Below are 64,059 nucleotides of genomic sequence, written 5' to 3'. Positions count from 1 at the left end.
ATCTACTTTATGGACAGATGAGTAAAACATATGGATTAAAAATAAATAAATAATAAGGGGAACAAATGTTAAAATAAATTTAACATTTAGTAGATTTCAATCTAATGCTAGGGATCAATGAAAGGGAGGGGTATGGTATGTATGAATTTTTTTCCTGTTTTCTTTTTATTTCTTTTTCTGAATTGATGCAAATGTTCTAAGAAATGATCATGATGATGAATATACAACTATGTGATGAAAAACAGAATGTTCATATTGTAGTTGATTGGTTTTATTAATAAAAATTTAAATAAATAAATAGTTCCTCTTGTTAAAAGAAAGGGGGGAATTTAATAAGTTACAAGTTATTAACTTATTATGCCTATAAAAATGTCCAAACTAAGGCATCGAGGGAAAGATACCTTAATTCAAGAAAGGCCAATGGATCTGTAACAGCTGTGTCACCTGGAAAGGCAAGTGGCTGGCATCTGCTGGTCCCTTGCTCCCTGTTTCCATTGCTTTCAGCCTCTATTCCTGTAGAGGCTCCTCACTTTGCTTCTCTGGGGCTGGATCTCTTCTCTTACCTTCCCTTGGCTCTCTCCGGGTGCTGGCTTGCTTAACAACTCATGAGAAGGCATATGGTAATGTCTTCTGGGCTCCAAGCATCTCCAAACATCCGTGTCTCTGCTCTCTCTCTCAGCTCTGAATGCTTTCCAAAATGTCTCCTCTTTTAAAGGGCTCCAGTAACCTAATCACGACTCACCTTGAATGGGCGGGATCATATCTCCATTTAACCAAAAGGTCATACCCACAATTGGGCTGTGGCAATAATCTAATCAAAAGTTTCCACGTTACAATCTTGAATCAGGATTACAAGAAACAGCTGCCTCCACAGGATTGAATCAGTACTAAAACACGGCTTTTCTGGGGTACATAATATTTTCAAACCAGCACAGGGTTCCTAAGTCCATGGGGGTTTAGGATTGCTCAGAATATAAGTATTAGGCCACAGTTCCTTCACTATTATGCCAAAAACTGTTTATATTTTTAACCCTGGGCCCCCCCATACCACATGGTACTGTATTTCTAACACTATGAGCTCTTATCATGCCTAGGCTAACTGTAGACATCAACCCTGGGGACCATGCACTGCCCCAAGGGGAAAAAAACTGTATTTGAGGCCCTCCCATAACACACCTTCTCCAGGGACCCTTTTACCCACCAATAGAAATTCAGCGTGCATACTGTTAGACTACCAAGACCCGCCCTTTATTGCTCCCCATAAGCATCTTTCTTTTTGCCCATAGTACAGTGGGAAATACATTTCTGCAGAGGGCTCCTGCGCACAATGGATCTTGGTGCTGGCTGTGCAATGAGCTGCCATCATGGGAGGCACCACTGGCCTCCCATGAACCATCACTCCTGCCAACCAAGTGATGGGGGATGCAATGCTGACGTGGCAGAAGAGCCACCACGCATGTTTGGAAAAAAAATTATTCTCTTTCTCCTCGTCAACAGAGACTTTGCCCCCAAAACTGACTCCTATTTCTATATATACTCTCTGGTCCTGGAACAAGTCAAAACATCCAGTCCTACACTTAAATATTCAGTATTTGATGGCTTAGGATGGCACACTGCTGAGACTGTCACTATCAACAAGGTGGCATCTGTGCTTTAATAAATATCCAGTGTTGTGTATATATCCCTGATAACTTACAAAATGTTACACGTTTTAAATTACACGCAAAGTTACATACAAAACACTGAACGTCTATCGGATGATCTCCTGACACAATGGTTTAATTCCCTTATCTGGCCAAGATGCTAGTTGGATTATTTTCTGCATGACCAGCTTGTTTGCATTTTGTTGCCTATTGTATGGTTTCTGTGGACTAGGAATGCAATGTCTGTCCTAAAGTCAGCACAGCATGGGGGTGGATTGTGGGAACCTAGGGGCCAAGCCTTTCCCTGAGTCTTTGTGAAACTAAGAGCATGCAGCTGCTTGCACGACCTGGGTCAGTTAATGTTAAACTAACCTCTTTACAAAGGAAGAATCTGCAGATGATCAATGTACACAAGAAGCCAAACCCCTGTTTGCTTAAGGTGTTCATTTATACCTTCCTCCCCCTTCCCAGAATCATGTTTACTCATTTTTCACAAGACTCCTCTGCTGTCTCTGTCTCAGGCCCCTACAACTAGCCCTGTTGGTTGCCACCTACTTGTGGAGCATTTTCACACTGAGCTCTGTACCAGCTGCCATCAGAGCAGCTTGATTGCCCACTGACTGCCTTCTTTCACCCCTGTAAGTAAATTCCTACAATAAAGGTTTAGGTCTCAGTCCACATCTAATGCTTTCTTTGATCTCTTGGCTGGAAAGGCCCCTGAGGGACAGAGGTGGATAGGAAACCAGGGATTTGCAGTTATTTTTCAACTCTTTCAGAACTGGATAGGCAACTAGAGAATTGCAGTTATTCTATTCTATTCTGCTTCAGTAAGACCCTTACTAAAACTCATGGGTAACTTTCTGCCTGGTGTGTTCTTTGGTCTTGGAGTTGTGCTGGGGATGGAACGTCTGTAAATTCTACTTCAGTGATTTATCTGCCATAACCCCCCTCCCTCTCTGTCCCTCTACTGTCTTAATTCCAACCTTCATCACCTTATGCTTGAATTGAAATATATTCCTAAGTGGACCCCCAAAAGGCCACCAAGAGCAATCTTCCAAAATGTGACCAGATTATTCCCTGCTTCAAAACATTTGAGGCCTGTGGAAACAACAATAAAAGCCTCATACTTGGGATAGAAAGATACGAAATCAGAATTTTTTTCCTTTATGAAGAGAAAAAGCTTTAATTCATAGCGCTCTTGAAGCAAATCACTTGGACTTGAAAGTTTTTTGTTTACTGTGCTGTAAGACCCTTCTCTCTTGATAACAGGAGTTCCTTAGGAAATGAACATCACCATGGGAGTTAAACAGGGAACCTATTTGCTGGCTAATCAAATTGGAAGAAGATTTAAAGTAAGATTAAATTGATCATGCTGGATCTGTTCATTATCTTAAGTGATTGATATCTCTACAGTGTTTTACTGCTGCATTTGTAATAAATTACTTAGACACCCCAACGGGGAGAAGAGGAAAGGGACAAGGCAATGTGGTAGTTCCAAACTCGGACATTATTCTTCAATTTTCTTATAATGTTCTTAACTGCTGCAAACGAAAAGCGGAAACAAAAGCGAACAGGAGCACCGCGGTAGGGATGAAGATGGCCGAAGAGATAAGAACTCCATTGTTGCCACACTATTTTAGTAACCACATAAAACGCGAACTCAGGAGATGATAAATCACAATTAACCAAAGCTTAGGAGATACAGTTTTATGAAATGTGACATCATGTTAATATAAAATAACATCCTCTAAGGGATGCTTTACTTTTCTTCAAACTTATCACTACCTAACATTTAATTCCTTTATTTTCTGTCTCCACCGGAAAGTAAAGGCCATTGTTAAAACATGGGCACCCCATGGGGTGTGACTCATTTGTATATATTCCCTAGAACAGTGCTTAGTACCAAGTGAGCCCTAAGGAAATGTTTAATGAGTAAGAGAACGAAAGAGAAAGATAAAATGAAAAAACTCCCTCATGTGGCCCAGAATTGGCTTTTCACTTTGCAAATTACGCTCAATGGAAACATCCTCACTGCCCTCAAAAGGGTCCTGGCTGAGCCGGTTTTATCAACCCTGCACCAACAGGTATAAACCGAGGCTTGAAAATGTGCCGCGGGGAGGCCACAGGGCATTGAAAAACCCCTAAAGCCCCGCCAGGTCGCTCTCCGTCCTTTTCTAAACTTCAAATTTGACCTTGGGCGTCAGACCTAAGACACCGGTCGGCCCCGGTCTGAAACTGCTGCATTTGGAATAAACTGCTGAGACACCCCAACAGGGGAGAAGAGGAAAGGGACAAGGCGACGTAGTAGTTCCTAACTCTAACATTATTCTTCAATTTTCTTATAATGTTCTTAACTGCTGCAAAAGACAAGCGGAAACAAAAGCAAACACGAGCATGGCGGTCCGGAGTTAAGATGGCCGAAACGGCTTCCCTGCCCATACCCAATACGTACGTTGACTATGACGTTCCCAACAACAATCTTCCACAGGCCCCGCCCCACCAGCCCGGAAGCCCGCCTCCCCGGATGCGCCCCGCCCTTCCGCCGGAGACCTGTTTATAATTGGCTGTCCCTAGTGAGAGCCTCCTTTCCGGATGTGCGTCACGCGGTGAGCAGCCGGGCCTGCGTGCGCAGAGGCAGTAAGTGTTAAGCAGAAGACTAGGTTCGGTTGGGCCGTGGTTTGTCCCGGCGTCCCGGAAGGGGGCCTGAGCGGTAGAGGTGACCGGGACTGAGGTGCGGCTCCCAGGGTCGGGGGGCACCTGGGACTCCCGTATTGCTGACCGCCGGCCCCGTGGGGCCGCTGGGTGCGACTCTGAAAGGTAGAGGCGGCGGCTCTTTTGGCTGCGTCACGGGCCTGTTGCGCGTCAGGGTCGCCTCTTGCGGATGACCGGGTGAAGCGGCGGCGGCGGCCACGGGGACCGGGACAAGCAGACTGGCAGGCGTGCGCCCTCGTTGGCCCAGGGCAGCGAGGTGTCGAGTCATCTATGCGTTTCAGCTGCCGCCCTGGCAGATAACGGGGGCCCTAAGGGCGTGAGGCCGTGGGATGGGAGTTTAGCTGCAGGTTGTCATCCGAGTATTGGGGGCTGGATGAACTTTCTCAGTAGACTGGGCGCCCGAGATTATAAGTGCCCACAGACCTGAACGGGGTCGGTAGTATTTTCTCCATTTCGTGAATAGGCATCTGAGTTTCAGAGGTTAAACACCCGCACAAGGCCCCTAATAGCATGTAGCAGCAGTGGGATTCCCACCCTGGTCTGTTACATGACGTGTAGACCTCTGTGTTTGAGTCGACTCTCGGCCCGGGGTAGTGGGCTGAGGACTGATGAAGATTCGGGTCAGTATAGGCTGAGATGATGCAATAGAACTGCAGTGCCAGAAGTGTCCAGTATTTTCCCCAAAGGACAGGTGACCATATTACACCCTTCATAGATCCAGTGGCTGAACTAGAAGGACACTCAGGTCTTTTTAAGCAAGGGTTCTCAGCTTTTGGGGTGCTAGTTACAATACATATTTCTGGGCCCCATGCGTAGAGATGGAATCATCAGGCCAAAATATGATCCAGGAAACCACATTTTAAGATGCATCCCATGTATTAGCAAATTAGGTAGTACGAGGTCTGTTGCCTTGTATTACAGACTGGAGAATTGCCTAAGATTCACTACAAATTATTGGGAGAGATGGGCCTGTAACGAAAGTTGCCTTACACTTGTCATTTGCTCATCTAGCATAGTCACCTCAGCATTACGAGAAGGTGTTCAGCTGATTTCTGGTTGACCAGCCCTCTGGATTGTCTGCCCTGGGCTACAAAAACACTTTTTAGCATGCTTTGCTTTGAGGGACACCACTGAAGGAGCCTAACCTGAGGTTAATTTGGTGATAGAGTCTACTTTTGAAAGAGTGAATATCTTTTCTAGAAGGAATCCAGAGTACGTTAATTTACCTTGAATATTTTTATAACTGGAATTTATAATGTGTAGTTTCTGTTGCTGTCTTTTAGCCTCATATTGAATTTGACCTTAAAAAGTTACACATCTCCAGTGACATTTTTTCTGTGGTCCAAAGCTGTAGAGTGTTTTAAATTTTCCCATTGAATGCTGGTAAAAACCTTAATCCAGGACCACATTTGTAAAATTGCGTTTTTAAAAATATTTTGTTTCCTAGGCTGCTTAACCAAATAGCATGCTCAGCTTAGACAGTGGAAATTTTTGAGGCTAAGAGAAAGTCCAAATCAGGGTGATGCTTTCTTCCTGAAAACTGCTATGCTGGGGCTGGCTGCCTATGAGCTTCAGCTCTGGGCTTCTCTGTCACAGGGTAGTGCACAGGGTGACCCCACCCCCACCCCCCCATCCTTCCCATTCTTTTCGGTTTCCATTGAAATTCAGCTTCTTTCTGAGGCTTTTTCATTATCTCTGATGTCATTCCACTCATAAAAAAGACTCCAGTAATAGGAATAATTGAGGTGGGCCACACTTAATTAAACTAACTTCATTAAAAAGTCTTACCTGCCATGGGTTCACACCCACAGAAATGAATTAGATTCAAGAACATGTTTTTCTGGGATACATGTGGCTCCAAACCACCACAAATATAAATCCTCATTCTGTATTAGAATAACTCATGCAGTCATACATCCTGTCAACTGGGATTTAAACCTAATTTGGTAGCTTCATCCGAAACTGGGTTTTATGAGGTGGGTTTCTTAAACTACAGGGGACAATTAGAGGATTTGTCATTGAAATTTTGAAAAACATGTTTTTCCATCTAATCTAGAAAGTTACTGGCTCCTTCCTATCTTTGTCTGTAAACTAACTAATTAGTAATAGATTATTGTCTGTGTTTTTCACACTTCAGATCATCTTGGTAAACCTGGTATACCATCATCATGCTGGCAGCAAGGTTTGTGTGTCTCCGGACACTGCCTTCCAGGGTTTTCCACCCGGCTTTCACCAAGGCCTCCCCTGGTCTGAGGAATTCCATCACAAAGAATCAATGGCTTTTAACACCTAGCAGGGTAATGATGATTTGAATGTTTTTCTGTTGTCTGTGTTTCTCTCTGTGCCCCTTGAGACCATTTCTTGACAAAGTCTGAAGCTTGCCACTCTGCCTTTAGTGATTTATTGAAGCAGTTAGCCCTGATAATGCCCCCAAATCAACTCTTTCATCCTTATTGCTTATAAAGGAGAAAAAGAGCTCCTATAACTTGTGAGTAGTTGAAATCTGTATGGTTCAACAAAAATCTTGGGGCCTAAAGCCAAGAGCTGAAGAACCCGGATAAGTTACTAAAGATAGATTTTATTTCAGTACTTTAAGATTAGAGAGCGGCCCATGTCCTTTCACTATAGATGGCCATTTAGCATTGAAATTAGGAGTACATTTTGAAATAATGAGGTAAATAGTGAGGTAAATAGATATATAGAAGCTAAAAAGAAAACACCTCTTAAATTAACTGCTCTACTGTTAAAAAAGAGCTAAAATAGAGGTAAAAGTCATTATTCTCCTTTGCTTAGTAGTAGGGAAAAATATCTTTATTGAACCCATTTTCCAAAGTGGAAAACAATACTTACTGAATACTGGAGTTTCGTCTTAATGTTTGATTGTGTTTAAAATGTTATAGTTGAATGGTGTAAATAAAATCTCTTAGTTTATTTTAAAAACAATTACTCTAAAGCTTTGGAAGCTAAAAGTTAAATGTATAATGAACTATTTCTCAGATGAAACAGATAAAGTATGTTTAATTTTGTGGATTGGCTAGCATATTTCATAATGAAATTGTGTTTAGAGAGACCACCAGATCTCTTGACGTTTTCTAATATAAAGAGGGTCCCGATTTTATTCTTAACATTTCGGTATGGGTGGTGTGTGCCTTTGTTTTCATGTACATCAGGAGTATGCCAGCAAGACAAGAATTGGAATCCGGCGTGGGAAAACTGGCCAGGAACTCAAAGATGCCGCATTGGAGCCATCAATAGAAAAAATATTTAAAAGTAGGTGGCACAGTATTTAGTTTTTAACATAGAGTCCATGGTTGTGTTTTAAGAGACCCATGAACCGCCTCCTAAAACTTATACAAAAATGCATTTTCTGGGAAGAAAGGCCATAATTCTTAGCGTTCTCAGAGATCTGATAACCCAGGAAAGATTGGTACTTTTGCAGTGGGTTCACTGTTTCCCAGTCATATTTCTTCCAATGAAAATTTTACTTTCATCACTATTTGTTTTAAAGGATTATTAAATTATATGCCATGATCTGAAAGAAATATCCTGTTAAGGAAGTTTATTTGAAGTTATCAGGCATATAATAATTGTGTGTGTTTCAGGTCAAGATAAATCACCAAAACATAGGTGTTAATGAAAGCTTAGCTGTTTGAAAGGCATGTCTACCAGCCTCTTGTGAGGCAGAACTCTAACAGAATCAGTTTTGCTTAGTTTTTATTTCAGCTTTTTAAGTTCAAAAACTAGACTGTTAATCTACCCAAAGTTAACACAATACCACTGCTCCTTCTCAGCCTTGTAAAAGATTGGTACATTACAGTGGGAGAAAGCCCCAATCGATATCCCTCAGAGCATTTCCTTATGATTAGTAAATTGACCCTAGAGACCAAATTATATGAATTACTTAGCTAAAGTAACATTCTTAGAACAAATTTAGACTAAAGGGAATAAGTTAAGTTAAACACCTCTCTCAGTTCTCTAAAACAAGAGTATCCTCTTCTTGATTCTGCTGCATGAACACTGATTCCATTTTTCTACTCTGGTTACCGTTTTTCTCAACCTCATGTAAAGCATCATCATTCTTTTTGTTTTGTTTTGTTTTATTAATAAAAATTTAACAAACCAAATAAAACATTAATATATATAATCAGTAATTCACAATATCATCACTTAGTTGCATATTCATCATTTCTTAGAACATTTGCATCAATTCAGAAAAAGAAATTAAAAGACAATAGAAAAAGAAATAAAACGAAAACAGAAAAGAAAAAAAAAGATTATACCTACCATACCCCTTACCCCTCGCTTTCATTTATCACTAGCATTTCAAACTAAATTTATTTTAGCATTTGTTCCCCCTATTGTTTATTTTTATTCCATATGTTCTACTCGTTTGTTGACAAGGTAGATAAAAGGAGCATCAGACACAAGATTTTCACAATCACACAGTCACATTGTGAAAGCTATATCATTATTCAGTCATCCTCAAGAAACATGTCTACTGGAACACAGCTCTACATTTTCCGGCAGTTCCCTCCAGCCTCTCCATTACATCTTGAATAACTAGGTGATATCTACTCAATGTGTAAGAATAACCTCCAGGATAACCTCTCAACTCTGGAATCTCTCAGCCATTGCCACTTTGTCTCATTTCACTCTTCCCCCTTTTGGTCGAGAAGGTTTTCCGAATCTCTTGATGCTAACTCTCAGCTCATTCCAGGGTTTTTCCCAGTCCCTTTATGCTGAGTCTCAGCTCAGTCTAGGATTTCTGTCCTGTGTTGCCAGGAAGGTCCACACCCCTGGGAGTCATGTCCCACATAGACAGGGGAGGGTGGTGAGTTTGCTTGTTGTGTTGGCTGGAGAGAGAGGCCACCTCTGAGCAACAAAAGAGGTTCTCTTGGGGGTGACTCTTAGGCCTAAATTTCAAGTAGACTTGACCTATCCTTTGGGGGGTTAAGTTTCATATGAACAAATCCCAAGACTGGGGGCTCAGCCTATAGCTTTGGTTGTCCACACTAAAGCATCATCATTCTTAATAGCATTTTAGACACAGTGTGGTATGACCATTACCATTTCCTTCTTTTGACTTTTTCGTTGTTACAAGAACACTTTGGTAAAATAATGTATACCACAGAAGTATTTCCGTATCTCACAGATACACTTCCTTCCTTAAATCTCTTGTTAGAGTGAAGTTGAAAGTTCATTGATCAAGTCAGGTCTTTCTTTTTTGTACAGATTACCATGCATTTGTTGCAAGGATGTCTTTTACTGTGGTTCCCAAATTTTGAGGGTATTTATCCCCATGTATGTAATAGCCATGGCTGTTGTTAAAAGGTATAGTGTATGGTTTGACCTGGGATAGAACAGCCTCTTCAATAAATGGTGTTTAGAAACTGGGTATCCATACGCAGAAGAGTGAAAGAAGATCATATCTCATACCCTGTATTAAAATTAACTCAAAATGGATCAAAAACCTAAACATTAGAGTTAAGACCACAAAACTTTGAGAAGAAAATGTAGGGAAATATCTTAGAAATCTTGTAATAAGAGGTGGTTTCCTAGACCTTACATCCAAATCATGAGCAATGAGAAAAAGATAAATAGGTTCGCCTCAAAATTAAACATTTTTGTGCATCAAAGAACTTCATCAAGAAAGTAAAAAGGCAGGCTATGCAATGGAAGGCAGTATTTGGAAATCACCTATCAGATAAGGGTTTAGTATCCAGAGTACATGAAGAAATTCATCAACTCAGCAACAAAAAAACAACCCAATTAAAAAATGGGCAAAAGACCTGAACAGACACTTCAGACAAGAAAATAGAAATGGCTAAAAGGCACATGCAAAGATGCTCAACTTCACTGGCTATTAGGGAAATGCAAACCAAAACCACAGTGAGGTATCATCTCATACCCACTAAAATGGCCATTATCAAAATAAGAGCAAAACGAACAGCTGGAGAGGATGTGGAGAAAGAGGGACACTTATCCACTATTGGTACAAATGTAAAATAACCGCTCTGGAAGGCAGTTTGGCGGTTCCTCAGGAAGCTAAGTCTAGAATTGCTGTATGATCCAGCAATCCCATTAATAGGTATATATTCAGAGGAACTGAAGGCAAGGATACTAGCAGATATTTGCACACTGATGTTTATAGCAGCATTATTTACAATTGTCAAGAGATGTAAACAGCCCAAATGTCCATCAGTGGATAAGTGGCTAAACAAGCTATGGAATATATATGTTCAGTGGAATATTGCACATCTGTAAGAGAATAAGGTCATGAAGCATGTAACAACATAAATGAACCTTGAAGTGAGTGAAATTGCCAGAAACAAAAGGACAGACAAATAATATGTGGTCTCACTAATACGAACTAATGTTAATGAGTGAACTTTGAGAGTTGTTAAAAATACAGGTTATCAGGAGATGGAACTAGGGTAGAGATTGGACATTTGGTGCTGAAGGAATACAGATTGTACACCATGTCTGATTATAAAAATTCAGAAATGGATAGTACAGTACTAACTGATGGTAGCATAGTAATAATAAGTATGCTGAATGTGAGTATGGTTGAGGGAGAAGGGCTGGGGGCATATATGAAACCAGAAGGAAAAGTAGAGGATAAAGACTGAGATGCTGATTAGATGTTCAAATATAAAAACGATTTTTGCATGAGAGAAAACAAATGAATGTTTGCAAGGTGTTGAAGATGGGATGGTATACAGGAAAAAGTACAGCCAGCACAAACTAGTGTCTATAGTTAATGACATTGTAATATGCCTCCACTGAATGTAACAAAGGCATACAAACGAAATGTCAACAGGCGGGGAATATGGAAGAGGGGTATAGATTCTTTGCAGAAGAAAAGGAAGTGTCTTCATATAGATTATGGTGGTGAAAATGTGTCTGTTAGGTTGGATTGTATGATGTGCAAATAAAACTTAAAAATGAACAGAGAAACAAGTGCTATAGAAAACGTGGAGAAAGAGATGTACCTATTTTCTTTTAGTAGGGAAGCTGAGAAGTGCAGCTTCCAGAGGGCAGTGTCATGGTTCCACGGAAGGCTAGGGGTGGGGTTGCCATATGATCCTGCAACCCTGTTGCTAGGTATATACCTGGAGGAACTGAGAGTTGAGGGCATGAATGGATATTTGCACACTGGTGTTTATGGCAGCAGTGTTTGCAGCTTGCAGCGGATGGGGGTATCCTAAGGTTACAAGACTGAGGAATAGAAGGGGGAGCTGTTGTGTATACATACAACTACTGTCGTCTATACATACAACAACTGAGGAATAGAAGGGGAAATAACTACAAGAATGAATAAAGTTGTGAGGCATGCGACTAGGTAAATGAGTCTTAAGAATGTTAAATGAAATGGCAGAAACAAAAAGACAAATATTATTATGCCTCACTCATGGATTAACTGTAATGTACAAACTCAGAGAATTGAAGTCAAGAGCATGGGGTATCAGGTTGGGGCCTATTGTAAAGGGGCCTCGATTGTAAGCTTCTACAGCAGTCACATAAATTCAGGAGTTGTAACTGTTATTTCTAAATTCTGAGATACTGAGCTGTTTGACTATAACCTGGTTGTTCCCTGAAACTTCGGGTGTGTTGTGTGACACCCGAGACTGACTCAGGACACTGAAGCTATGAAAGTCAGCATTATCCCATATAGCAACTTTTAAAAAAGTTGAAAAAGTAATAAGCTTCAGCTAGAGATATGAATGAAGCTCATTTGGTTGGGACTAAGGTAAATCAGAAAACAGGGTAAAGGATGGTATGGTCAATATTTTAAAACTTCAACTCCTGTGTGAGACCAAAGGAAGAATTGTTTATTTGGTACGAAATTTGTATTTTAGGTAGCCCATTATCTAATTTAACTTGTATGGTCAGTATATTTGAATGCCATAATTACATGGAATCTTGAATAAGGTGCGAGATCCTATTGGTTTGTACAGGTTAGTGTGATGCCGCAGTATATCCCACAGTAATTTGGGCAGTGAAATAAAGAAGTATTTGTAAAGTTCCCTTGGGGGAGTGGGGAAAAAGGAGGAAATATACAACTTCCCTGTCTGGAAAATTCCTCATATTCTCACAGGCAGTAGAGCAACTAATTCAATAGACTGAGCCCTTGATTTTAGGGTACGCCCTTACGAAACTTATTCCTGCAAAGGAGAAGTTGAGCTTACTTATGAGGGTAGCCTAAGTCACCCCCAAAGAGCCTCTTGTTGCTCAGATGTGGTCTCTCTCTAAGCCAGTTTGGCAGGTGAACTCATTGCCCTCCCCCTGCTATGTGGGACATGATCCCAGGGTTGTAAATCTTTCTGGGAACGTGGGACAGGACTCCAGGGATGAGCCAGGACCTGGCATCATGGGATTGAGAAAGCCTTCTTGACCAAAAGGGGAAGAAAGGAATGAGACAAAATTAAATTTTCAGTGGCTGAGAGATTTCAAACAGAGTAGAGAGGTTGTCCTGGAGGTTATTCTTATGCATTATATAAATACCTCTTTTTGATTTATGGTGTATTGGAGTGGCTGGAGGGAAGTACCTGAGGCTGTAGAGCCATGTTCCCCTAGCCATGTTTCTTGAAGATGATTGTATAATTGATAATAGCTTTTGCAGAGTGACCATGTGATTGTAAAAACCTTGTGCCTGATGCTCCTTTTATCCATGGTATGGACAGAGGAGTCAAAAAAAATTAGGATAAAAAATAAATAATAGGAAACAATAAAGGGTAAAAAAATTGGGTGTAAATTGCAATACTGATGGTCAGTGAGAGGGAGGGGTAAGGGGTATGGAATGTATGAGTTTTTTTCTTTTTCTGGAGTGAAGCAAATATTCTAAAAATGATCATGGTGATGAATGCACAACTATGTGATCATATTGTAAGCCATTGTATAACATGTACATGTATGTGTGTGAAGATATTTCAGTAAAAATATTTTTTTTTAATACACTATATGGTTTGACTTACTCTGTCAATACATGACAGTATTAACTTGCATTTCTTCTTGTGTTTGCAGTTGATCAGATGGGAAGATGGTTTGTTGCTGGAGGAGCTGCTGTTGGTCTTGGAGCACTATGTTACTATGGCTTGGGAATGTCTAATGAAATTGGAGCTATTGAAAAAGCTGTGTAAGTAAATGTTTCTCAAACAATTCCAGCCTTAAAACAGATGTCCCAGTTTTCTTCTCTTTAGCCAATTTTGGAATGTCTTATGTTTAGTTTTAGCAGTGGAGAAATACATATGAATTAAAATAGAATTTCTTCTTACTTCATTGGCATATATTTATTCAAACCTAAATAAAAATCTTTTTATTAAGGTTACATATATTTAAGCAAGGAGCACGTGGTTGCTTTTATATGTGCCAAGTGCATGTATGTTTTATCTCATGTAAACATAAATGCATAAATATTTCCTTGAGAACTGAGGTGAATAAGATATAGAGTGATAGAAGTGATTTATGCCAGGGTCACCCAGCTAGTAGATGATTGAACCAGAATTCGCATCCAGTATCCCATAAATTAATGGTGTCATGTTTCTTACAGAATTTGGCCTCAGTATGTGAAGGATAGAATTCATTCTACCTATATGTACTTAGCAGGAAGTATTGGTTTAACAGCTTTGTCTGCCTTGGCATTGAGCAGATCTCCTGTTCTCATGAACTTCATGATGAGAGGCTCTTGGGTGGTAAGTCAGTTTGTGCTTGTTTTTCTTTTCCAACTGAAAATCAGAAGACTAGGTGCAGAATTTTTTAACAAATTTCTGTTAGAATAATATATGAATTATTAGTTTGTGCAGCTGAGACAAAGTAGGAAGTAGATTCTGAGGTAAGTCAGCTGCTATTCTGTATTAAATATTTAATAATGCCAAGGGGTTGAAAGTCAAACTTATAAGGATATCCAACTTAACTAACCAGAGTTATCAAACAGCCTCTCTTTTCATAGTAATTTACTAAAAGAATAAGGTAGATGCAGAAACATTTTCCAAAGTCAGTGGAAAATACCTGCCACAACAAATCTTCCAAGCCATTAAGGTAGAGCTGTTAAAAGTAGAATAGTGCTGCCACTGCTGTTAATCCTGTGCTTCTGGAGTCTAATTGAGGTATTAGATTCAGTGAGAATTTCTTAAGCCCTTGTTATTTTGCTAGATAGCGAAAAATGATTTCAGATGTGGTAACTATTTTTCTACTAGTTGGTACCATCTGTTTTCTCGCTGTCAGGAGTAAATGGTAAAGAGATTGTGCAAAATCAGTTGAAACACTGTTGTCTTGTACTATTAGGGAAGTTCCATGAGAGAGACTTATCGGGGTCACGGAAGGCTAACGTTTTTTGTTTTAGGAAAGGAAAGGGCAGTCCAAGTTTACAAAAACATGTTGATCAAAGGAGAGGAAGCAGGCAAACCTAATTTCAAAAGTGACTTACAGTGTCATTGGAGTGAAGTTTGCATGTCCGAGGTCTGCAGTGTGAAGAAAACACATTTAGGAGGGGAATGTTCGAATACCAAGCTAGGAGAGGACCTGAGCAGTGGGAAGGCATTGAAGGAATTGGAACAGAAAAAATATGATTTATATTTTGGTTTTGAGAACCACTGTGGAAGAGACAAGAAGCAGGGATACCAGCTGTGCTTTTGTAAAATCTGAAATGGGAGGTGAGAACCTGAATATAATGAGAATGAAAATGGAGAAGGGAGAGATGAGAGAGTTTATATAATACCCACAGCAAGGTGATTCTCCACATAGGTAACCCAGACCCATTTAATTTACAAATCTCTGTAATTTCCACTATAATGTACTTTCCAAAAGAAGACTCAGTTGTAGCATAGCTGTTTGGATGCTTTGCTGCTCTTAGGATCGAGCTTCTCAGCTGAGTGTGATCAGTCTAGTTGGCGTAGAGGTTCTTGAAGCCACCCACAGTAAGCATGGTGTATTCTCACCAGGAAATTTCAGTTTTACTCAGAGGTAAATAATTTTTTTAAATGCTTTTGTAATAAATGTACCTACATTTTAGTCCATAGAATAAAACTACGAAGACCTTTTGTGCTTTAACCGTACTCTCAGCCCCAGCTGGGCATAAGATCCCTCCCCCTTCTTAATAATCCCTCAGAGTTATTTAAGTAACATTGTTTCAAAAAACCAAAGACAGCTGCTACAGAAATGAAGATGTAGCCCTTTGAGAGTGATAGGCATATACTTAAGACATTGTCAAGGAGGTTTGTCCCAAATGCTTTTGAAACAGAGAAGAGGTATCTGGTGTTGCTCATGGGCAGTCAGGCTAACTATCAGAAAATCAGAAGAAGCTTCCAAGACGAGGATAGAATGCATAAGCAAGTCATCCAGGCAGGAAGGTGTTCTTAGGCACTGTGGACAGGATTGAAAAGCATGAAACTGTTGGACATGTTTGCAGCCCAACCAGCTCAGCGTAGCTGGAGTGTAAAGTATGCAAAATTAAGAGGAAAAAAGTAAGACTGGATCATAAAGATCCTTAAAAGAAAAATACATAATTGCAATACATGTTCTGAAAATAATTAACACTGTAAAAATGTCTTAAAATTTTGCAGAGTGTTTGAAGTAGTTTTTAGTAATCACTTCTCCACTGGAAAATGATATACCAGAAGTCAGTGTGCTTCTCTGTTTTAATATGAATGATAAAGACTGCCATTCCCAACCAAAAAGAGCTGTTTTACATTGACTTCACGTCAGATGTTAAATGTGCAGACATCTGTATATCAAACAGATAATGCAGATGAGTTAGACAGGTCTGATAAATCATTGAGGGGGATTTTTGACATTTTAGGGAAAGCCTGCCTCAACTAAAAGCATTCACATTTTTTTTAATCGTTGGCCAAACAAAATTTATGTGCTGCAAAATTCTGTCCAAATGCTGAAAGTTTATAACTTCTACTTTAAATTTTCTAAAGATTCCTTATCATTATCTTCCGTTATACATAGTGTTATCTTGTTATGCACAAGGAATATTTAAACGTTAAACAATGAGAAAAAAATAGAAGATAGACAAAGAAAAGGGATGAGGACGATGTTAGTCATAAAATTGAAAGGATGGAAATGTAGAATCGTATTTCTCTTTTTCATTTGCTGTTAGTGATATTTACCTTTTTTCAGGTTTTCATTTAGCAAATAGAGTTCAAAGCACTGTATGTACTATATATAATTTCTAATTATCTGGTTTTAAAGGAAATGCTGGTGTGCATACCAAAGTACATTTTTAAGTTATTATTTTGGAGGTCTTAAAGGAATTTCATTACACCTCTATCAAATAAGCATAACAATTTTTTGTGTTGATTTTTATTAGCTTTTTTAATTGTATAATATATATTCGATGCAAAGAAAAGAAAAACCAATAGTTTTCAAACCACTCTTCAACAAGTAGTTACAGGACAGATCCCAGAGTTTGTCATGGGCTACCATACCGTCCTCTCAGATTTTTCTTTCTAGCTGCTCCAGAATTTAGGAGCTAGAAGGAATAAATATTTTTTGTTTTTGGAATAAAAATTTTTTTAGCACCACAATCATCTTTTTTGTAAAAAGTAGCATATATACAAAAGAGCAATAAATTTCAAAGCGCAGCACAACAATTAGTTGTAGAACAAATCAAAGTTTGGTATGGCTTACAATTCCACAATTTTAGATTTTTACTTCTAGCTGCTCTGAGATACTGGAGACTAAAAGAAATACCAGTTTAATGAATCAACAATCATATTCATTTGTTAAACCCTACCTTCTCTGTATAACTCCACCACCATCTTTGCTCTAAACTATCCCACTTTTTGGATGTTTGGGCTGTGACCATTCTCATTTTTTCATTTTGGAGGGGGCTGTCAATAATGTGATGTAGAGATGTGGAACTAGCTGGTGTTCTACAGAGCTGAGCCCTCTGGGTTTCAGGACTTGTCTGGTCCAGGGATCCAACTGGAGGTTATAGGTTTTTGGAGAGTTACCCTACTGTGTGGAAACTTGTAGAATCTTATATATTGCCCTAGGTGTTCTTTGGGATTGTCTGGAATGGTTTTGGTTGGGATTTGGCAAGTTATGATAGGTAGCAATGTGTAGCTGAAGCTTGCCTAAGAGTGACCTCTAGAATAGCCTCTCGACTCTATTTGACTCTCTGAGCCACTGATACCATATTAGTTACACTTCTTTTCACCCTTTTGGTCAGGAAGGCATTGTTGATCCCACAGTGCCAGGGCTGGACTTATCCCTGAAAGTCATCTCCCACACTGCCAGGGAGACTTTCACTCCTGAATGTCATGTCCCACTTAGGCAGGAGGGCAGTGATTTCACTTGGGCTTAGAGAGAGTGAGGCCACATCTGAGCAACAAAAGAGGACTTCTAGAAGTAACTCTTAGGTATATCTATAGATAGGCTAAGTTTCTCCCCTACCTACATAAGCTTCACTAAAGTAAGCATCAAGATCAGGGGCTTGGTCTATTGATTTGGGTGTCCCTAATCTTTGACGCAGTATCTAGGGATTCCCTAATGGTAAAGTTGAATAATTTCAAATTTTTCTCCTATCCCTTAAGAAACTTTGTCATTATTTTTTGATTATCTATTTAATATATTCTAGGGTGTGTCCAGGCATTACGTTAAGCTATACAGGGTAAGGTCCTCATTCTTATTCTGGGTTTCTTGTGTTTCAGTTGTTCAAATGAGCTATCCAGACAGGTTAAGTTAGATTATGTGCTACAGAAAATTTAGGTTCCGGACAAAATCTTTCTTCTTTTTGTCTCAAGGAGTAGGTAAAGGTCTAAAATATAGACAATGTCTTCCTTATCCCTGTATTCTGAATTACCTTAATCCCCACCTGATTGACTTTGTTCTTCTCTCTAAATATCAGGTTATAGATATATAAAACAGCCTCTCAAAATCCAGAAAAAATAATTACCATTCCAGACTAAATGTGTCTGTTGTATAGAGCTTATAATTTAGGCCCCTATTTTCTTATAAGCATTTTCTCAAAGAGACCATACAATAATTGTTCTTTCATTTCTGGCTTATTTTGCCTCATCAAATGTCCAAGGAATAACATTTTAAAAGATAACCGTGTTAGTCTAAGCTCAACCTTTGCCCATGAAGATGTCTGCAAAACCTTATATATGGCAGTAGGGGGCACTCCTGCTAACTTAGCCAAAATTTCAATTTTGAAAAAACCCAAACCCTTTAATGAATCAGAAAAATACAGGATTCAGTTTATTATCCTTTATCTTTTTAAAACTATTTTTATTAGCGATAACTAATTATTCCTGGAATTTGGGGATTTCTGTTTTATTATTATATAAGGATTAGTTTTTTCTTAGTAATACGTGTCTTTCAGACAATTGGTGCAACCTTTGCAGCCATGATTGGAGCTGGAATGCTGGTACGATCGATACCCTATGACCAGAGCCCTGGCCCAAAGCATCTTGCTTGGTTACTACATTCTGGTATGTTCTAACTTTAAATTGTTACAAAACACGGTCTTGAATACTACCTTTTTTGGTGACTCTTTACAGTTAAAAATTTGTAATTTGATTAAGCCTCAAGTTCAGAAGCATAATTTTTGCCAGTTATTACTGTTTGGATTATTGCCAGACAGCTGCTTTAAATTTTATTTTCCTGATACTAAGATCGTGGCATACCTAATATTTAACTTGCCTCCTATGACATTCTAGTATATGCAGAGATTTACTTTTATCTGTTTCATCCAGCATGAGGAGGATTTCAGTTCTGATACATTTCACTTGAGAGTTCTTGTTGGATATCCTTAGAAAATAAAAAACTGATGTTTAGAGAAAAAGGGTTGATAAGATGTGAAATTATGGGATTAAAGATTTCTGGTGCATTGGGGGAAAGAAAGCACAGTTTAAAAGATCCTTGGGAATGCACATTTCTGTCTGAAGGACAGTTAGCAGTGCCAAAGGTGGGTCAAGGTTTAGCTAGTCTCTGGCACAAAGTTATCGTGGGCGGGGCTAAGTCTGTCTTACCTGATTTTGAAGACCAGGTTTAATATCCTTTTAGGTGTATGTTGTGATGTCTCCCTTAACTACAGAAAGAGATATTTTAAAGTTTAAAAAAATGATTTTCATCTCAAATACCCCAGAAGATGAAGATGAAACTAGACCCAGAATAAAAAAACAAAAATGCTTCTAATAAGCATGTTTTCTACAACAAAGCACGACAAGATTTTGTAAGCATTTCTCTGAAACTTTTGAGTAGAGACTGACATGTTTCTAAAAAGGATTACTAAATGGAAATCAGCTTTTTTAGCACCCAGCATGACAAATTTCTAGTATGATATATTATTTATATTCTTCATGTGCTGCTTTTGTTTTGGTAAATATGAAACATCCTGGGTTCCCACTTTTCTCTTCTTAGGTTACTCAGCCATAGATAATTTTCCATGGAGGTGTTTTTTTTATAAATTTATTTTTGGTATGCTGTGTGGTGGGGCTCACATTTCATCCCTTTTCCATGTGAATATCCTATTATTGCAGCACCGTTTGTTGAATTTGGGGTGAGGGGGGAGTGCGCAGACCGGTAATCAAACCTGGGTCCTTCCACATGGCAGCAGAGAATTCTACCACTGAACTACCCTTGCACTCACTCCATGGAGTTTTAATTGGATAAAATCCTTGTGGTTGGAAGAGAAGCACACCATTCGTACTTCTGGTACACCTGCTTTTAACAAGAAAAATGCTTGAAATGCTTCTGCCTTACTGTGTGCATTTACAATATATTTAGTATGTCAGTGACATTTATTAATAATAAAACGAGATGATTCAACTTTGGAATAACTGCATATGAGAGTAGTTACACAGTACTTTTTCCCCCTTTTTAAACCTTATATAAATGTCAGAAAATAATGAACTGCCTCCCCTGGCCAAGAATATTAATATCCATGCCAGCTGTGAGAACAAATCTTTTGTATTAGTTGACTAACATTCATTATTATGACTACACCTTAAGTGACTCATATTTCGGCATTTTCATGAAAACTCTGTATTTCTTAGTTTTTATCCAAAGATTATTTCTTAGGAAGTCTAGGTCTTCTGTCTCTAGTTTCAGAATAGAGTATTAGATTTTGATAGATGAAAACTTAACAGGGAAGGGATTATGAAATAAAATGTCTTTTTTAAGTACAGATCCTTTCATTGAAATACCAAATTCCTCCACCATCTGAGTTTTTCACCTTTCATTTTTGTTTTTGGTTCTTTGGATTGTAATATTCTGGCCAATAAATACAGTATTGAGCTTCTTTCCCATTTTAGACACAGTGTTCATTGAGAAGACAGGTTCGGTATCTTTACCTCTGTCTAACAAATAAGTAGACAGCTACTCTTTGGGTTATATAGTTTTAATTCAAAATTTAGAATAAGCCTTTCTACTTGGCTTCCTTGGAAAATTCCTTTTAATCTAGTGTGATTGTAGCATGTAAATTACTTGAGTCAGGGTATTATATGTGTGTTAGGCATCCCCAAGACCACCATACATACAGAGTCTGGAGAAATCCATGCATAGGATTCAAGCATGTTCTTTTCTCCAGCTGTGAAAAGTGCAATAATGTGTACGATGTCTCTGCCCAGGGAAGCCCATTAAGAGACCCAGTACTCAAGGTTTCTATTGAGGGCTGGTCATGTAGGTACCTTCTTCCTAACAACTGCTAATACCCAGATTCAGAAAGAAAACTGGTGTTCTGTATATCATTAGCACAAAGAGCTGAGGCACAGTGAACCATGCTTGTTAAGTAAAAGTTTATCTGCCAAGTTAACAGATGCTAGCCAAAGGTGAACCTTGCCAAAAGGCAGCCTCAGACCTGCTATGTTTACTCTTTTCTGGCAGTACTATTACAGTTTTCATTCACAATAATAATGTTGAGCTATCCTTGTCAATTTTATATTTGAATTGTCCTGTAGCAGCAAATATCTACTACCATAAACATTTTTAACAAAAATAATTGGAAAAAAATCTCTGAATAATCTTCTTAAAAGTTTTGCTAAAAATTTGTGCTGCCAGTTGTAAAATTGATTGGAATACTAATAATTGTCATACAGAGAAATTGCAACCTAGTTTATTTCTTAGAGCAAAAATATTTACCATGAGATATAATAAATATTATTTGGTCTAGAAATGTTATTCTTGCAAAAGGAACATACTGGTAATGAGACTTCAGTAAGAGAATAGCCCTGTGCCTATTCCATTAGTTAAGCTGTGCACTTTTAATGTTTAAGAAAAGGATAACTTACTCTACTCCCCACTGAAATAATACAGTGTCTAAGATCCTTCCCCCCACCCTCCAGCATTGTCCCTCACCCTCGGAATAGACCGGCTCTGAGCAAGGCAGAAAGAAGCATGTAAATCAAGTGCTGGAGAGGGATCCACTCAGTGTAAGGGCCAGGGAGGTCAGGAAAGATTTTCCACGGAGGATTTTATTTAATTTTGTTTAAAGATTAGCATCATTTCTTTAATTTTACTTTATTCCTTTGGCAGCAATAGGTTTAACCTTGTGTTATTCATTTTAAGCCTTTTATCTCAATTCTTAATTCATTATCAGAAAAACAACTAGTGCTGGAGAGAATGTGGAGAAAGAGGCACACTTACCCAGTGTTTGTGGGAATGTAAAATGCTACAACTGTTCTGGAAGGCAGTTTAGTAGTTCCTCAGGAAGCTAAGTATAGAATTGCCATATGATCCAGCAGTTCCATTGCTAGGTATCTACTCAGGACATGAGGGGAAGGACATTTGCACACCGGTATAGCGGTGTTAATTTGCAGTTGTCAAGAGATGGAAACAGCCCGAATGTCCATCGATGGATGAGTGTCTAAACAAGCTGTGGTATATACATACGATGGAATATTACGCACTGTAAGACAGAATAAAATCAAGAAGTATGTAGCAGTGTGTTGTACTTGAGGACATTATGCTGATTAAAATCAGCCAGAAACAAAAGGAAGAAAATAATGTATAATTATTTTTAATTAGCTCGAATACGAGCTAGCGTTAATGAGTGAACTTTGAGTGTTGAAGTTAAGAACACAGGTTATCAGGAGATAGAAATAGCTTAAGAGATTGGACAATTGGTGCTGAAGGAATAGATTATGCAATAGGGCTGAGTGTAAAAATTCAGAAATGGGTAGCACAAGAATATAAGCACGTTGAATGTAGCTGAATGTGAGTATGATAGAGGGAGAAGGGCTGTAGGCACATTGAAACCAGAAGGAACAGTAGAGACTGAGATGGTATAATTTGGGAATGCTAGAGTATACAATGATGGTGATTAAATAAAAAAGTTAAAAAAATGTTTTTTGCAAGAGGAAGAACAGATGGATGTCAGTACCGCAGGGTGTTGAAAATAGATGGTATTTGGGATAAGTACAGTCAATGTAACCTAGGCTCTGTAGTCAATAGTAACACTGTAATATGCTTCCATTGAATGAAACAAGGCATTAAGCCAAAACTGAATGTCAACAGGCAGAGGTATCGGGAAAGGGGTATGGATTCCTTATGGAAGAAAAGGAAATATCTTCAGGTAGAGTATGGTGGCAAAGGTATGTCTATACAGTAAGATTGCATTGTATTATGTGTGAATAAAGCTGTTTAAAAATGAACAGAGAAAAACAAGTGCTAGAAAAAATGTGGAGAAAGAGGTGTACCTATTCACCGTCAGTAGGGAAATGAGAGTGCAGCCCTGTGGAGAGCAGTGTGGTGGTTCCACAGGAGGCTAGGAGTGGGTTTGCCATATGACCCTGAAACCCCTTTGCTCAGTATATACCTGGAGGAACTGAGTGTGGGGACAGGAATGGACATTTGCACGTTGGTGTTTCTGGGGGCAGTGTTTATGATCCTCGGTGAATGGAGGTGGCCTAAGGGTACAATGACTGAGGAATGGCAGGAGTAACTATGATATATACATACAATGGATACTGAGCAGCTGCAAGAAGAAATGAAGTTGTGAGGTGTGCAACTAGATGAATGAATCTTATAACCTGTATATTGAATGAAATGTCCGGAACAAAAAAAACAAACGCTATTATGCCTCAGTCATATAGACAAACTATAATATAAAAGTTCTGTGAACTGAAGTCAAGAGCATGTGTTATCAGGTTTGGGCTTGTGGTGAAGCGTCCTAGATTGTAAACTATTGTAGCAGTCATATATAAACTGTTAGTTCTAAATTCTGAGATAACTGCACTGGTTGTGTATCACCTGGTCTTTCCCAGAAACTTAGAGTATTTATATGACATCGGAAACTCAGAGTTGGAGCTCTGAAGCAGTGAAAGACAGCAATACCCGGTACAGGAACTGTTTAACAAGTTGAAAAAGTGATCGTATGTCAAGTAGGGATGTAAAAAACTGATCTGGATATGACTAAGGTATATCAGAATACAGGGTAAAGAATGATATCATCCATACTTTAGAACTTCAACTTCTGTGTGAGACTAAAGGGAAAGGTTTATTGGGTGCCAAATTTATATTCTGGGTAGTGCATTTCCTAATTTAACTTGTATGGTCAGTTTAGTTGAACCCTATGATTAAATGGAATCTTGAATAGGGCATGAGATTTTGTTGGTTTGTCCAGGTTAGTGTAATGTCTCAATAAATCCTGGAGTGATTTGGGCACTGAATAAAGAAGTGTTTGCAAAGTCCCCTTGGGGGAATGGGGAGAAAGGAGAAAATATTCAACTTCCCCATTTGGAGGATTTCTGATGTTCTCGCAAGCCATGGGGATAAATAAATCAGTAGGCCGAGCCCTTAATCTTGGGGTTCACACTTATGAAATTTATTCCTACAAAAGGTAGGTTAACCCTGCTTAAAATTAGGCCTAATAGTCACCCCCAGAGAACCTCTTTTGTTACTCAGATGTGGCCTCTGTCTTAGCCAACTGAGCAGGTGAACTCACTGCCCTCCGTCCAGCATGGGACATGATTCCCAAGGGGGTGTGAGGCAATATGGGACAGAAATTCCAGGATAAGCCGGGACCCAGCATCAAGAGATTGAGAAAGCCTTCTTGACCAGTAAGGGAAGAGAGAAATGAGACAAAATTAAAGTTTCAAACAGAGTCAAGAGGTTATCCTGGAGGTTATTCTTAAGCATTAAATAGATATCCCTTTTTAGTTTATGGTGTAGTGGAGTGGCTAGAGGGAAATACCTGAAACTGTTGAGCTGTTGAGCTATTTTGCAGTAGCCTAGATTCTTGAAGATGATCTTAGAAAGATTGAACATTTACAATGTGACTCTGATTGTGGAAACCTTGTGTCTGATGTTCCTTTTTTCCAGAGTATAGACAGATAAGTGAAAAACGTGGATAATAAATAAATAATAGAGGGGACAAAGGGTAAGATAAATTGAGTAGATGGAAATACTAGTGGTCAGTGAGAGGGAGGGAGGGTAAGGTATATAAGATGTATGTATGAGTTTTTTCTTTTTATTTCTTTTTCTGGAGTGATGCAAATGTTCTAAAAAATTATCATGGTGATGAATACACAACTGTGTGATGATATTGTGAGCCGTTGATTGTACACCATGTTTACAATGCATGTGTGTGAAGATTTCTCAAAAAAAAAAAAGAATAAAAAGCGTTAGGCTCAGATCCAAATAAGCCACATGGAATTTGACAGAATTATGTTTTTCACTTGGAGTACTGTTAATGTTGTGGTACAGGGTTTGTATAGCCTCAGGTTTTGGGTGTAGAGTTTTGGGGATAGTGTTCTCTAAGGGAAAACCTTTTTTCATAATTAGATTGTTTAGCAAAAGGTTATACAATATGTTAGGTTGGCATGCTAATTAGGAGTGCTGCTTTCCCTTTGGTTGTTTAGTAAACACTTGCTGTCTCTCTAGGTGTGATGGGTGCAGTGGTGGCTCCTCTGGCGATACTTGGGGGCCCTCTGCTCATCAGAGCTGCTTGGTACACAGCCGGCATTGTGGGTGGCCTGTCTACCGTGGCCATGTGTGCTCCCAGTGAGAAGTTTATGAACATGGGTGCACCGCTGGGAGTGGGCCTCGGTCTCGTCTTTGTGTCCTCACTGGGTAAGACACTCTGCCTTTACAGTTGGTTCTTGGTTCAGGGTATTCTAAATTCATCTGAACGACTCAAGTATTATCCCAGTGAAGGGGTTATCAAGACTCATTTTTCAAGGTCGTTTAAAAGCTAAATCCTGATTGGATTGGATTTTATTACTTGGTGTCATAAAAATCTTGGCATCTTGGTAAATTGTTATTGGTATTACAGGTAATAATTAGTCGGGAAAATATAATTACTCAGATGCAAGAGTCTTCCTGTAGTCTGGGTAAGTGACCCGTTGGAGGAATGAATATCCTACGTCTTGAACGAATTTTTACATAAGATTAGCCAGTGCGTATACTCAATTTTACATTTTCTTATCTGCACAATAGAAAGACATCAGAGAGTGTTTTTTTTAAAAGTCATGTAGGTTATAAATCCAGTGATAGGAAAGTCCCTTCTTAAAGAAAATCTTAATTTTTCCCCTTTTGATTTCAGGATCTATGTTTCTTCCACCCACCACAGTGGCTGGTGCCACCCTGTACTCAGTGGCGATTTATGGTGGATTGGTTCTTTTCAGCATGTTCCTCCTGTATGACACCCAGAAAGTGATCAGGCGTGCCGAAGTAGCCCCATTATATGGAGGTCAGAAATATGATCCCATCAATTCGTAAGTATTCTGTAAATGTCTTCACTTTTTTAGAAAGAACATTTGTGCTATTATAGCCAAATTTCTTTCATGACTTTGTCGAAATCTATTTCATTTCTCTTACAGTTTGGTGTATTTTCTCTCTTAAGTAAACTGTATATTCTATATATCTGGGGACCTTCTGATTATATTATAGCTGCGTATAGTATTTATGTATTCATTCCATTAATTCAGGCTATTTTACCCATTTTTGTTAGCTAGCCTTTATGGTGCTCCACTATGTGCTTTTTGGTTAGTTTGCTTTTGTTGTTGTTACATATTTATCAGACTTTAAAAGTGAAGAAAAGATGTATATTACTTAAGTTTTATTTATTGGAAAATGAACATTACTGTTTAGAAATTTTTAATAGAAAAGTCTGTTTTAGACTTCTACAAATTGAAACCATTTCAAAATGAACAATTTTCTTGATTCAGGGTGTCTGTCACATTCTTTTAAAGTGATTTTATCTGAAAATAAAACCTAATATAATTTTTTTTAATGCTGCTGTAAAACAGATTTGGAATGGGGAAATGGGGGACAGGGGCACATTATATTTAAAAATGCTAGACTTGTTCCTGACAAGTTTTTGTAAATGTGTTTCTTTGGTTTTGTTTTCATTATTTTATTGTCTGTCACCCAGTTTTCTTTGCAAGGTACTATACTAAGACTAGCGTACCAAAGGATAGAATTAGTATTTAAAACATTGCCCTTTAACATTTAAAAGTTCATCTGCCAGAAGGATGACCTTGACTGTTTTCTAGGACAGGACTAATTGGCAGTTGAACATCTTATTTTAGCTTTCATTTCATATAGTTTGGACAGATAATTGGTAGTGTTTCTTCTTTTCTAGATTATTACATAACTTACCATTTTTGATAGAATTGTATCATATTTTAATGGGCATAATTTTCTTTTCTAGGATGATGGGAATCTACATGGATACATTAAATATATTTATGCGAGTTGCCAGTATGCTGGCAACTGGAAGCAACAGAAAGAAATGAAGGGACGTATCATCTGGCTTCTCTAATACTTCAGATATCTTGCTTGTTTAAAAGGGACAGATATTCATTAAATAGTTTGTACAAGCAGCTTTCGTTGAAGTTTAGAAGTTAAGAGCATGTCAACATGTTTAAAATGTTCCAGTATAATGTGTTGCCTCGGGTCTGCTTTTTCTCCTAGAGAATAAATCCAGTAGTTCTCTTGCATATAAGCCCTCAGATTTCCAGTTCTCATGCTTGAGTAATTTAAAATGTTTTAATGAATATGAAAAATGAGGTTGTGTTATCAAAATTAAAGTATTTCATCTATTTTTAAATTTATTTGGTTAAGTAAAAATGAACAAACTTGTGTTTACCTGTATATTTTTGGATTGTAGAATATTATAAGTAATGTCAAAAGTGAGAGAGAGATTTGGTAAAGGGACCAGAGGAGAAGGGTTACCACCATTTTTCTTAGAATATTTTGAAGTTAGGACTTGTGTAAATGGTGGAAAGCTAGTGGGAGTTGTTTTGACTGTTTGGAAACAAACAATTGTTCACTGTTTTTTTTCATCTCCTGGACTTAACAAAAGTAGTGATCATAAAACAGAGACGGGTAATTAATTCTTCTGCCACTTCTCAGTACTTCAAGGTAGATGTGGTCATGCTTGGTCTCTTGTTACAGTAGTCCAGGTGTAAGTCATGGGGAAAGCTTAATATTATATAAATCAGTAAATTTTACTTTGGGGCTTCAACAATAAAATATTCTTAAAATTATTATCAAGATAAAATGTGCAAAGCAGGAGACTCGTTGTGTATTCAAGTATACAGTAATGTGTTCATAATTATTGAGGGTTTTTTGCCTGTTTATTGAAATGTGTAATAGTATACATTCTTACCTTCCTCGTCTCTTGAAGATTTATCACAAAAATTGTATCACAAAAGCCTGTCTGTGGCTTACACTTGAGAACTTGGAAGCAGTTTTTCTCCTAAGACTATTGATTTCTTATGTTTCCTCTCAAATTAAGCACTAAAAAGCAAGGCAAAACTAGTTCTGTCTTTATGAACTTTATCAATAAAAGTGGAATGGGGAAACTACTGCCTTAGGATTTCTCCTCACAGCACTTTCCTTCTGCATAGACCATTACTTAAGTTTCTTTTGACATTTGTAAATTTTTTGATACAGAAGAGTTATTTTTGGAAGTCTTTAATGAGTGAAATGTCTATGTGGTTATTGAGATGATTGCTATTTTTGACAAATATTTATTACATAAACTAGAAGTAATTATTCTAACCATCTCATTATATAGAGTACTTATTTCTAAAATAAAGTTCTAGCCAGATATTGATTGGTCTTTAGTTTTTCCAACTGAATCACTTGCATACTGTTGACTATTTTAGGGAATTTGTTCAAGAAAATAACTGTCCCTGTAGTGTGAGGGTGGGTATCTGCAGTACCGCTATTTGAATCCCAACTCTTCCACTTGTTTCTGACCTTGAGCAGCTACTTAATCTCTCTGAGCCCAGTTTTCTCATTTGTAAAATGGAGATAAGAATAAGCACCTACCTCAGAGGATAAGATGAAATATGCAGCCCCCTAATAAGCTGTTTTTTTTGGCAGTTGTTAGGGTTTTTTCCCATCCTAAGTAAAATTGAAAACACCATGCTTCTGTTTTTTTCACCTCCCTACCTTGTTGCTATATAGTATTAAGTATGAACTTAAAATTTTAAGGTCACATAGTGACAGTGCAGTAACTTTTTAGAGCCCTAAGTTTAGATGCTCATTTTTGATTTTTCAAACAAACATGAGCGATTTCAACAGTGGGTAGTAGGCAGAAGTTTGTCCATAAAAACGAGGGGTTTTTTCCTAATTTAATGACTTTAGTAGCATTTTATTACAGTACTTAGATTTTTAAAATTTAAATTTTTCAAACTTTCTAAGACAGCAAAGACTTTAACTTATAAGGTATTATAATTGTTTGAAAATAATAACAGAAAATAATCACTAGTTCCCTAGGCTGCCTTTCATATAGCAGTATGTATTTTTTTCGTCTTACATCATTCTCAGGGAAAAGTGAAAGCCTGCAAATATTGTAATACACTTTAGAAAGAAAGAAATCCATTTCTTATTTTCTAAAATGCCATCTGAAGTGTTACAGGATAACTGAGTTTTGTGGCTAAAAATAATCACACAAAAAATAAAGGATCTTCTGGTGCTGCTTAGAATGATATCCAGTGAACATTCAATCAGAAAATAAGAATGCCTTCACAGGGTAGCAAGCGCCATGTGGTGACAACGAATAAGAGACAATTGTCTCCAAAGTGTAGCAGTTTCCAAATAAACAGCCATGGTACATTGTGATGTCATAAGAGAGAAGTGAGGAAAGGGTTGAAACACAGAGGGGCACCTGCAAAACTAAATACAGGAAACAAGTCTGAATAACTGTTCACAAGTGGGTGCCCTGGGCTCCTAAGACCCTGGATCTCAGCCCTTGAAGATTTTTGAAGCACTTTTAAAGTGTAAAAGTCTGGGAGAAAAGCATGCATGTTTCACTTAAAATTGTTCATCTGAGTAATGTGTGTCCATATTAAAGGTCCTGAAACTGGTTAATATTCAAAATTTCTTCAATTCCTTTGGGGGTAGGAGGGTCTAGATAGTAAACAGTTAATGTTTGAGTTAAATGTTAGTGTTTATAAAAAGGAACTGGGGTGTGGGGGTTGTTCTGTGGTAGAATTCCCACCTGCCATGTGGTAGATCCGAGTTTGATTCCCAGCCCATGCACTGGGAATCAATCAAACAAACGAGAAAAACAAGAAATTTAACAAATGGTCCTGCAATAAGGGGATACTCATATGGAAAAAGAATAAAATGTGACCTATGCCATACAACATGTAAAGAAAAAAAAAAGGGACTGATATGTCTGAAAGATAAATACTAGTTATATTTTACTTCCTCAAATCCTATGTATAAGTGCCAGAAGGTCCTCTTCTGTATTGCTCAATTCACTCAGCTACAAATGAAAAAAAAAAATTTAAGGTCGGTGTAATCAGTAAGACGGAATCTTTCCTAAATGAATTCAACTTAGCTAGTGTTCAAAATGGAAGCCATTATTTTTTCAGGAAAAATTATGAAAGCCATATCTTTTTGTGAAACAATTCAGGAGGGTGAAGGGAGAACGTTTTACCACCATTAACATTTGAGAGCAACAAAAAAAATTTGTACCCGCCGTAAAGATAAAACTAAAAGCTGCCTGATGGGGAATGGGAGAATAGGGGGATAGAGGAAGGTGTGGATTGCCATGGTGGGGTGGGGTCCGGCATTAGCTCTTCTGCTGAACTCAGTGTTCCCCTTCTGCCTTGTGTTGATTGCTCACCTACTGCAATATTAGTTTTCCTTTATTTGCCTTCAGCTGCAAGGCTGATGACTGGCGGGGGTGCCGCAACTTCATTGGATGTAGATAGAAGCCTTAAATATCCCTGTGGCTACACCTAAAAATGCAAGAGTGTTATTCTTTGACCAGGCCAAATTAACATTTATCCTCACAGCTGGGCACACAAATTTAGGAATAATTTTTTAAACACAAATGCTTTCCACTGGGGCCTTGTAAAACTGCATGCTCACCTGTAGTAATGGTGTCAGCTTGGCTATGGTTACTCCACATTACCACTGCCTGGAACAAGCAGAATAGATTCACCAAGGCACTCCAGAAGTGGGCTTAAATAGTCATTAAGAGTTAATAGTCATGAAACAAAGGTCATCTGACAGTCTTCATGGGATGTTGTGTGCCTAGTTTTATTTCCCTTTAGCCCAGTATTTTTCATACTTGAACGATTCTGAAATGTTCACTCAATTTCATGATTTTTCTGCAAAACTAAATAGCGTATTTTAAAATCAGTGGCATTTTAGAATTGAGTTATGTTTTCTACTGGCTTGTTTTCTATAATTTTCTAATCGTCATCGTCCTGAATTGTCTTGATAAATGGCTGTAGCACTGAACTGTTACGATGATTCAGAAGGGATCTTCCAAAAAAATAGTACAAACAAGCTGACCCCACCCAGACGGGAACTTTGTGCGGGTTGAACAGATTGATTTCTCAGCAGTGCAGCATGACTCCCAAACAGGAATATGAGTGAAGGTTGAAAGAGAAAGCATTACTAGTTTGGTATGAGCTGACTTGTTGGGGTGGAGTGAGAGTTATTTAATAGTTGTATTCAATTTGGCACTTATTGACGGAATTAACTCTTAGGGCTCACAATGGGGAACGGCAGCAGGATTGAGATCTTTCTCGCCATGCAAGAAGCTGGTCCGTCTAGAACAGTATGTGATGGGCAGTGAGGATGAGTGGTAGTCAAGAGGGAGCTAACATTGAGAGAAGGCAGCTGACCCTCGTGACCTCCGAGCAGGTGTTTCCTTGGACTGCTGGAGGCAAAAGGGAATTTAGGGCCCTAGAACAACAGTTCATCTTGGAGACTCACTCTTCTAAGAGGCCAAATCAGTATTAAGTACTGTTAGCTACCATGCGGTTAAAACATAGGCAATAGTAACAAACGCTTAGATGATTTGAGATACTGCTCAAGTCATGATCCTGAAACGACGGAAGAATTATCCATTCGAACTGCTGCGAGGGTTCATAGGAGGAGGGCATCCGGGGAAGGGCTTGACCATACATGAGCAGGGAAGAGGCTCCCTGGTGTTTAGGGGAAAGAGGAATCTCCTGGCCCAGCCCTCATGGGCAGCATCTTGGGATTTATCCCTGCCCACTTTGCCGGGAACCCATCCTTCCCTGCTGGCAGGACCTGGGCAAAATATGTTTATTCTTGAAAGACTGCAAAACTGCAAAATTCCGGTACTTCCTTTTGGGATCAAATCACGTCAGCCTTACTGAGGCACATCAGAAAAGATGTGTGGATGGTCACCTGCCTAATTTAAGTAAAATAATTCCAGAAGAGAAAGTAAATGAAGAGATTATAACAAGGTTTTCATAGTTAACTGGTAGAAAGTGGGCATTTGGTAGCAAAACGGGTGTTTGGTATACTTTCAATCTAATGTAGCCACCCTTAAATAATTTTTTAAAGGGACATGTGTATGTAAAAAAAAAAAATCGAAATCAGAAACACTTTTTAAAAAGCTTTTCAGGTTTTAGGAATTTAATAGAAAGACCCAGGAAAGCAGAACATGTCTCCAATCTGTGGCTTTGGTTCCAAGGAGGAAATTGTGCAGCTGGGCCCACCCATAGTCTCCAAAACACTCAGCTCTGTCATGCTGTCCCTGCAGTGATGGCCCTGACTCCAGGAGGGTTCAGGTTTACCCCAGGACAGCAGAATTCTAGCCGCATCTCAAATCTCACACATCCCCCCCCTTTCCTGCTGGAGCTCAGGCAGGGGTGCAGCCAAGTGGGGAATCGGGAGGAGAGGTGTCACATCTTTTCCGAGAAGCCTGCTGCCAAACCTGCAAGTCGCAAAACACGCTGACAAACAGGATCCATCCCAACCCTGCCTGCAGTTCTCCAGCCCTGAGCACTGCCCAGGGCGGGAAAGTTGGCTCTCCCAAGTGCCTCTCTGCCCACCCTTGCTCCTGCCCGAGGTGCTGCGCTTGTTCCTGGCCATCTCACTCTATCAAAATCTACATTTGGAAATGGATCGGATGTCAGTCCTTTGGACCTGAATTTCATGTTTTGTTTCATTTTGTTTTCCTTTGCCTCTAATTTTGTCACGAAAATCATTGTTCTCCATTAAAGGAGCGTCCGATATCCTTGAGCACATGTGGGAGGCTGGGTATTTTGGGGGGACGGGTTGTTGATGTTGAGAAAGGGAGAGCTACCTACCCCACTTCTGGAAACTGACCACTTAACATATAACAAAAACTTATTTTATTTTCATGTAGCATGACACTTCAGCATTATAACCCATTGAACTGACCTGTTCCTCTCCCACTTCCACCACTGAGTTACATTGAAAGAAACTGATGCACGGAGAAGTCAAGCAACTTGCTTACAGTCACACAGCAAAAACGTAGCAGAGGTCTGCCTAGAACCTGGGTTGCATGAGAGGGAGACAGATCGAATACAAGGGTCCTGCAACCCCAATGCCAAACTGAAACCATGGGGTTAGTGTGAAAAGGTGTGGGCAAAATGCAGGAATCTCAGAGGGAGCCGAAAGAAAGGGGCTGTTCTCATTAGGGATGGTGGAGGCAGTGGCTCCACAGATACCTCAGCCCCTAGAGTGGCCACAAGAGAAGAGGAAAGACAGTACCTTCCAGTCTCCCTTGAGTTTCCCTCCTAGCCTTCATGGGGCCCAGACTGTGGGCCAATTGAGGCTGGGGGTGGGGGTGGGGGTGACTAACTGGGAGGATTCAAAGCATCCCTAAGAGTTGAGGGGGGCTGCAGCCTGTCCAGTGTGCGTTGAGGGAACACATCCCAAATTTGCCAGCCTTGATCTCAGCACAGGCCCCAGAGGAGGGTAAGAAACAGGAGCACTGGAGGATTATGAGAAAGTTTAGAGAAATTGTAAAGATTAAAGAAACTATCAGTTATTTCTATAACAGGGGAGGAAGGGTGGAAGCTAAGTTTCATCAATGTGATGGTTTATTTTCAACTACTCATGAGCTCATGTGGAACAAACATCAGGAAAAAACCTCCGCTTCGGAGTCAGGCAGAGCTGGTTCCAGCTGAGAAACTCCAGTAACGTTTTTGAACTTCACTTTTCCTTTTTGAGTGAAATGAAAAATAAAGGCTTGTCTCCCTGAGGTGGGGGGAGAAGTCAGTGAGAAGATACAGGACCTGCACAGGGTATGGCCACTTGCTGCATTTAAAGCTGATGAAAACTTTGCTAAGCAAATAAAGAAAGGAAAGTAATTTCTGATCAACCACAGGACCTATAAACTACTCTTGAAAATGAAAAAGTGTGGTGTGGCCAAGGGTAAATTATGGCACACAGGCCAAAATGGTCTTCCCCAAAAGGGTGTGGACGCTTCTGGCATTTTCCTAATTGGCCTTGGAGATTAAAGACTTGAAAACTTGTCCTTCCTTGTAAATTCCCCAGTGTGTTAGTTATAGTCAAATTAGGGTGTGTTTCTGAAGACATTGTCTCAAGAAGACTGACAAGTTTTCAAAATCATCTTTGGAAATTATTCAAAACTTCGAATTTGATTATTTTTATACCAAAACTGTGTCTGTTTGAAATGAAAAGGTGTCCCTGTTAAAATGTTTCTCATTTTCGCCTCTCTCAGCTTAACATGAGATTTTAAATATTCTGAAGAGCCAGAGGTGTTTCTTCCTGTTTTAAAGAAGTTGACAGCTATCTCTACAATGTTTAAAAAAAAAATGTGAAAATCTGCAAACAGTGATTAACCCTGGGGAATGGGATTGTGGGTGGAATTTATGTTTTACACCCTGTGTTATTTAAATTATTAATGCAAACGTTGGATTATTTCAATAATTTTTTATAAGTATTTAAAAAGAAGGTGGAATTCTGACACCTGAATCTATTCTTTCTGTTAAACCTATGGTCTCAGGAAAAATGGCATATCTTTGAATAGGGATATATGTGAGTGTGTAAGCAAGGCACAGAGTCCCTGAGAGAGCCAACTCTTGGCTCTTTGCTATGAAGTGTCTGTCCTTAAGCCTCAGTTCTGTGGTGAGAAAAAAAAAAAAAGCTGTGGTTGAGAACCCAAAGTCTATTTCTGACACTGTGGCTGAGGGATTCTGGAAGCATGCCCAGGGTTCTGGAAGGTCCAGACAAATCTCTCTCACTTCCCAGAGCTTCCCCTCTTACTTTCTAAACCATTACTAAGGGATTAGAGTTCAGCTTTCATATTTGGCCTAGTCCCTGCCTCCTCTGCCAGGCAGGGTGTTCTCTCTGAGGATGAGTGTAAAAAGCATTAAAAGAAAAAAATTCCAACCATTGACATATGTTCAAAGGAATATTTATTATCATTAACCCAGAGAGGGACCATTACAAAAGGCAGCAGCCAAAGTCCCAAATCACCCCAGATAAAAGTAAATACAATGGTGGTTATAATCCTGGATAGGGCCCATGGGCGGAATCCCAATCCTAGTGAAAACATGTTTAGGAAACATTCCTACATGTGTTGACCTATACCATGCAACTGTATTGCATGTGTCTACTAGCAAATACAGCCTCAAGGCGAACCCCCATCCTCTTCCTCACCCTCTTCCACCATTGCTGCCGCCCCGCCGTCTCTCCTTGCCACCGGCTTTGGCAGACGACCATACCTTCCTCCGTAATCTGGAAAGGGGATGGGGCTGGGTGGGTGATTGACATATAGCATGACATTTAGTCCTCAATTCCAGTGGCCCCAACCAGGGTCTGTGTGGGGATCAGTTTTAAAGTTTTTACAAACATATGAAAAGCATGCAGGCTGGCTGTCAAAATAACCCTGGCCACGGAGTTGCTCCCTCCGGGTAATCTGAGCTAGTCAGCTGACTTGCTTGTCTCAATTTCCAGCGAAAGAGGAGGGCCAGTGAAGTAGTGCCATCGCTAAGTCCCAGGGCAGTAGGAGATGTCTGAATTGGCTGCCAGGAACTAAGGGGAGATCCTGGAGGGTGGAACCAGTTACTGGCAACTCCCCATGATCCCCTTGAGGCTGGGAATAGAGCCAGTTCCTTGGTGAGAGGAGCCTCCGTATTAAGGCAGAGAGAAGGAGGCATGACATCACAGAGGGCAAGTGCAAATCTGCATATGTGCATGTGTGTCTGTCTTCCTTTGCTGGTTTCCAGAAGGTAGTCCTGCACACTGGTCCATCTTCCTCTCCTGGTCTACACAAAATTCACTTTCTTCATCCAGAGGCACCCCACTCCCCACCCCCCACCCCCCACAACCATGGTCAGCAATATGGAAACCACCTCCCATATATTATTCTTTTACTCTCATTGCTGGAAGGGTTTTTGCAGGGCTCTCAACCCTTTAATCCTCCAGGGTCAGTCCAGGCTAGTGGACACTGCTCTGTTTCTATAAGGGTGGTGGTGGTGGGTTGTCTTCTCTTGCCTGAGTCTTCCTTCCCAGCCATCTCCTGAAGAGACAGGGCCAGGTGGGCAGGTGCCATGGTGGACTTCTAGCACACCTGTGGCCATACAGAGCCCTGCCCTGCTGACAGCTGACCAGGAAGTACCTGCCAGGCATAAAAGGACAACAAGAGAAGCCCACCTACCCTGCCCTCTGGGATCCTGTCCATCGTTCACGGTCCTGGGATTGGGACTCTCCACCCAGTGGGAGACAGTGTGCTGACAGCTAGTACCTGGTGAGTGCTGCCTGCACAAGAGGCCAGGCCTGAGGCTGGCAGTGCCAAAGGAAGGAGCAGGGCAGGGCAGGCCCCAAAGAAGAGGTGAGTCTCGAGCAAGAGCTGGGCTGGGAGGGGGCTCTGGAAGCAGCCCAGCCAGAGGCATTGGGTGTGTGGGAAACACCCAAATTCTCCTAGGTATCCTTTACCCACCCTGTGCCCATCCTACAGAGGCCAGGGGGCACTGGCTCACCCAACATCACCCGCAGTTTGCACACATTCAGGCATCCTTCCCTGCGCAGTTGCAGGAAGGACCCCCAGACCCCCTCCCTGCTGGAAAAGGAGCCCAAAGGGCTCAGGTCATCAGTCTTCCCTTGTGGAAGGCCCCCCATGCTACCCTTTCTCATACCCTGGTGCTTCTAAGCCCTCTGCTGGCCCAGGAAACCCACCATGACGTGGCCCACCTCCCTCCCCTCCTTCTCACCCAATACCAGCCCCTCTGGGCAAAGCCTTCGTATTCCCTGGGACCCCCACTGTGCAATTCCATTTACTCTGCACTGATTTTAGCCCAGAGAGTGGAGCTGTTGCCTGCTTGCCTGGCTGTCTCCACCAAGAGAAGCTCCCCGAGGCCGGGCACAGTGGAATGCTTCTAAGGACTTGACATCGATGGGGCCCCTCCACCCTTCAGACGTCTCCAGCCTCCTTGTCTACACTTGGGCTGGTACCCAAAATGCCCTTGCATTTCATCCCCGTCCCAAACACCCATCCAGGTCCCCCCACCTTTGACAGCCATGTGAGTGTCTACCCTTGTTGCAGCTTCTCAGTCAACTCCTCATTCAGGCTTGGAAGGGGGCTACCACCGAGATTGGACACGGGTTTAGGGTCATTCAAGGTCAAGTTCAAAGTCACACCGCTGATAAGTGGCAGAGCAACGACTCAAACTCAGGTCATCTGACTCCAGGGCCTATGAGCCCTACCTTTCAGCCATTGCCGGAGGCTTTTCCCTGATGCAAAGGGTTTTATGGTCCTTTCCCCTCAGCTGCCTCCAGGGAATGAGCAGGAAGATCTGCAGATGATGGGATTATTACTGATACTAAAAGTTAACGTTCAACCCTGCAAAGCAGCAACTCCCAGGCAAACATTTCCTGCTAAGACCACTAAGGCCAGTGCTGGGCCTTCCTGGGGCTGGGCATTTACAGCTTTGGGTGACAGGTCACCAAATGCTCTCGACATCTTGAGGTCTCGAAGAGCTGGTTTTTGCTTCTCGGGAGGGGCCCTGTAGCAGAATTCACAAGACTGCTGGTGCCCTGCCCATTTGGAAACGCCTCTCCCCAGGACTCTATAAATGCCAGACGTGGCCCTAAGGAAGGACTTCGGCGGCTTAGTTCCTGTCGCAGGACCTGAGAGTCTGCTCCCCACCATGAGGCTGCTGGTCCTTTTCAGCCTGCTGTGCATCCTGCTTCTCTGCTTCTCCTCCTTCTCGACAGAAGGTAGGGCTGGGGCCCTCGGGTGCTGGTGCCTGAGCAGGGATCCAAGCGTCTGGGAAGGCGTGAATCAGGAACCTTTGGAGGGCAGGTCCTCGGGAGGCAGCCTCGGTCCCGGAAAAGCAGGTGCTTGTCCGAGCTGGCCCTGTTCTTGCTCCTGAACACTGTAGACATCCCTCACCACAGTGGCAGCGCCAAGACGTTCCTTGGGGGGGGGGGGGGTTTAGACCCAACAATCCCCACCCACCTTCCCAATATGCAGATACACATACACAGGCTAAGTAAAAGCCATGTGGCTACCAGGTAAACACCCAAGTCCCATCTGGATTGCTGCACCTGAGGCTGTCCTGTTTAGAAATTCCAGAATCACCTCTGTTACACTCTATTAGAATGGAGTAAATTTGTGTTGAATGCGTGAGTAAATCAATTAGGAGACTATCTGAACCTGAGCATCCCAAAAACCTGTGCAGAGAATATCTGCAGCCGATGGAATGTGGGTGTGGCACGGTGGTGACATATGGATGTGTTTAGACAGGGAGGGCACGCATCTTGCAGCTCCATGGAGATGAGCATTTAGCTCTCCTTACTTTCCCGATCCAAACGAGCTTTATCTCTTGCCTAACCCTCTAGAAACTACCTACTTTTATTTTTTGGTTTAGCAGTTATGGTTATTTTAACCTTAAAAAATACCATGTATTGGGGTTGGGGCTATAGAAGCATAAAGGGGAGGAAAACACCCATAATTTGATGGCCCAAGAATAGCCATGCTCAGCATCCCATCTATTTTTTTTTAATATTGCATGTCAACTTTTTTTTTTAACTTGGTTGAGATCCCTTTATGCATTCAATGTCATACCATTGTTTTTAAAATTTGTCATTGTATTATTGACCCCCTAAAATGCTTATGATTAAAGTAATGCTGGGAACATTTACAGCGGAATGTCAGCCGCAGTATCTCTGAGTGGTGGGATTATAAGAGGTATTTGTTTTCTGAAATTCATGCAGTGAACGTGTGCCACACTTATAATAAGGGAAACAGTGATTATAATGCCTCATAAACACCATCCACATCACGTAACTTAACGGACTTTATTTGTGGACATGTTAGAATTTGCCAACATCACCTTAATGACAATGCAACAAAGGTGACTATCTTTCCCAATAAAGTTTCCTATCCACTCAGGGCTATTGCTAGCAGATTCCCCAATGTGTCCTTATCGAATTAAGATTTTTAGATACAACTTGCCATCAAGTAAATGTGCTATGACAAATTTACATGCTTACACATTTAGATGGTTCACAGCTTTGCACCATTACAGATAAGTAGTCAAAAGCATATTTGTACATGAAACAATTTCAGTATTTAGGGATTATTTTCTTTGGCTAGATTGCCAAGGTGAAAATTACTTGATCAAAGGCCTGGATGTTTCAGAGTCATGGTGCTGAACTGTCTCTTGGAAAGAAACATGAGGAGGAACATATTCTGGGGGAATGGTATCTCCCAACACTAAATTTGTTATTGCTGAAAAGGACACCAAGGCCTATCCTTCCCTGGACCTAACCATCACGGGCCTCACAAGTTTCCTTGAACAAATGTTCATAAAAGCCAGTGCTCCAAGTTCAGGAGAAAAGGGCCTTGGGAGCTGATGCTCACCAGAGTTATTCCCACCAGACCCTCCCTACAATGCCAGTGAAGGTACTGAGGGAGTGTCGGCTTCTCTCTGCTCACCCCCAGGTAAGAAGCACCCTGTCAAGCATGGGAAGGGCCGGCCCTGCTGCCCCAAGTCTCGTAACCTTGACGTGGCCATCCCGAGAGGTAAGCATCCTCTCCATGCCCAGACTGTAGGGAGGGGCACTGGGGGAGGCCTGGACCAGTGTTACCTGTGCCTGCCGCAGGACTTGGGCAGGGGGTGGCCCAAAGAAGACACCATCCTGGTCTCAGGAGACTTATAGCTTCATGAAGGAACTGAGCCCCACAAGGAAGGAGGCAATCAATTAATCACTTTGAAATGAATACATCTGTTTTAGTTTGTAAACACTGCCAGTATGCGATATACCAGAAAGGGAATGGCTTTTAAAAGGGAATCTATTAAGTTGCAAGTTTACAGTTCTAAAGCCCTGAAAAAATCCAAATTAAGGCATCAACAGGAGGTTACCTTGACTCACGAAAGGCTGATGCTATCCAGAATACCTCTGTCAGCTGGCAAGGCACATGGCTGGTTTCTGCTGACTCTCTCTCCCAGCTTCTTCAATGGCTTTGCCTAGGGATGTTTTCCTTTCTCTCTGTGTTAGTTAGATTCAGTTGTCAACTTGGCCAGGTGAGCATACCTAGTTCTGTTGCTGCGGACATAAGCCAATGGTACGTGAATCTCATCTGTTGCTAATTACATCTGCAGTCGGCTAGGAGGCGTGTCTGCTGCAATGAGTGATATTTGACTTAATTGGCTGGTGCTTAAATGAGAGAACGCAATGTAGTACAGCAAAGCAGCTCGGCATTCCTCATCACAGCACTAGCAGCTCAGCCCAGGCCTTTGGAGCTGCAAAAAGAAGTCACCCTGGGGAAAGTTGTTGGAACTCAGGGGCCTGGAGAAAAGACCAGCAGAGACCATCCTGTGCCTTCCACGTAAGAGAGAGCCTCAGTGGAAAGTTAGCTGCCTTTCCTCTGAAGAACCAACAAAATAAATCCCCTTTTATTAAAAGCCAATCCATCTCTGGTGTGTTGTATTCTGGCAGTTAGCAGACTGAAACACTCTCCAAAGGTCTCTGGCTGTGTAGGCTCTCAAACTTTTTCCAAAATGGTTCCCTCTTTAAGGGCTCCAGTAAGTAACCTCACTTTGAATGGGTGGAGACACATCTCCATGGAAACCACCTAATCAAAAGTTACCCCCCACGATTGGTTGGGTCACATGTCTATGAAACAATCAAAAAACTCCCACCCAGTGCTACTGAATGAGGATTAAAGCATATGGCTTTTCTGGGGTACGTAATAGCTTCAAACTGGCACAACATCCCATCAGGGAAAAGAACAGGTGCAATTGGAAAATGGTGTAGGGAGTACCCCTTAAACACCTCAAATGGGAGGTGTCAGGGAAAGCTTCTTGGAGAACGTGCCTTGGGTGGTGTATTAGTATGCTAGAGCCATTGTGAGAAAGGACCACAGACTGGCTGGCTTACACCACGGGAATTTATTGCCTCTTGGTTCTGGAGGCCAGAAGTTTGAGATAAGGTGTCTGCAGGGCTCTGCTGCCACTTAAAAGAGAGTGCTCATTCCACGGCCACCAATCCGTGGCGCTCTTTGGTATGCGGTGGCATCCCTCAACCTCTGTGTCTTCCACCCAGCTGCCTCAGTCTCTGGCTCTGAGTGACAACTGCATGCAAATTTTGCCTCCTTATAAGGACAGCAGTCATATTGATTAGAGTACACCCTAATCCAGTTTGACCTCATGTTAACAGGTGACATCTCCAAGGATCCTGTTTACAAAGAAGTTCACCCATGGCTTTTGGGGGCTATGCAATTCAATTCATGACAGTGACCAAGTAGGGTTTATTACAGAGATGCAAGGCTGGTTCACTCTTCGAGAATCAATCAGTATAATCTACCATGTTAACAGGCTCAGAAAGAAAAGCCACAATATCCCATGAGGAATGGTGCATCCAGCGTGAAGGGGAAGAGGGCAGCCTGGGGGGACAGAAAGCAGGCCAGTGGGACTGGAGGGTGTGCCCAAGGACAGCGGTGGGGGAAGGCTGGGCGGGTGGGCAACAGGCACTTGCAGAAGCTGCACTCATTGTCAGCCCTCAGCCCTGCCGGTCTCGCGGGCTCACACGTGGGATGGGGTCACCATCTGGGGACAGGGCACGCAGGTCCTGGGTCCCAGCTTGGTGGGGGAAGGTGACCCCAGAGGTGCAAGGTGGCAGGATCCAGGCTGGGGACTCAGTCAGACTCCGTGCCCAGTGCGAGGCCTGGACAAGCAAGGCTGGGGCCACCAGCAGGGAGGGAGGCAGACCCAGGCCTAGTGAAGGCTGCAGGTACCCGCCCCCAGGCCGGGGACAGTGGGCCACATTGGAGTTGCCTGGCGCTGCAGCTGGGGATGGATTTAAGACTGCCAGAACTCTCCTGATCACTCCCCTCTCTGTCTTTGGGCTCCAGCCGAGCCCCAGAGGGAAGGCCATGGAAGCCTGGAGTCCGGAGGGCCCAACACAAACTTAGGGCCTGTGTGCAGCCCCCAAACTCCATCTTGGTGCATCCTCTCTGCTCCTCTGTGGCCCTGGTCGGGAACCCCAAGATCAGAGCCAGAGCAGCCACACCTGCTGCGCAGCCTGCCAAGCTGTCCTCTCCACCCCAGGAGCAGCTCAGGGAGCACATGATGGGGAGGGAGGCAGGAGACCAGAGGCCCCGCCTCAGCCACCTCGCCGCCGGGAGCTGACAGCCTCTCCTTCCAAGCTGGCATCACACCCAGCTGGGGCGGGTAAAAATAACCAGCTCTCACCCACCTCGCTAAACTGGAGTGTGAGTCCCCCACCAGGCAAGGGGGAGGGGGCCGGAGAGCCGGGCAGGCTGCAGCTCTGCTCACTCCCTATGGGTCCAACTGGGGGAGGAGGAGAGTTTTTTAATGTGAAAATCGAGGGGAGGGAGGGTGGTAAAGTCCTACCCACAACCCTTCCCATGGGTGGACTTGCTCAGAGACAGTAAAGGAAAAAGAAGTTAGGGTGTACAAACACACAAATACACACATACGTACAACTACACAAACCTAGACAAACACAATGCACACGCAGACACACATGCATACACACAAGCACATGCACAAACACATGTATGCACAACACAAATAAACACACAGACACATACAGATAGACACATGCAAACATATATACATAAAGATATGCACAAACACATACACATAAATGTATATAAACACACACACATATATAAACAAATACCCACAGTTCATAGGAAACATGGCCAGGTGAACTTCTGTGCACAGGATAAGGGCAATCATTTTTTCACTCACACCATACTCTAAGAGAATAATTTAGGCACATGCTTTCCTTTCCCCCACCTCCACCTTCCCATGTTGAAACTGGGCTTCTTTTAGTATATTAAAAAAAAAATCCACTGCAGAAATTTGCAAACAACTCAAGAAGAACAAAACAAACTAATATTTGTTGGACCCTACCATGTGATCTCACTTAAAACCCTTGGAACCACTACCGCAGATAGGTACTTCACCATCTTACAGACTGGGAAACTGAGGCTCAGAAAGAAACTGAGGCAGAATGAGGAACCCAGACCTATCCACCTCTTTCCTCTGCACTGAACTGCCTCCTTGGTAGAGAGGTTTCTGGCAGCCTGTGTATGAAGGCATGTGTGAGCTCTAGCGAGCAGGTCACCAGCTTTGCTAAGCTTCAGTCTTCTCATCTGTGAAATGGGCAGAACAGTCCTGACCCAGAGCACCCCATCGGCATACCCCGCTGTGGTGTGGAGGAAAGCCGAGCCCTGCCAGGACAGCTGGAGCAGGAGACCGGTCATTCCAACCCCAAAAACCCACAAGTTCTAGCCCAGGGCTTGGTGGTGGCACTCACCACCTTACCAGGCTGCTGCTGGCTCACAAATGCTGTGCAATCAACAGCAAGATTGCTGGGTGTGCCGGGCTTAGAGAATTCAGCCCCAGGTATAAATGGTCATTTATATATCCATGTGCCTTGCCCCTGTGAGTAGAACAAAATGGCCTTCCAGTTGCCTTGACAGCGCCCCTGAGCCGACAATACCTGCTGAGACCAGTCGTAAGATCTCGACTATTTCTTGAGCATTGCTCTAGACCTGCCCCTCTGTGGCCCTTGCCCGGATTCAGAGCCGGAGCTCCATTACCACTTAAGGACTATGAATGTAATGACTTGACAGTTTCTGCAACTTGGCTGGTACCAGAGTAAACGCAAGAGCACAGTCCAATAGACTCTGGAAAGGAAAAGATGGAAGGGAGTGGCTAACCATTCTGCCTAGGAGACCATTCAGAGGGCCCTCAGATCCATGTCAATGTATCTATTAGTCACAGTTGTGTCATGTGCCACCCCAAAGCTCGGTGGCTCAGATTAATAAGTGTATGTTATTTTCCACGAGTCAACAGGTCAACTGGGCAGTTCTAGGCTTGGTTGGGCTCATTTGTGCTAAGGATTGCTTAGGCTGAGCTCTCTCACCTGTTTAGGGTTCATTGGTTTGTAAGACTGGGACTGTCTCAGTTAGAACAACTGGACTTTCCTCCATGTGGCCTCTTGTCCTCCAGCAGGCTGATCTGGACCTGTGCACATGGCTGCAGCAGAGTTCCAGAAGCACAGACGGCCTCATGAAGCTTAGGCTCAGAACTGGCCCACCCTCGTTTCCACCTCATTCCATTAGCCAAACCTAATAGTCCAGCCCAGACTCAAGGAGCAGGGAAATAGACTCCCTATCTTGATGGTAGAAGCTGCAACGTCATATTGCAAAGGAGGGAAGGAGAATGCAATATCTACAATCAATCAACCACAACATTTATTGTAGGAGCCAGACAAGAGAGTCTTGGGGTTTTTTTTGGGGGGTGGGGGTAGGGGAGCGGAGGCCATTCCATCAAAAGCACTGGTGGAAAATTCTCACCACATGACATTATCAGGAAGGAGCACGTTATACTGCATATGACTATGATAATCACTAAGGGAAAATAAAAGTGCTTTCAAATAGGAATTTAAAAATAGAAGGGAAATCACACCAATATTAGCACTTATGATGAAGACATGAGATTGTGGATGAACTATGATCATAAATTTTTGTTTAGCTTAGTGCTTGTTTAACAAACACTAGGTATGGCATTTTATGTCCACCAACTCATTTAACCCTTGCAGCAATCCTGCAATGCAGAGGCTATTTTTACATTCCCCCATTTTTAGAGATAACGGACTGAAGCACAGAGAGAGATTAAATAACTTGTGTTGGTCACACACCTATTAAATGGTAGAGCTAGGCCTGGAGCACAAATAGTCTTTTACCAGAATTATGCTCTTGACTCCCATCACATATTGCAAATAGTCATAATCTGGAAACAGGAGGGAAAAAAGTAATTTCCATACTGTAACATAATAATACTTTTCATTCATTTATATCCCCTTTGTTTTTCCTTCATGAAAACATGCTTACTTAGTTTCAGGTTTATTGTCCCTGGTTCTTTTTGATTGTCAAAATGGAAACAAGGTTTAAGCATTTTCTTCATGTTGCTTCATATTCCTCTTACCAGCCAGTTTTCACCACCCTGAAACATTTCCAGCATCAGGAGGCACCATTACTAATTAACCGCTTCTCTACTGCAAGACTCTGAGATTATTTCTGAAAATTTATTTTCAGCTATTGAAAACAGAACTAGGAAGCAGAGTTTCATGCATGCATTTTCATCTTCCTTATGGATTATTCCTGCCAGAAGCAGGACCAGATTGTCAAAAGATGTCAGTGAGGGTGGGCCACGGTGGCTCAGCAGGCAAGAATGCTCACCTGCCATGCCAGAGGACCCGGGTTCGATTTCCGGTGCCTGCCCATGTTAAAAAAAAAAAAATGCCAGTGAGATTTTGAGATATACTGTCTGGCACATGTTGCCGGTTGGGGAAATGCAGAGTCCAGGGGGGTCAAAGACCCTGTGTGTACATGTGGACAGACTGACTCACCACAGCCATCAGAAATAAGCCTCCCAGTCCACTCAGGTGGACTCTGCTCTTGACAATAGATATAGGATAAGCCGCTTTCTCTCCCTCCTCTGCCAGTAAATCAAATTCCCCCTGATGAGACCAAAGTAGTCTGAGTGGCCATGTGTTTGCCATGAAGGGCGCCTCTGGGTCTCCAGGAAGGAGGGAAACATCTGATTCTTGCTCTGATGAAAAAAATACTTGTGTCTGAACATGAGCCTTAACTGTGTTTTTTCCGTCTCTCTTGACCCTCATTCTGCTCCCTCTCTGCCTTCCCATCCCCTTGTCTGTCCGTTTGTCCTTCCCAGGGCATCATGTGAGGTCTTGCAAACCTTGCAAGCCCAGGCAAGGGAACAGCATTTGGATAGTGCCTGGAGCACTCCCCCGTCAGATGTAATGCTCCCCAAAGTAGCCTCCAGCAGCTGAGACCTCATGCCCAGTGCCTACAATTGCCCCACGAGGCTCCCACTGAAGCTAGAGCTGGTTGAAAAAGTCCCAGGGGGTATGGCCTATAGAAGCCTCCTCTTAAAATGCCTGCCTGCCACGTGGACTTGCTCATGCTGCTTTTTAGAAAAGCCTGAGCCAGAATCTTCCAAAAACCACAACATGGATTCAAAGGTTGGAGTTCTGCAATGCCTGTCTTGCTGCTTGGTTTTGAACAAGTGTCCTAGCCTCTCTGTGCTCATGTTGGCTGCAGAGGTGCAAAATCCAGCAAGTGGAAACAAGAAGTGAAGACCCTTTGGCCCTGACATCAGTGGGCTTCATTCACCACTTTGGTGCCCTCATGGCACAGTGAACTGTGGGGTACTGGAGGATTTCATCTCCCGCAGCTCAGGCTCTGGAGAAATTCTAGCACTCATCCTGATCCTTGTCTCACCACTGGCCTTCAGAGATATTGTGAGCCAGACTCAGCTCACTTGGCTGCAGCCCCCACCTGCCACATCCAGCACCAAGAATCTAGAAATCCACTGTGACCTCTGGTAGCCACAGATCCAACAGCCCCATGCCTGCTAAGGTGCAGGGCAGCAGGCACCTTAGGATGGCAGACTGGGGTTGCAGAGGTTCAGCTGTCCTCATGTGCCCCTCACCCTCCTTAATCATCCCCACAGCTCCCTAAATTCCTGAGGTGAGACTGCTGGAAAGAACATTAAAACAAACAAATATATAAATGATACAGAGCATCCTTATTTGAGAAAGTCGGTAATGGGGCCTGGGCAACAATTTCCTTTAATAGAAAGAAACCTGTGTTCTAAAGCCTGTCTTGTGGCTGCCCCCTCAGTGCAGCCCAATCTAGTAAGAGTAAGGGGGCGTGCAAAATAGTGACAATCACAAGGACTTGGGGTCTAACCTCCCAGGACTCAAATCCCAGCTCTGCCAGCATTTTTCACATGACCCTGGGCAAGTCCATTTCCTTTTCTACAAAACAGAGATCACAGGAGCTCATCAGAGGCCTGACGTGCTGATAAAACAAGTAGAAGGCTATAAAGGACCTGGAATACAGAAAGGCTCAGTTCCCAAAAGTTCCTGCCTTTTCTTTTCCCCCCTCACTCCTCACCTACCCTGGATGGGGGAGTGTTTATGTCCACGAGTGCAGAGCTGCAAAGCTGAGGCTCAGGGAGGACAGGTGGCCCAGCTCTAAGAGGCTTATCTTTCTCCTAATCTGATTTTCCCAGCCAGGTGCAAATCCCCCTCCTGCTTTATCCACAGCAGTGTCTGAGAATGCAAGGCCAACTGGGCAAGAGGCTGATAGGCAGAGTTTCGCTGGCACAGGGCTCTGGGGACAGTCGTTTCAAGGGCAAGCCAGGGTCCTTACCTTGTCATAGGCCAGACTTTTCACATCCCTTTCATCTGCCTCATTCATGGGTTCATGCAGTCATTCATTCATTTCCTGGTAACAGCCAGGCTCTGGATTAGGTTTCAAGGCCCATGCACAATATATGGTCCTTGAGGTCAGTGTAGCAGGGGAGACAGACAAGAGAAGCCATCACTGCGCCAAAAGTCGTGAGCACAGCTGCAGAGGATAGGACGGGGAGCCTGGGCACAGGAGAGGGAGTGAAAGGTGAGGAGCTGACACTTGAACTGAGTTAGTGGGAGCTGCCAGCTAGAGAAGGGGTGTGTGTGTGTGTGTGTGTGTGTGTGAGTGTGTGTGCGCACGCGCTCGTGAGAAGTAGCTGTGCAGCGAGAATAAGACAGGAAGACCCAAACGTTTGAGGAGAATTCAGCACCTGGACAGCAACACTGGGAGCTAAGAGGAAGCTGAGATTTCAGTCTGGGGCTATGGAAGGACTCAGAATAGCATCAGATAGTAGGGACTTATCCTAAGGACCGTGAAGAACCCTAGATATCTGCAAGCAGAAGAGCACACATAGGGGCTGTTGGGAAATGGAATGAACTGGGTAGATGGAGTGGGCAAGACTCAGAGGGGACAGATTAGAGGCAGTTTCTCAGGAGCAGTGGCATGGCTTTGGAGGCTCCCTAGTTAGCGCTGGGCTGGGGGATGATTCACCATGAACTTTGTGCTGCATTAGATGCTTACCGGAAGCTCCCTTGAAAGGGGAAACCGTCATCTACCAGCAATGCAAGAACTGGCCACCCTGTATCCTTGTCCCTTACCCTTCTCCTCCCCCCCCCCACCCAAGGAAAGCAAAGGAAGGGAAGAGAAGGGGATGGGAGAGGAGGGAAGGGGAGGGATGGGAGGGGAGAGAAGGGAAGGGGAAACGGAGGTGAGGGAAAGGAGAGGAATAGAAAAGAAGGGAACAACTCAAACTAAAATGCATGGACTTGTGAATCACCCAGAAAGAACAACTCAAAATCCATGTATCCCATCATGGAACTGAGCCCCTCCTGGGAATGTCAGAGACTGGTGGGATATATAAGCCAAAGTACTCTACCCCAGAAGCTTCAGCATCTTTGAAGGGTGGGAATGGGAAGCCCAGGTATTTAATTCGCCCAAATAAAAGCAAGACAGTCTGATCCTTGGCCTGGAAGAACAGGGGGGAGGAGGGAAGAGGTCTCTGAGGAGCAGTTTCATGGTGACAGCAGCTCTGTGGCACCAGCCCTCAGGGAAGGGTGAGTGAAGATGCGGCACAGCCCCAAGGTGGGAGGATGTCCCTGCATTCCTTCCTCTGAGGGATGATGGAAAACCCCGAGATTCATTCCTGAGCCGGCAGAGACGCGACCAAAGGCCATGGCTCCTGGGAAGGTAGGCTTCACTTCCCACGAAGATGCCACAACCTTTCCTTCCCACTCTCACATGCAAGATGCTGCCTCCAGGACTTTCCACGTGGACTTTTTTTCGTTGTTGTTGTTTGTTTTTCACATGTTCGGGCTCCAGGAATCAAACCCAGGTTTCTGGCATGGCAGGTTTCCACATGGGCTTTTAAGCTTTCTCAATGGTAGGAGAATGTCACCTCCCAGGGCAGACTGAATCTACAAAAATAGCACAAAGTCACATGGAGGGAAATTCTCATGAATGAGGCTATTCAAGTTTGGGGACCCAGCAAAGACAAAAAGAAAGCCCAAACATCTGGAAGTGACGTTAATAAAATGTCACCCTAATTGACTCCTTGAGGAATCCAAACAATTCTGCAGGTTCCAACGAAGTCATTAGAGAAAGTAAACAGTCTCGATGGCAGCTGGGGTGGGGGGCAGGGGGAGGCACACTGCCTTGACTGGGTGGGACACTAGTGCAGTGGACAGAGCACGGCTTTGCAGAAAGACATGGGTTCAAAAGATGGCTTATCATGTGCCTACTGTGAGCTATCAGGGAAGTCAGGGACCTCTCAGAACCTCAGTTTCTTCATCTGTAAAATAAAGCTAAGACGCCCTGTTACAGAGTGACAGTAAACAAGATAAGGAGACAATGCCCAGCTCTGAGATAGAAGCCAAGTGGTCATCAAGAGATCTTATTCCAACAACCTAAATGGTTCCAGGCCTGTACAAGGTTAGAGGTCTAGGCCATCCCCCTACCACCACACCCTGCCCCATTCAGGGCAGAGTCCTCCTGGATCGTCTCATGCCCAACCACCATATAGCCTCCTGTTGGGCACCACATGTACCCTAGAGCCCCGCATATCTGCCAGATCTGATGATTCACTTCTGAGCTTATCTGTGAACTTGACAGTCCAGGGTAAGGCCCTTCCAAGAGCCCAGCAGACATGCCCTGCTGGTTAACAGTCACGCAGGACTCCACACATGACCCTTTACTAACACTGCGGCCAGTTACCTGCCTTGGAAGCATCCTAAAGGTTCCAGGACATTGGGTGTGTCCAGAGTCCTAGTCTGGCCTCCCTGACACTGGCGGGACCTTGCCTGATTACTAGCAGCCTGGTAAAAGGTTGACAGCTCCAGGACAACTGGGAAGACTTGCTATCAACAACTTCATCCCTAGAAAATGTCTTTGGTGCTCATCTGCTGTTCAACCCTAGCCGAAGTGCACTGCTCCTCTGGATTTGCTCTGTTTGAATCAGAAGAGTGGGACGTGCCCAATTACAAGATGTCAGCCCTGAAAAGGTCCCTCACCTCATCGAAATGCAACCCTTTTGCTTGTTCAGCTCGCTGTTTAAGTGTACAATGATGTGAATACCTACACATGCACCATAGTCCCCACCAGGCCCTATTGTCTTCCATCCAGCCATTACACATAATTCCACGACTCACCCGGCCCAGCAGGCACATCACTTTGCAACCTCTGCATACTTCACTCTGTCAATTTATGGACCAATTGGGAAGGTCCAATTGTTCATGGGGACCAGGAACCAAGAATTTATGACATTGTCAGATGCCTCTTCATTCCTTCATTCAGCCAACAACTATCTATTGAGAGTCTACTGGGTGCCAGGCCCTATGTTGGTGTGGAAGCAACTGATGAATGAAACACAGCCTCTTCCTTGAAGGGGTTCATAGCCCCATGAGGGGAGGCAAACAAGCAGATAGATTATAGCACTGTTTTTTAAGGGACTCAAGCTGGGGTGGCAGTTCTGTCTCTGGGAAGATGCATGCCAGGGGAAAAAAAATTTTCTGGGAGGAAAAACACCCCTTGAGGACTTCCCCCCTCAGGCTCAACCAAGAGGCATAGGGTGAAAACATGCAAAGGACCCTGCCAACCTGTGTGCATGTCACACTAAGCAAGTCAGCATTGCCACCCAGGAGGCAAGTTCAGTGGGTAAGATGGCCAATGGGCTTAGTCCAGGGGAGAAGTGGCAGCCCCAGGGCTGCTTCAGAGAGTCCCTCAGTTATGAGTCAGGCAGGGTTTCTGACAGCTAGGGAAGAAGTCCCATCCTCATGTTATAAACTGAGGCTGCCCCCCAGGCACCTAGTCAAGGCATATAACAAGGTGGACAAGGAGGCCACACTTTAGAATAGATGGGTGTCCAAGTCTCCCCAAGCACACTGAGCCCATAGCTGGGCTCCTAGCCCTGCAAGGGTGAGGCATGGGGGCAGGAGGGTGTGGCTGGTCTACCTGAGGTTGTACAGGGTTGTAGGTGAAGGCCAAGCCCCACACCTCAAAGGTGGTGAGCCCTTCCCTGCGGTCACAATTCAAGGCCCCCAGGTAGCTTCCAAACCCTCCATACTGCAAAGTTCAAGACCAGGGTCCAGGTGAGAACCTCCACAAAGCACTGTCTCTGCTGGTTTGCAGGAGTCTTAAGGGCAGAGGCAGATCTAGGGTAACCAACTCATTTAATATGTCCCAAATTGTACAGCTGAACTTTGGACAATTTGGGGGTGGGGAGTCTCTTTAATAAAAAGAATATAAAACTTCAAAGACAAAATTACGACTATGTAGCAAGGGATCCTGTAGCAGGGGCCCTAAAGCTAACGCTTCAGTAGCTTCAGGGTTACTTACGTCTCTCATGGAAGATTTCCAGCTCTGTTGGGAACCAACAGAAACTGGATGTGAATCTAGTCTCACCCACTGGCTGTGTGAGCCTGGGCAAGTGACTACCCTCTCTGAGCTTTAACTCCTTCCTCTGGAAGGCGAGATGAGCACATCAGGAGAGACTATGCTGGTTCACTGAGATAATATGGGTAAGAGCACACACACACACACACAAACACACACATACACACACACCTACGGAAGGCATGTGGGGTACTCCTTCTCTATCTCTCTCCTGTGAAAGTCTCTTGTGAACTGGGGAGAGTGAACCAAGGCCCAAAAACACTTTGTGAGGAGATGGGCAGACAGGACACCAGGAAAGCCTGCTCCTCTCAGCACACAGACACAACAGTTGTCCCAGGAATTATTGGGGCTGCCCCCCAGCTCCCTGGGTGAGGTGGAACAAGCCTCTGTCACCTCATTTATATTCAGGACTTGTGGGCTGCTGGCCTTGGCTTTGTCCCAGAGTTTTGTGAAGCAAAAATACAGAAACTTCTGTGCAATTTAAAGTGCACTCTTTAAGTCAAAGGGCCAAGCCTAAGGGGACTCCACAAGCAGGGTTTGGTTCACTGAACCTGGGACTTGCTGGACATACTGAGACCACTGATTTGCCTTTTCCCTCCTTCTCTTGGAATCTCTGATCACTGTTAACTATGGATAAAAGAGGACTAACTGGAGATGGGGTGGGCTCCACCCTCTTGATGGTGGCTGGATTGGAATGCTGAGACCCCAGATACTGGAGGCCCCTCAGGGAGGCAAACAAAGAGGGCACCTCTGTTTGTGGACATACCACCCCAAAGGCATCCTGGAACATGATCCAGCTTGGGCCTGAAGTGACAACACAGTGTCCCCCATAAATGGCCTGGCCAGGAGAAAGAGGACAGGATGCATTTCCAACCCAACTCCAGAGCAAGACAGAATGAGGGTCCAGCCCAGAGAACTCTACTGGCAACCAGGAAGGTTCCTGGGCTTACCACCTTCTCCCAGTCATCAGCCATTCAAAGTCCCCCCTGTAACAGTGTCTTGTCTTATGTAAATGCCCTCCAGGGATGGAAGGCTCTCCATTCATGAGCAAGTCCATCCCAAGACAAGGCTAAAAGTTGCCCTCCAATGGTGGCCTTCCCTTGGAAGTCTTGAAGAGTCTGTCCCTCCTCCAAGGTCACCTGTCTCTCATTGGGGTGGGGGAACAGGAAAAGTCAGGTTTACTCCCTAGGAACTTCCACCTCTCACAATCCTGGGCTGGAATGGTCTGAAAAGGTCTCTTTGGTGGAGACATGAAGAGCCCCTCTTATGCCCCCCTTCACACAGGTGGACCCACTAGTGACCTGACCCCACAAAAGCTGGCCTGGCCTGGAGGGGCGAGGTCAGGAATAGGATGAGGTCTACGAGAGGGACCCTGATAATTTCTCACCATCTGCTCCTCCAGCCCCAACACTTTGTCTTTGGTCTTCCCTTTAGGGACACACTATTCCTGAGTCCTATTTGGTATAATATTGTGATACCGTCCACTCAGGCAGGTCCGTCCACTTTCATCCCCTCCTCTTATTTCTCCTCCAAGGACCCCTCCTGTCCAGGTCTGGTCTATTTCCTGCTGCTGTTTCATAGTCGGGAATGCTGGGGCTGAGGAGGGAGAGCGCCCTGAAAGTCCAGAGAACTTCATGAAAAAGGAAAACTCCTGCGGATCCCTAGCCCTGCCAGGTTATGGGTACCCAGGGAAGCCCCAATTTTCCAGGGCCTAGGGGAGACACTGCTTCCCCTCCACAGTGCTCCTACCTCCGGCCTGGGGGCTCCAGGCCATGGGAAGAGGGCGGACGAGGCAAAAGAGAAGTACCTGTCACCTTCTCCTTGCTGCCCTCCTACCCTCACCCCCACCCCCCACCCCCTGCTGCCGGCACTCGGTCCCTGAGCTGCTCGCCCACTAATTGGTCTCATTAGGCGGCCGGCAACAGCGCTCCAGCTGCTCAGATCCCAGACCTATCATCGGCTTAGCGCCCTCGCACCGGGCGCTCCCGCCTGGCGACCCCTCCCGCCGCCGCCGCCGCCACCCGTGCTGTGGTCTCTGCACAACCCGCGGGCCCGGGGCATGCTCCGTGCTCCTGCGCCCGGCCACGGAAGCGACAAGCAGTACTACCCGCCCGCGGAGACATGAGGCACGGCCCGCCGGCCGCCCTAGCCCTGGGGCTGCTGCGCCTCTGCCTGGGTGAGTGGCTGCCAGAGGTGGACGCCGGTGTAAACCGGGTGGGAGCGGGGACACAGTCCTGGACGGCTCAGTTCCAGAGTGGGATTCGCGTGGGAGCACGGGGGCGGGAACGATCCTCCCGGGTGCGCGGCCCCGCGGGATAGCCGGGTGCTCCCGGGACGCATCTCCAGGGGCGCGTACCCTGGAGCCCCGGGATTTACGCCTCAGACCTCCACTACTCTCAGACGCAGGGCAGGAGGCTCAGGGGATGCCCCGATAGCTGCGTGGGGCAGGGGAGGCGGCCCTACTGCCCCCCTGCACGCCCGCCGCCTCGCGGTGTGACCTTGGGCGGGGCACTGCCCCTCTCTGGTCACGGCTGTCCAGTGTGCCCACTGGCCGCTGCCTGGAGGTCCAAGCTCAGGCGGCGCCCTTGGTTGGTGGAGTGGGGTTAAGGAGACCAGAGCGACGCCGGAGTGACCGCGTCGGTGCGAAACCTGTCCCTCCGGGTGTCTGCGTGCCTGTCTGTCCTCCCGTCTGTATTCTTTTCCTAGCCCAGGCTAACTTCGCCCCCCACTTCTTCGACAACGGGGTGGACAGCACCAACGGAAACATGGCGCTGTTCAGCCTCCCGGAGGACACCCCCGTAGGTCAGTAGCCCTGGCACCACCTTTGCACCCCCACGGGTCTCCCCGAGGGGCGGTCCGCGTTCCCCTGGACGCAGCGACACAACCTATCAGGGGGCTGAGCGCCTGGCTGTGCAGCGCTCCCGGGAGGCGCTCTGTTCGCGCTGCGAAGTCTCCAGGCAGAGGCAGGGCAGGCGGCCGCGGCTGCCATGGTGACCTAAGGCGGGCCAGAACTAGAGACCTGTAGCGGGCCCAGAGACAGCGCCGCCCCGAGGCGACAGACGGAGTGAAGGGCGGGCTGGGACCGCGGCCGAGCCCCTTACCGGCTATGTGACCTTGAGCAAATTTACTTCCCTCTCTGGGCCTCGGATCTCTAAGCTTTAAAAAGGCCCAAGAATATCCAACTCGCTAAGATGTGCAAGGAGAGGGGGAGAAAGAGCGAGATGGGAGGTCTGCACTCCTACTGCCCCTCCCCCTCCCTCCCTTCCCTTGGGGGTCTGGAGCCCGGGGGGGAGGGAAAGGACCTTCGGACTAAAAGAGGGCGTGGCTCAGAACTCACTGAAGAAGCAATCTGGGCAGGGGGTGCGGTGTCGCACCCTGCTCTCCTCTCTGTCCCTCCTGCTTTACTGGCTGCTTCCTTCTTGCGCTGGTGCCCTGAATCCAGGAAGCCCCCAACCTTGGCTCCTTGAAAGAGGAATCATTCCCAGGCACAGGGAAAAAATGCCCCAGCATCTGAACATCCTCCTGATCTGTAAAGTGGCCGATAATGATTGACAGGTTGTGAGGAACGGAGATAAAGAGGGGAAGCCTTCAGCTGGGACAAGGCCTTAGCAGTGCTCAGTTCACGGCAACTGAAGATTTACTTAACTGTCTGAAGCCTTGGTCCTGTGCAGCTGCAGCTGGTGGGACAGTGGGACCCTAGGGTCTAGAGCTCTCCCCTGTATCTCCTGCCAGGCTCTCACGTGTACACTCTGAATGGGACAGACCCCGAGGGTGACCCCATCTCCTACCACATCAACTTTGATCCCAGTGCTAGAAATGTCTTTTCAGTGGACCCCAATTTTGGAAACATCACCCTGGTTGAAGAGCTGGACAGAGAGGTAGGTGGAGGGCTGTGGGTGGCCCTGCATGCCAGCTGACCTCTGTGGGCTGAAGGTACCTAAGAAACCAATGGCTGCTGCATTAGACCCCCTGGGGGGCAAAGGGGACAGAGGGGGTCCTCCCAGACAGCCCGCTCAGCCCCCTGCTAAGCTGCTTCCATTAGCAGAGGAGGCTTTGCTTTCACAGTGAACAGTGGGATTCTTAATGAGCAGCTGCTGGCCCTGTTAATTTTTTAAGCATGTTCAATTGAAAATAAAACTTTTGTTTGCATTTTGCCTTTCAGAAACCTCATAAAGAATTTTTTAACCTGTCCTTGGAGAGGTCCTATAACTCACAAAGAACTCACTCAGATAGCAGATCAGGGCTGCAAAGAGTGGTTGGGAGAGTGGGTCTGAGTCTCAGAAAATATCTCGCTTCTGGGACCCTCTGATCCTGTGGGTGACAGGATCTGGGCTCTGTTTCCCTTTTGGGACCTCTGCTAGGCTGGGGGTCTCAGCCACATAACCGAGTCTCAGCTCTGGGTCTGCTGCCAACTCCAGTGCGATGACGGAAGCCACGGGTGCAGGCAGGGCAGAGAAAGGAAACGGAAGGTCTCAAGTCCACTCTAGGGGATGCTGTGGCAGAAGTGGGGACTGAGCTGCCAGCACCCCTTCCCTGGTACCCACGGGGATCTGGAGACTTCCCGACACCCCTCCCCACTGAGTCCCTGCTATGTCCTGGGGTGCCCTTGAGACACCATAGATCTGACCCTCTGCAGAACGATGGATATGGAGAGACATGGAAAGGGGAATAAAATAAAAAGTAAAGGGGGAAAGAAAATCTTCCTGGAACCTCCAGAACCTCCCTTGCTGAAGCAGGGGAGCATTTTCTGGTGAAACCTCAACAATCCCTCTGAGAACCCCTAATCCACAAAGCCCCCAAACAAGATCTTGAACATGGTCAGTGGTAGGTTTAGGCCATGCCGGGCACCCCTGTCACCCCCCTGCCCCAGGCCTCCTTAGAAGCCCCCATGCATCTATCCCCCGGCTCAGTGCAATGGGGCAGGACAAGCGCCCCAGCCGCGGGGTGTCAGGCTCCTGGACACTGAGTCAGTCCCTGTGCTCTGCAGAGAGAGGAGGAGATCGAAGCCATCGTCAGCATTTCTGATGGCCTGAATCTGGTGAGTGCCACTCCGGGGCCTGAGGTGGGCTGGACTGGGGAGAGGACAGGAGGAAGAGGGATGGAGAGGGCGAAATCTGTGGGCCGTACTTCTGACGGTTCTGTTCGCGTCCCTCAGCATCTTCTCAGACATGTCCTCCCAGCTTCTCCCACCTGGACCTCACACCCCTTCCTCAGACACCTGGGCCGCAGACCCCTCCTCCTCCCTCCCCCCCTACCCACAGCCGCTGCAGTCCCCTGACCCTGGATCACTGCCACAGACCTCCTAGGAGGTCCCCGCACTCCAGATTCCCCCACCCCAATCCGCCTCTGACCTTGGAACAGAGAGCCGGCCACTCGTGGCCCAGGAGACCCCAACAGCTGCCGCCAGCCCCCCACCCCCACGGCTCTCAGGATGAAACCCAAGCGTCCACCCTGCCTACCGGACCTCCCGTTTGCACTTAGCTGTCTGTCCCCCTTTCTCCTGCTATGCCCTACCCTCCAGCCCCAACCCCCAACACCCTTCGCCTTTGTACACCTTCCCACCTTCTCACCTGACAGACTGCTGCAGGGCTGAGGTCTCACTTCCCTGTGACGCCTCCGTGCTCTCCATGGCACCGCCCTCAGGCCTGGGTCCCAGCGAGCGCAATGCCCCCAGCAGACAGTGCCAGGGCCCCGCCCCCACTGCCTGGCACCCACTGCTGTCACCCTGTCCCTCACATGCTTGTTTCTGCCCCTTGAGCCCATTCCCCCACCCCCCCATGGCAAAATCGACACCACCAAACTTCAGGATTGAACACAGTGCTGCTTTAATATTTGTTGCCTGGATGATTAGGAGAAGGAACTAAAGAAAGGAGGGAGGGACAGAAAAAGGAGGAGCAGAGATTTGTACCTGGTGTGTTGGAGGCCACCGTCCCTTTATCCCCCCAGAGGATGTCACTCTCCCAGCTCCTGTCCCTTCTGTCCCTTTCTCAGGTGGCAGAAAAAGTCGTGATCCTGGTGACCGATGCCAATGACGAGGCGCCCAGGTTTATCCAGGAACCTTACGTTGTCCTGGTCCCCGAGGTGAGTGAGGTTTTCCTTTCTTCCAGGCTGAACCTGGGCCCTTCCCCAGGCCTGGGCTCACCCTCTAGGGCAGTACTATGATCCATCCCAGGGCACCAGGGGCACACCGGGCTCAGCCTGAGCTCCCTAAGGCGTAGGGGAGCCCCTCTGCACCCCTCACTCTCCCCTGGAGAGCCCCTTCCTCCCTGCCTTCCCCTCCCCTTTCCCACTGCCTCATGCATTCATATTATGAACTATTTTCCATTTGTAACAGTGAAATCATTTATGTATATCGTAAAAGTGTGAAACAGAAAAGTAGAAAAAAAAAGCGTTTTGAATTACCCTCAATCCTTCCAACTTGAGCCAGCGTTATTTAAAACACTGCTTTCCCCTTAATTTACATGTAAGCTTCCTCCTCACTAATTATAAAGTCTGGGTAACTACTATTTGAATAGCTTCCGCCAAGTGAACACAACAGCATTTACTTAAAGAATTCCCTGAAGTTTGAATATTTAGGTTGCTTTTATTCTGCTGTTGTAAGTAACATCAAAATTCTGGCATAAAGGTCTTCAGTTTTCTCTAGGTAGGATTATTTCACTAAGAGGCAGTGCAGGATTTGGATTTACTGGGTCAAAAAGCCTGAGTGACAGAGGTATTGCCAAATTGTATCTCCAGGGTGGCATCTGCTTGCTCTCTCCCCTACAAGGCAGGAGGGGGTTTGTCCTGCCACCTCTTGTCCACACAGGGAATACATGAGTTTCTAAATGTTTGCTAATTCAGTAAGAGAAATATTTCATTCTTGCTCTAAATTGCATGCATTTGATTCCCAGTAACAATGAATTATGCATTAACCCTTCTTCTCTTTGGGAATTGCCTTTCATATTTTAAATGCCTCATCTATTTATCTTTATCTATGTAATTACATTATCTATTTTGCCACTCCCTCCTGAGTCCAGCCCCCAGTCCCTCTGCATGTCTTCTTGTCCCTCAGTTTCGCTTCCCCTGGTTCCCTGCACCCCTCGGAGGCGGCTCCTCCATCTCTGCCCCTCTACCTGATGGAAGCACCCATCCTTTCACCTCAGTTTAGCTCTTCCCTCCCCAGCCCCATCCCACCATGCCCCTGCCTCGAGCCTCCCATCACTGCCCCCGGGGTGACCCTCCCTGTGGCTGTGACAACACCCCCCCCCCACAGGACACGCCTCCTGGGAGCAGCATCTTCAAGGTCCACGCCGTGGACAAGGACACGGGTTCTGGAGGGAGCGTCACCTACTTCCTGCAGGTTTGGCAGGATGCCCAGGCTGGAGGGGACCCCAGGCAACCCCTACCTGCCTCTCCAAGGCCTTTAGGAGATGTCACAGGGGTGGGACAGGGTGGTGGGACCTGAGAGGGGCCTGAGACAGAGACCTGATGGGCCCATCCGGCGGCCCCCTCCCCCTCCAGGCTGCAGGCTTGCCCGGTCTCCCCAGGTCTCCCAGATCCTCAGCGCCTCACCCCCAACCCCTTCCCCAGCAGAACGCTAAGGCACCTTGCACCCATATGGTGTGGAGAATGGCCAGAAGGGGACAACTTTCAGGAGACAGAGCTCCAGCCTCTGCTCCCCCTCCACCCCACTCTGTCAAAGCCCGAGGGCCCTCCCCTGCACCCCCTGCCTCTTCCCAGGCTCATCCCTCACAGTTTCTTTTCTTTCTTTTCTGCCCTTTCTGCTATGTTTGCTTTGCCCTCCACATGTCATCTCCTCCTCTCACAATTTTCAAAGCTGTGCAGCATGGTGGCTGAAAGTACAGGCTTTGGAGAAAGCCCCTGGAGCCCACAGGTTCTGGAGAGAGATCCCATGGCCTCCACTCACGTGGCTTTGCATACGCTATTCCACTTTTCCAGCTCGGTTTCCTCAGGGGTGAAATGCAAGGAATACCGGCACATCCTCACTGCGCAGCTATAGGGATGAAACACTTTTAAAGCACCCCCAACAGTGCCTGGCATGCAGCCCTCCCTGGCTGGGGGTCCCCAGGCTTCTTCAGATCCCAACCACGCCCTGCCCCTCCCCAGGCCTCCTTCCTCCTCCCTGGGACGGTCCCCAGACCACTTACTTCCTGTGGCTTGAAGGTTCCCAAGCTTCAGAGACCCCATCCTTCTCAGTCAGGGTGCTCTGCCTATCCACGGGAGTTTTTGCCCAAAGCTGAGCCCACTTTGTTTTGCCGCTGAGTCTAGAGAAAAGATAAGACCCTGCCGGCAGGGAACCTTCCTGATTTGGGCTGAGGGAGTGGGGGTGAGGGGCAATGCCCTGGGGGTGCAGAATCGCTGGGTGCCCTGAAGTTTGAGCTCAGGGGGGCGACCAGGTGCAGTGAGGACCCTTCTGAAGCAGCAGATGGGGCTTTTCAGGTGCCAGCCTGGGGCCCTCCCAGAGGCCCAGCCTGCCCCTCGCTTTTCCAGAATCTGCGCTCCAGCAAATTTGCTGTGGACCGCCACAGCGGGGTGCTGCGGCTGCGGCCTGGGACTGCGCTGGACTATGAGAAGACGCGGGCTCACTTTGTCACCGTGGTCGCCAAGGTAACCGGGAAGTGGGGGAACCAGGGAGCATCTGGGTCTTTCCTCAGCCCTTGTCAGAGGAAGCTGCCCATGGTCTAATGGCCTAGAACAAAGCTAGTGTCCACATGGGTGGGGCCGCAGTCTGGAGAGCGCAAGGCAAGATGGGGTTGGGGTGGGGGCGGGGGCTGCTTGTGATCTTTGCTGGGGGGGGGCCTGCTGGACAGATTCCCCAGGGAGGCTGTGACTATGGGTGGAGAGGGCACTCCCCCACCCCACTCAGGACTGGTGGGTGGGGGTCTGCTGGGCAAGACCAGGTGGCCCCGGCCACGAGACCCCTCCACCCCTCCCCTCCCCTCCCCTCTGACCCAGCTGTTAAGTGCCGCCCACACCCTGGCCACCCTCCGCTCCCTGAGCCTCAGTTTCCTCATCTGTCACATAAGGACAATACTGAGCCACACTGAGCTTACCTGATTTCATTACGTTTCTAAAGGGCATGAGCCTAGAATCTGTCACGTGCTCAGCAAATGTGGCTTCTCTCCCCACACTGTGAGGACTCAACCTCAGCTGTCCCTTTAGGCCCAGCCTTCTTTTTCATGCAAAGCGCTTGCTGGTCAGATGTTAACCACTGGCCATCCTACTCCAGCCCCCACCTGCAGGCTCTAAGCCTCTGTTCCCCCCCCCCCCCCGCCCCCTGACCCTACGAGGGTCCGGCTCAGCATCCCCACCTCCACCCCAGACCCCCAGGGGGCCTGGCTGGCAATTTAGCTCTGCTCCTCCTCCTCTGCCACTTGTCCTTCCTGGCTTCCCTGGAGAGAGAGGACTAACCCTGCTTCCGAAGGAGCACCTTTCGGCACCTGCTGTGCTCGAGGCACTGACCGAAGTGCAAACAGAAGCTCAGCGGGGGGGAGCTGGTCTTGTGGTCAGTGAGTGGCAGGAGGGAGGTTCTACCAGCCTCTTTAGACTCCAGAGTCAGCTTCTCATCACTGTCCTCTGTGGCCCCTGACTGTCTCCCAGGACGGCGGGGGGCAGCTTCGAGGGGCCGATGTGGTGTTCTCGGCCACCGCCACCGTCACGGTCAACGTGCAGGACATCCAGGACATGGTCCCGGTCTTCGTAGGCACCCCCTACTATGGCTACGTGTACGAGGACACACTGCCGGTGGGTGTCCCGGGTCCCCTCCCGACGTCTCCTGCCCTGTCTCCCGTGCTTCCCGGGAACTGGGGCCGTGCTGGCTGGGTCTGGCCTTGGGGCTCCCTCCTCAGCTAAGGGGCCTCAGGCTCTGCCACTGAACAGCCGTCTTTGTCCCTGAAGTGTAAGGAGGAGTAAGCATATGCTCGGGTTGGCAGCCTCTGATGGGTGCTAAGACTATTCATTCTAATTCACCACAGCCCAGCTGCAAATGTGGGGCCACAAAGGGCTGAGAGGAGAGAGAAAGGGGGGCTGAGAGACCCGATTTAGGGAGAAGGCCCTTTCTGACGCCTCATAGCAGGGGGAGCCGGTACCTCATGAACACGGAGGTTCTTTTGTGCTTCCGCTCCCAAACCCACAGCCCAGGCTCCCTGGGAGCAGCAGGTCCTCCAGTGACCTGCACCCACAAGGGCCTTGCCAGCCACCCCACCCAGGCCCAGCTTGCAGGCTGGCTCAGCTCCCCGCCCCTGCCCCGTGCTAGTGCAAATCTCTGCCCTAGGTGTTTGGGCTTCTTATCCTATCTTCCCCTCAGCGACCCCCTACAGTGTGCAGGGTCAGTCCCCACTCGGTCTGGCATCGAGGCTCAGCACCACCAACCCCAACCCCTGGAGCCCTCACAGCCCCCTCTGCCCACCCCCCCACCCCCATGTTCAGCTGGGTCACCTCTCCCTGGCATCTTCAGTCTGAGGTGGGAGCCCATCCCCTATGCCCCCACGGCACCCTGTGCACCCCCCATGAGCATATATCTCCTTGGGGTGTACCCACCCCCGCTCCCCACGGGCATCCTGCAGCCAACACCAGCATGGTGCCAACTCTGTATGTCGGGCCAGCCCAGGACTCTCTCTGGAGATGAATTGCCTTCTCAGCATTCACTGACTCTTTCCTAGTTAGTCCAGCTTCATAGGACAGTGGGAATATTTCTTGAGGACCCCTCGTGTGCCAGGCACAAGCTGAGATTCAGGCTTTCCAGAAGCTGCTAGCTTGATGGTAGAAACCACTGGAGTGAGGGAAAGAGAAATGTTAGGCTGTCCTCGGGTTGGGAGCGGGGAATGCTGCAGAATTCGCCAGGGATGGGTGGCTGAGACAGTCCGACTGAGGAGCCAAGGGTGGGGAGAGGTGCTGAAGGTCAGGGCTGCCCCCAGGGCAGAGGCAGCCCTTGGGCCGGGCCCGAGAGAAGGGCCTGAGAGAGGGCACTTAGAGAAAGGGACAGCAGCGAAACCAGAGAGCAGGACTTGACTAGTTGTGGCCCCACTTGCTGTGAAGGATATCCTGGGGCCCAGCAGAGAAAATGTGAGCGTCTCTGTGCTGGATGCCTTCTGACCTGCCTCCCACCTCTCCCCCTCATGGAATGAAGACAGGAGAGGGCAGCGGCAGTGTGGGTGGGGCTGGATGGGGAGAGCAGTGGAGGGAGGGCTGAGCAGGGCATATGAAGGTGAGACACGAAGCGGGGGAGGGGGCAAGGATGGTTCCTAGGAGGTCCGGTGAGTGCTGCGAGCCCCCAGCAGAGAAGGGGCAGGCCTCCCACCTGCGGCCACACTGAGGCTGGCCTCTTACCTCGGGGCAAGGTAGGGGGCACATCCTCCCTGTGATGGGGGCGGTCTGGGGAGAGGAGAGCCTCAGGCAGCTGCGCCTTTTCCTCAAGGGCTCCGAGGTGCTGACCGTGGCTGCTATGGACGGAGACCGGGGCAGACCCAACCGCATTCTGTACAGCCTTGTGAACGGTGAGTCTGGGGGGCAGCTCTGGAGGGAAAGGCCCATCGCATCGCTGCAGTCCTGAGCTTTCTGGGTCCCAGGTCCCTCATCTTTAGAACCAGGAGTAGAAGTCGTATGGAGAGCAGGGGCAGGGCCGGTCTTCCTGGGCCGGGCCTCCACCTCTGCTTGTCATTCTGTCCAACACAAGGGGGCTGTGTGGAACGTGTGCTCATTTGGGGGGCGACATTTCTTACACTCCCACGTTTTGTCTCATTCTCTTTAATTTTCTGAATTAGATGAATCTAAATCTAAAGCTGAATTAGATGGATTAAATGAGATGATGATGAGGGATCACCCTAAAACTAACCCTATGTACAAATGAGAAAACTGAGGCTCAGAGAAGCTAAATGGGCATCTTAACTTCCCAGCCTTGGCTGTGAACCAGCATCTGCCAGCACCCGAGTCTGTACTCTTTGCACAACTGGGCAGCAACTGAGCAGGCTGAGCCATCCTTGGGGTGGGCTCCATGGCCCTCAGTAGCTGGTCCCCATGGGGCTAGGCCAGCGTGCCTGGAGCTGATCTCATGCACATGCTTACTTACTCACCCAGATACCACTGCCTGCCCCCAGCCCTGTCCCTGGGCCATGCCTGGGGCACATTCCTCCTTTCCTCCCCATCACCTCTGCAAATCTTTGAATAACTATGACTCATCCACCCACCACCATCCCCTCTCCTCTTCTCTCCTCTCCTTCCCTCTCTCTCTGCAGTCCTTGCCTCTCCTTCAACTCTTTCTTCCCTCCTTCCATCCTTCTCTCCCTGCCTCTGTTTCTTTTTTTTTTTTTTTTTTTTAGAGGGAGGAAAGGAAGGAAAGACAGAGAAGGAAGGAAGGATGGAAGGAAGGAAGGGAGGAAGAAAGGGAAACATTTTTAAACATTTTCTTGTTTTTATTATATTTTGTTTGTTTGTTTGTTTTTTACATGGGCTGGGGCCGGGAATCGAACCGGGGTCCTCCGGCACGGCAGGCAAGCACTCTTGCCCGCTGAGCCACCGCGGCCCGCCCCTCTGTTTCTTTTTATCCCTCCCTTTCTCTTGACCTGTACCTCCCACCTCTCTACCCCATCTCTTCTCTCTCTCTCTCGTGCACACACACACCAACATAAGAGAGAGAAAGCTGTATGAAAGCTGGGAATCGGACAGAATGAGGCCAAGTCTCAGCTCAGCACTTGCTATGTTACCTTAGACAAGTTA

General features: G+C 45.4%; 3 protein-coding genes across 8 annotated transcripts in view; all 3 read left to right on the top strand.

Annotated features, from left to right (window-relative positions):
- The first annotated feature begins 4,152 nt into the window (after nt 1-4,152).
- Nucleotides 4,153-28,368, top strand: GHITM (growth hormone inducible transmembrane protein). 5 transcript variants are annotated; one of them, XM_077124725.1, is made up of 9 exons: nt 4,153-4,280; nt 6,493-6,652; nt 7,526-7,625; nt 13,380-13,491; nt 13,906-14,047; nt 18,688-18,796; nt 25,188-25,376; nt 25,849-26,020; nt 26,959-28,368. In XM_077124725.1, exons 2-9 carry the CDS (start codon nt 6,524-6,526, stop codon nt 27,041-27,043), a joined length of 1,038 nt encoding a protein of 345 aa, XP_076980840.1. In that variant the 5' UTR covers nt 4,153-4,280; nt 6,493-6,523; the 3' UTR covers nt 27,044-28,368. The 5 variants fall into 5 exon arrangements, with proteins under 5 accessions (XP_076980840.1, XP_076980839.1, XP_076980838.1 ...); XM_077124724.1 differs by having other exon boundaries at nt 4,224-4,388; XM_077124723.1 differs by having other exon boundaries at nt 4,224-4,460.
- A 9,106-nt stretch (nt 28,369-37,474) lies between these two features.
- GPR15LG (G protein-coupled receptor 15 ligand) lies at nt 37,475-45,865 on the top strand. The gene is made up of 3 exons (XM_077124721.1): nt 37,475-37,748; nt 39,478-39,558; nt 45,752-45,865. The coding sequence occupies exons 1-3, from the start codon at nt 37,604-37,606 to the stop codon at nt 45,838-45,840; spliced, it is 315 nt and encodes a 104-aa protein (XP_076980836.1). The 5' UTR covers nt 37,475-37,603; the 3' UTR covers nt 45,841-45,865.
- Nucleotides 45,866-53,466: 7,601 nt separating this feature from the next.
- The window catches only part of CDHR1 (cadherin related family member 1), a 20,790-nt gene continuing 10,197 nt past the window's right edge, over nt 53,467-64,059 (top strand). For both annotated transcript variants that reach the window (XM_077124373.1, XM_077124372.1), the window contains exons 1-9: nt 53,467-53,521; nt 54,052-54,147; nt 55,078-55,223; nt 56,333-56,383; nt 57,337-57,426; nt 58,598-58,684; nt 59,836-59,952; nt 60,946-61,089; nt 62,762-62,840. In XM_077124373.1, coding sequence (XP_076980488.1) covers nt 53,467-53,521; nt 54,052-54,147; nt 55,078-55,223; nt 56,333-56,383; nt 57,337-57,426; nt 58,598-58,684; nt 59,836-59,952; nt 60,946-61,089; nt 62,762-62,840 — 865 coding nt within the window. The remainder of the gene's footprint in view (nt 53,522-54,051; nt 54,148-55,077; nt 55,224-56,332; nt 56,384-57,336; nt 57,427-58,597; nt 58,685-59,835; nt 59,953-60,945; nt 61,090-62,761; nt 62,841-64,059) is intronic.

Source organism: Tamandua tetradactyla, chromosome 13 (assembly GCF_023851605.1).
Source record: "Tamandua tetradactyla isolate mTamTet1 chromosome 13, mTamTet1.pri, whole genome shotgun sequence".
In the NCBI taxonomy this organism is placed as follows: Eukaryota; Metazoa; Chordata; class Mammalia; order Pilosa; family Myrmecophagidae; genus Tamandua; species Tamandua tetradactyla.
This window is presented reverse-complemented; position numbering and strand designations above follow the sequence as displayed.

Coding starts and splice junctions, on each gene's coding strand:
- GHITM (XM_077124725.1), top strand. CDS start 6,524: ATGCTGGCAGCAAGGTTTGTGTGTCTCCGGACACTGCCTTCCAGGGTT. Junction 14,048..18,687: donor TGATGAGAGGCTCTTGGGTG/GTAAGTCAGTTT, acceptor CGTGTCTTTCAG/ACAATTGGTGCAACCTTTGC. Junction 26,021..26,958: donor AAATATGATCCCATCAATTC/GTAAGTATTCTG, acceptor TTTCTTTTCTAG/GATGATGGGAATCTACATGG.
- GPR15LG (XM_077124721.1), top strand. CDS start 37,604: ATGCCAGACGTGGCCCTAAGGAAGGACTTCGGCGGCTTAGTTCCTGTC. Junction 37,749..39,477: donor CTCCTCCTTCTCGACAGAAG/GTAGGGCTGGGG, acceptor GCTCACCCCCAG/GTAAGAAGCACCCTGTCAAG. Junction 39,559..45,751: donor TGACGTGGCCATCCCGAGAG/GTAAGCATCCTC, acceptor TGTCCTTCCCAG/GGCATCATGTGAGGTCTTGC.